The sequence below is a fragment of the Eumetopias jubatus genome, unplaced genomic scaffold (genome assembly GCF_037043125.1).
Source record: "Eumetopias jubatus isolate StellerSeaLion01/CBP00866 unplaced genomic scaffold, mEumJub1_p1.0 scaffold_9, whole genome shotgun sequence".
Lineage (NCBI taxonomy): Eukaryota > Metazoa > Chordata > Mammalia > Carnivora > Otariidae > Eumetopias > Eumetopias jubatus.
The window spans coordinates 74,876,870-74,947,471 of NW_028274815.1; the positions used below are offsets into that span (position 1 = coordinate 74,876,870).

Below are 70,602 nucleotides of genomic sequence, written 5' to 3' on the forward strand. Positions count from 1 at the left end.
ATCTCTACATCCAACATGGGGCTCAAACTCATGACCCCAAGATCAAGAGTTGCATGCTCCACTGTCAGAGCCAACCAAGTGCCCCAAGACTAGGAGATTCTTTTTGGTGGTTCCAGGTTTTTAAGAAAATCCTGGTCCAAAAATTAGCTCACCACTAAGCTAATGGAATAGAGATTTCGGTGACTGTGCATGACAAAAAATACAGATTTTACTAAATTAGTTTAGCACAGTTACTAAGCAAATGAACAACCACAAGAAACAGCAATAATAGCAAACCCAGGAGAAGGAGAAAAATCTGATTTCCAGAGTTGCCACATTATAATATTTAAAATGTTTACTTTTGAACAATAACAATGACAAACTACAAGGTTCATACCCATTAGAATGGCTGTCATCAAAAAAGCAGAAAATAACAGTACTGGTGGGGATGTGGAGAAATTGGAACCCTTGTGCATTGCTGGTGGGTTTGAGTTTAAAATGTAAAATGAGGAAATGAGTGCATTTGAGTACAATGGTGCACCAGGTGTGGAAAACAGGTTGGCAGTTCCTCAAAAAATTAAACATAGGGCACCTGGGTGGCTCAGTCAGTTAAGTGTCTGCCTTCAGCTCAGGTCATGATCCCAGAGTCCTGGGATCAGTCCCGCTGAGCAGGGAAGCCTGCTTCTCCCTCTGCCTCTGCCTCTCTCTCTCTCTCTTTCTCTTATGAACAAATAAATCAAATCTTAAAAAAAAAATTAAACATAGAATTACCATGTGGTCCAGCAATTCTACTCCTAAGTATATACCCAAAATAATTTAAAGGAGAGATTCGAACAGATACTTTCACACCAATGTTCACAGTAGTATTACTCACAATAGCCAAAAGGACACCCAAGTGTCCATCAACACATGAATAGATAAACAAAATGTGGTATATACATACAATGGAGTATTCATTTAAAAAATCCATAAAAAGGAATGAAATTCTTATACATGCCATGGCATGGATGAACCTTGAAAACATTATAGTAAGTGAAATAAGGCCAGTCACAAAAGGATAAATATTGTGTGATTCCACTTATGTGAAGTATCTAGAATAAGCACCTTCATAAGAGACAGGGAGTAGAATAGAAGTTACTAGGCTGGGGAAAGGGGATATGAGGAGCTATCATTTAATAACAACGAGGGTACAGAGTTTCTGTTTGGGAGGATGAAAAAGTTCTAGACATGGAGAGTGATGATGGTTGCCCAACATTGTGAATATACTTAATGTCCCTGAATTGCCCACTTTAAAATGATTAAAATTAAAGTGGGGCGCCTGGGTAGCTCAGTCCTTAAGTGTCTGCCTTCGGCTCAGGTCATGATCCCAGGGTCCTGGGATCGAACCCCACATCGGGCTCCCTGCTCATCAGGAAGCCTGCTTCTCCCTCTCCCACTCCCCCTGCTTGTGTTCCTTCTCTCACTTTGTCTTTCTCTGTCAAATAAATAAATAAGATCTTTTTAAAAAATGTATAAAAAGCTTTAAAAAATAAAATAAAATGATTAAAATTGTAAATTTTATGTTTTATGTATATCTTACCACAATAAAAAAGTATAAAAAGAAAAAATTACAAGGCACACAAAGAAGCAAGAAATGATAGCCTAAACACAGGGAAAAAAGCAATTAATAGAAATTGTCCCTGAAAAAAAAAACCCCAGTCATTGACTTTGCTAGACAAAGACTTTAAGTCATCTAATTTAAATATGATCAAGGCAGTCAAGGAAGCCAAGCCTAAAGAACTAAAGAGAAGCACCTGGCTGGCTCAGTTGGTAGAGCATGCCACTCTTGATCTTGGGGTTGTGAGTTTGAGCCCCACACTGGGTATAGAGATTACTTTTTAAAAAATAATTAAATAAATATGTTTGTTAAAAAAAGAACTAAAGAAAAGCATGAGAACAATAGCTCACCAAGTAGAGGTACCAATAAAGAAATTAGAACCATAAAAAGTAAACAAATAGAAATTCTGGAGTTGCAAATGAGAGTAACTGAAATGTAAACATCACCAGAGGGACTCAACATGCATTTTGAGCTGGCAGAAGAAAGCTTAGCCAACTCAAATGTAGGTTAATTGAAGTTATCCAGTCTGAGGAACAGAAAGAAGGAAAAATGAAGAAAAATGAACAAAGCCCATGAGCCAGAAGACCATACGATGACATATTCATAGCACTGAAAGTAAAAACTGTCAACCAAGATTCTATATCCGGCAAAACATCTCCTCAAAATGTTACCCAGCGGCGTTGAAAACAGGTCCACACAAAAACCTGCATGCAGATGTTTATAGCTGCTTTATTCATAATTGCCCAAATAAGTTATTCCAAAACCTAAAAGCAACCAACATACCCTTCAGTAGGTGAATGAGTAAGTAGGGGGATGAATAATGGTGGATACATGTCTTTATAAATTTGTCCAAACCCACGGAATGTATGACATCAGGCGTGAACCCTGAAGTAAACCATGGACTTCTGTGATTATGATGTATCAGTGTAGGTCCATCTTTTGTAACAAAAGTACAACTCTGGGGAGCCTGGGTGGCTCAGTTGGTTAAGCGACTGCCTTCAGCTCAGGCCATGCTCCTGGAGTCCCGGGATCGAGTCCCACATCGGGCTCCCTGCTCAGCAGGGAGTCTGCTTCTCCCTCTGACCCTCTTCCCTCTCGTGCTCTGTATCTCTCATTCTCTCTCTCAAATAAATAAATAAAATCTTAAAAAAAAAAAAAGTACAACTCTGGTGACAAGGAGGGAAGGCTCTACCTGTGTGGGAGCAGGGAATGCATGGGAAATCTCCGTACCATCCTCTCAATTTTGCTATGAACCTAAAACTGCTCTAAAATAATAGTCCTCTTAAAAAGAAAGTCAAAGCAAGAAGAAGGAGAAATTAAGACATTTCCAGAGATAGTGAGTCTTGCTTTCTGCCAATATCCTTAGGTACTACCTAAAGAGCCTCTGCTTTGCAATGAATACTAGGTTACAAAACCATGACCCTCTACCAGGGTGGAAAGAGGCACTGGGCCTCGGTTTCATCACAGCCCTGAGCTACCAGTTAATACTCAGCATGCCTCATTATGAAAAACTCTATCATCTATCTCTCCTTCTTTCCAGTTGAGAAACTTAAGGTGCAGAGAGTGGTGGGATGGACTATCTTCCTTCATCTTCTCTTCCAATGTGATGACTGACATCTGAAGCTAGAGGCTACGAGGAGGAAGAATTAGGGCTTCGAAAGAAAGATATGCGGTAAAAAGATGGAAGGGCCCATTATACCGGGGAGGGAAATAAATAAAATAGCAGAGAGGAGAAACAGGCCTTCTCAGGTAAAGGACAAATCCTTGCATCTGGCCCCTTCTCCAACCAAAGGGAGGCATGGCATCTATTGACATCAAAAATCTTCTGATTTTGGAGGCAACATATTCCTCATCTGGGTGTGTTACTCTGGCCCATTTACTGAGTGACCAAAAAAGATTCTAGTTTTGAGTGGGGCTCAGAACAGGAGAAGGCTCTGCAACAGGTCCAAACTGCCATGTAAGCTGTTCTGACACATGCTACGTGATCCAGGAGATCTAATGGTGCAGGAAGTGTCAATGGCAGACAAGGATGATGTCTGGGACCTTTGGCAAGCTCCTAGAGGAAAACGGCAGCAGAGGACTTTAGGTGTTTGGAGTGAAGCCCTGCCATCCTCTGCAAATAACTCCTCTCCTTTTAAGAAACAGCTTTGGGGGGGTGGGGTGCCTGGGTGGCTCAGTGATTAAGCGTCTACCTTCCGCTCGGGTCATGGTCCCAGGGTCCTGGGATTGAGCCCCGCGTCCAGCTCCCTGCTCAGCGGGAAGCCTGCCTCTCCTTCTCCCACTCCCCCTGCTTGTGTTCCCTCTCTCACTATCTCTCTCTGTCAAATAAATAAATAAAATCTTAAAAAAAAAAAAAAGAAAAGAAAGAAAGGTGGAATGGTCTTTTGAAGATTTAGTTAAAGCACCAGTTAGGTGATAATACCTTGCACGGCTGGGGTGAGGGTCTCCAGAAAACTGTACATGCTCTGAATTAGCTTCCAATAAATATATGGTGCTGTTTCTCCCATCGTCAGAATTCAAAGATCCAGGAATCAAGAGGTAGAAATGGAAGGGGCACCACTCCTTATTATCCCTAGTGACCCAGAGCACAGATTTTGCTCCCTGTTCCCATGACAATATGCTCTGCTGGCCTAGAGGTCTTAGTTCCAGAAGGAGAAATGCTTCCACCAGGAGACACAGTGATGATTCCATTGAACCAGAGGTTTAGACTGCCACCTGCCCACTGTGGGCATCTCACGCTTCTGAATCAACAGGCAGAGAAGGACATTACAGTGCTGGCTAGGTGATTTGCGCTGACCACCAAGGGGGAGCGGGACTGTACTCCACAATGGAGATAGGAGAGACTATGTCTGGAAAAAAAATACAGAAGGAATCATTTTTCACACTCGTTCGTACTTTGTATGCCTGGCAGGCTAATTAGTATCCTTTTCTTTCTGGTAACGGACTCTACTATCTCACCTCGGCACACAGTGCTCTTGGCCCCCTTTAGTCGGTCTCCACATTTCCCGTAATAATAGAACCTTCAATTTGTAGCTGGGCACGTGGCAGCCCAGAATAAAGACGACATTTCCCAGGCTGCCTTGCAGTACGTGTACCACATAACTAAGTTTTGACTAATGGATACAATTGGAAGTGTTCTTAAAAGAAGAGGATTCTTTCCTTCTCCCTCCTTCCTGCTGACGGGGATATAGATGTGATGATGGAGCTTCCACAGCCACCTTGGACCATGAGACAGGCTGCTGAAGTCGGTGGAAAAGCCAAGCAAAAGGGATACCTGGGTGGCTCAGTCAGTTAAGCATCTGCCTTCAGCTCAGGTCATGATCCCAGGGTCCTGGGATCGAGTCCCATGTTAGGCTCCTTGCTCAGCGGGAAGCCTGCTTCTCCCTCTCCCTCTGCCTGCCACTCCCCCTGCTTGTGCTCTCTGACAAATAAATAAATAAAATCTTAAAAAAAAAAAAAGCCAAGCAAAAGGAGCCTGAATTTTATATGAATTTTATATGTAGCTACTCCAGCCCTAGACTTCCTGCTCTTGACTTTATTAATATAAAAGAAAAATAAACGTCTCTTTTATTTAAAGCCCTTGGGTTTTCTGGCACATGCGGTTGTATCTAACTAATTTTAATTACCTTTCCAAATTCAGAGTAAAATCTTCCTGCCTGGAATCTACACTATGGCCCTTTTATGTATGTAACTTGCATTTATCTTCTCAACATTTCTCTGACATGTAGCATTAAGTCTGACCATTCCTAGTTCACAAAGGTACAGTAAACTCACATACTTCCATTTACAGTGTTGCCCAGGCCAATGAAATCAGCTGAGCTGAGAAGTTGTACCTCCTAGTTCCCCAGTGCAGGCCGATCCCACCAGGGGGTACCGTGAAAAGATACATTACGGCCTAGCCCGGGCACCCGAATGCAGAAGTTCCCCATGCTTGCTTTCGGCAGCACATATGCTAATGTTGAAATGATGCAGACAAAGTTCTCAGCCACTCAGATCCCTAGATAAATTTGTCTGGCCTCAGGAAGCTACCAGAGATGTTGCAGGCTTTTCTCAGGCTGGCCATCTCAGGAAGAGTCCAGAGGCAGAGAGGGAAAAGTCTGGAAGTGTTTCATAGTAGCTCTGTAGGGTAATGAGCTAGTGGAAGCCAGAGAGAATCGACTTTATCCCTTTCCCAGCCTATAGGATCAGTACCCAAAGTATTTTATGTCATTCGTAGAAATGCTCTGGGGGATCATGGTGCAGTCTCTCGATACACAGGTGACACTCTGCTCTGCTAGGGGGTGAAGGACTAAGAGAACACATTCAGGAAGATCTCACAAAGTCACATGTGTGGGCAGAGCAATGACAGGGAAACTGAGGCAAGCAACTAACTGCCTGGAGGTAAATAACCTAAATTTGTGGGCTGGGGAGCTGAAGGTGAAGGCACAGGGTTTATTGGCAATTACTCGTCAGAGACCTTAACCAATGAATGGGCCAGTGCAGCCAAGAAGTTCAATGCAGTTCAGTTGCCCAGTATCAGTCAAGAGTCTACGATGTGCCAGGCAACATACCCAGTGCTAGTTTGCAAACACATGCAAGATGTGCGCCATGGTCTAGTTCCTAGTGTCACCAGGAAGTGATCTAGAAATATTCTCCTTCCCTGATTTCTGGGACATAGTTCTGCTTGTATTATTGGTTTAGTTTTCTAAAGATTATTTGCAAAATTCTTTTGTGCCTCTTAACCATTTGGGGATGGACAATAATTTTTATTATTTTTTTTAAGATTCGTTTATTTATTTGAGAGAGAGTGAGTGAGTGGAAGGAGGAGCAGAGGGAGAGAATCCTCAAGCAGATTCCCCACTAAGCACAGAGCCCGATGCGGGGCTCAGTCTCACAACCCACGAGATCATGACCTGAACTGAAACCAAGAGTCAGATGCTTAACCGACTGAGTCACCCAGGCGCACCTGGATAATGTTTTTTAAACCAGATATGATCATCCGGGCATTCAAGCACTGCTGTTACACAAGGAATACAAATGATTGAGGGCCTTTTATGCCTTTTGGGGAACATCCAATCTTCTCTTGGAGTTTCTTATATACAGCAGGTAACATATTTTCACCTGGAACTTGACCTAAAGATAGGGTACCAGCCTCAATCTATATGGAATATTAGTAAAGCTTCATTTTAAATTTTATAGATAAAATTAAAATATGAAAGTTATTTTCTTGTCTCACCCCAAACAAAGGGTCATTTTGTGGACTGGGTCCTAGATCTAAGGTGTTTAGGGAGGCTGATTTGAAACTGGAAAAAGAGGTTTTAGATAGAGAAGGACTACATTTAGTGAGCACAGAGCCAGAGGCAGATACAGAAAAGGTAATTTCAATTCAGTAAGTGTGGTAGTTTCAAAACACTGTGGCAGATTTTTTACATCTCTTCCATCAGGAGGCAGAAATCCTTCCCCTAGAACCCCGGGCAAGCCTCTGACTACTTTGACCAACCAGATATGGTAGAAAGGGCATTCTGTGATTTCCGAGGTCAATAAGGCAAGGCCGTGAAGCTTCTACCTTGATCACTGAGCACTCACTTCTGGAGCTCTGAGCCTTCACTTAAGAAACCCAGCCACCCTGGGGCCACATGCTACAGGACACGGAGGCTTTCCGGTTGACAGGCTCAGCCCAGCCCAGCCTTCCAGCCATCCCTGCCAAAGAGCCAGACATATAAGAGAAGCTGACCCAGACCCTCCAGACCAGTTCATCAGCCAACTAAATGCTACTGCTTGACCTCTGTCAATGCCACACGGAACCAGAAGAATCAGCCAGGCAAGTGAAGTCCTTACACACAAGCTTGTGAGTTACAAGAACATGAAATATGGTTGTTTTAAATCATTAGATTTAGAGGTAGCTTCATGTGACAGAGGGTAACCAGGCAATAAGGAAAGTGTTACTCAAAAATCAGAGCTACCAAACAGTGGGACAGACTGCCTTCGGAGGGAATGCTTGTCGGCAGTATTCGGTAAGGGCTGGACAGATGGTGGCCAACGGTGGGATTGGGAGGTGGCTGTGTTGTCGTGGGAGTACTGATGTCAGGTGACCCTACTAGATCCTGCCCCTAAGTAGCTGTGAGGCCGGGGGTAAGTCACTTTACTATGCATCTCACAGGACTGGACAAGGCATTGAAATGGATGTGAACACCGTCTGCAAACTTCGAAGGACACTGCTTCCCCCCACTGTCTTATTGCAGGAGGGAATCCTGCATTGGGTGAGCAATTGGATTAGGCGAATTAACTCTGAGATTCTATAAAAAGAGAAGCAGTCCTACTTCATGCAGTAAGGCATAAACACGTGTAAAAATATATGCTCCCATGTATGATCTATAGGTCAAGATTTCATCTTCTCAAAGACTGCTCAGTGAAAGACAGTGTTCTTGCTGTTTCCCCAGCCTCTGTGATGTGTCACCCTGGCAAGGGATCTCTTTATTAAGTAGAATATATAAGTAGATTTTAGAAGCTCTAGAAACAGATGGCAAATCTCTCTAGAAGGATGCTGGGGGTGTTTGGGGAAAGCCCCCAGAATTTGAGGGTGGTAGCATAATTATGCCTTGCTCAAATCCCTCCAGTGCCCTCAGTCTGGAAGGCCAATCAGTAAGTATTTCCGACAAGTGTGTTTATGATGCTCAGTTAAAGAATCAGAAATATTGCGGGTTTGGGAGGAGAGTGGGATGAAGAAGGTTCATTGGAGTTAGTTTGCAAAGCCCCAAATATGGAAAAGGGGAGTCCCAGGTGGTGATTCACATCCCAGGCTTGCAAACTCAGAGCCGCCATCCCTGGCACTCGAGGCTTGAAGGTAAAGTTATGGCGCCACCTGCTGGAGAAACAGAGGCTAGATTCCCTCCACGAGCCGGTTCTGCTTCTCCTTAACAGCCCTGGAGCTCAACCCTCCAGGGACCCAACACCTGCAGGAGAGCCCCATCCCAGCCAGATGGGAAACCACTATCCTGCTTATCAATATGCCTTCAGCTTTCCAAAGCCTGTGCTTTTTGGGTTGGAGAATCGGAATGTGATAAGCCTAGCAGTCTTTCCCAAAGCAGACTGGGATAGGATGAACATGCTCTGAGTCCCTTAAAAAAGGCAGGGCCAGAGGAGAGATGGGGTGCCCTGAGATTGCCCTGCCTGAAAATCAGCAGCTCCTCCCCCACCCCACCCCCGCCAGCCCACCAGAGCTTTCTGGAAGGGTGCTGCTGTGGATCTGAGGGAAGAGGCACAGGCAGGTAAGAGAAGGCACACATTTCCTGGCACACGAATGAGCCCACAGAGATCCAAAGCCCATCCCATTCCCAAAGCCCTGAATTTGCCAGGGCCCCTTTCTGTGTGGACTGGCTTTAAAAGGCTCTGTAATAACCCAAGAATGGCCAGTAGATGCGTTAAAAATGGCTTCCTCCTTTAGGGATCGTTTGAAAGCTATTAAGGATATCTGATTATTCCCTAGTGCTAATAAAGGTGCTAATAAGCCAGGCAAGTTTTCTCACTTTTATGGAGATAATTAGAAGGCAATTATTTTTTAGGTACATAAACGAGTGAAGGCCTCGCTCCCATCTCTACAGCTGGGTTTTGTTCTGCCCTTTGTCACCGAAGCTGCTTTGTAGCACTTCATTATGCATGAGCAAGAATCCTGGGTTTTCAGACTCCATACCACCAGTGCACCTCAATAAAGCGTTAGTCTGAAGGAAGCAGAGAGAAAACAGAGGCAATCTCTCTTTCTCTAGGACTTTGGGGGTAAATGCATTCTCCTTCAGAAACTGGGTCGCATGTAGCTCTCAGACAGGGGTTCTCAAACTGGGGCACACATCCGAACCACCTGGAGGCTTGCTCAAACACTGGACCCACCCTGGAGGTTTTGACTCACTGCATCTGGGGAAGGGGGTGAGGATTTACATTTCCGGTGGAAAACACTGCTCATTTCCAGTGGAACAGGCGGTTCTAACTTGAAGTCCACAGATACCCTCCCTGACTCCCTCCCTGCCAAGAGATTAACAGGTAGGATTCAAAGGGCTACTTGACTTTGGGCGGGGGGAGGGGGTGGCGGGGGGGGGGGTGATGTCTTTGTCTTCATTAACTTCTACCTGAAATTTAGCTGTTTCTTAAATTACGAATGCAGGCAATCAACCACAGCAGTCTTAGTGGTGATAACAGATATGCTCCAATCCTGTTACAGCCTTAGCGGATATCTGCAAATATCATCTGTGTGCATCCCTGCTCCAATGGTTATTTGTCCTGCCAGTAGATTTTATTACATAATCCATTATTGGAGAAGCACATATATTACTATGTCACTACTTTAAAAAAATATTTTGATAACTGTATTTCAAAATGAGTGGTTTCCTTTGAGGTCCTCAGTACTTTCTTTTATGCATCTGAAAATGTTATTCAGGCGGCCCAGGGAGGAGAAGAAAGGGAGGCGGGGCCCATAGGGCGCGCGCGCGCGCGCGCACACACACACACACACACACAAAGTAAAAACCTTGTTCTCGCCGTGTGAAATGGATCCTCAAGAATTCAGAGCTTCCTTCAAGGGAAAAGTTTGAAAGAAGTGATGTTGGTGTTTGTATGGGCAAGGAGGTGGGTGTGGATGGGGAGGTGGCCTAGAGTCCCCAAGGGCAAGGAGAAGTTGGCAGGTTGTTAGCTGGGAAAGCAAACTTCTCTTAGCAAATCTTCCCTAGAATTCAAACCTTTCCAGCATATTTCTTAGCCAGAAGTAGTCTGGGACTCGCTTTCATTTTTTTTTCAATAAAGATTTTTATTTATTTATTTATTTGCTAGAGAGAGAGAACGAGAACACGAGTGGGGGGGGAGCAGAGGGAGAGGGTGAAGCAGGCTCCCCGCTGAGCAAGGAGCCCAATGCAGGACTCGATCCCAGGACCCTGGGATCATGACCTGAGCCTAAGGCAGACGCTTAACCGACTGAGCCACCCAGGCGCCCGTCTTTCATTTTTTTTCTTCCTCTCTCCCTTGTGTGTTGAGACAAATCTCCCAAACTTGTGGTTTTGAGTACAGCCCCCCTACTTCTGCATCATCCCCCTTCTCAAACCACCCACTCTTTCTGGCTCCAGAGAAACACACTGAAGCTTTGTTCAAGAACTGGAAGGAACTGGGAACATTAATATCTCAAAGTCCTGCATTCAGACAATTTAATCCTTTTAGCTGCTCTGTGTCCTTAGGCAAGTCCCCTATCTTTTCTGGGCCTGGGACCAACACATCTGGTGAAGTCCGGAGAGATGGGTGCTCCATTTTCCTGAGTGTTCTAGAAGGGGAGGGTGGAGGGTTTTTGTAAAGTTTGAGAGAAAGTTGGCTGTTGCCCCACCCAGGACTCACAGAGCTCTTACGCAGCCTCTTTCCCATCCATCCATCCGTCCCTGACGCCTACCTTTAAAAGAAACAGAGAACATGACCCCTAGGCCTTCAGTATGGGAGAGACAGACTTATACACAAAAATGAAAGCATGTTGGGCTAAGTGCTGTCCAGGACATCTGTAAAAACACTCCAGGTGCAGGTGAGCAAGTGACTAATTCTTCCTAGAGCGGGACAACTGGGCTGAGACATGGATCGCACCTGGCTGCACGTGGTGGGCTGAAGGAAAGGAGATGGGGGGTGACATATTGGGGGATGGTGTTCCACTCACCAAATTGGGGCGTTTAGGAGAAGTAGGTTTGCAGTGAAGGATGAGAGGAAAAATAAAATAATAAATAAATAATAATGCACGTGTGTAAAGGCATGCCAGGTATTGGAAATCAGAAGTCAGAGCTGAACCCCAGCTCCACCCAAGGCACTCCTGAGGGAAGAGACAAGGCAATACTTATGACTGTTATTTATTGAGCACCTACTAAGTGCTAAGAGCTTGCTCAGTGTTTTGCTTTTCATTTAGCCCTCATGACAAACCCACAGGGTGGGTATCATTGCTCTCATTCTCCAGAGAGGAATCTGAAGCTGCAGGGGGCTGCACACCGAGCCTCTGATCACCTCCACTATGTGCCCAAGCCCTGGTGTGGTGCCTGGCAGACCCCTCAGAAGATTCCTTTAACTCCAGCTACTGGCCATGGGGCCAACAACCACCCTGGGCTGAATGGCCCCTTTGCGGTCCCCTCCCAAACTGGCTTGAGCTCCAGGGGCTCCATCAGCTCCATCAGCATCATCTAGTAAGAAAGAGTCAAAGGCAACCGTAGGAGAGTCTCAGGCTGGGGAATAAGGAGGGCAGGCCGGCAGGCTGGCGCTCCAAGCCCACAGCCACCTCAGGTAGCCAAGTTGGTGGGAGCTGCCAACAAGCAGGGCGGGAAGGAGGGGAGGCAGCCAGGGAGAACTAGAGGAGGCCTGTAGCCCACTGGAGCCGACCTGGCAACTCTGACCCCGATTCAGCTTTTTCAGGCCCTCTTCTTACTCAACTGGAGAATTACATGTCCTCCCCGGACCCCAACTCTTTAGTGAGGGGGGTGGGAAGGAGGTGGAGGGCAGGGGAGCAGAGAGGAGCCTCCACATCCTCTCCTTCTGCCTTTCTCCTATTGACTCGGTGGGTTCAGTCGGTAGCCAAGGCCAAGAGGCTAACATCCACCCCACCTCCGCACCCAGGCAGGACTCCTTCAGTGGGTGTGCAGAACTTACATCGGACTCGGTCTGAGCTCCCCTGGCCCCACACCAGGTCAGGGGGACAAGCCCCAGCCATGCTAGAAAACGGAGCTGAATGCCAGACATCAAACATGACAGCTGGCTCCGGGGTCCCTGAGGGGCCCGACCGAGGAGCTATGGCCCCAAGGGCCTGGGAGACAGGCTAGGCCAGGGCTGAGGGCTGCTGAGGTGCGCACAAGCCAGGGTCCCCACAGCCGGTAGCTTCTCTGAAGCGCTGCGAGTCCCCCTTCCCGCACCCCCGCTCAGAAAGCCCCTTGGGCAACTCTGAGTTTATAAGGACCGCCTTCTCTGTCCCCCTTGCCCCCCACTGCTGTTGGGGGGATCGGGGAGCTGCAGCTGCTCTCATTGCCACCGCCATTCGAAAAGTGAGCTTGCAGCAGCTCGTGCTCGCCCCAGATTTCCGTCAGGAGTCCTAACACCTTAACTTCTCCCAGCCTCAGTTTCCCCATCTGTGAAGCAGGACGAAGATCAAAGGGGTTAATACCAGTCAAGAGCCCAGCCGAGATGGAGCCTGGCTCAACAGTAGGTGGCGCTCGGCAGCCACGGTGTCGTCCCAGTCCTCCCCCACCCTCCCTCAGCACTACACTTGCCCCCCCACCCCCACCCCCCGGGGACTAGGAGCGGAGCCCCAGCCCAAGCAAACCGGGCCCCCGAGGCTGCTGCTGGGCTGGGGGCCAATGGTCAGGTCTGGGCACGGAAGTTCTAAAACAAAGAGTTTCAAAAGCCAGGATGTTCACCTTCAGGGTGACTGGGTACTGGCCTCCAATATTTAAAGGGTGCTGCCCTTGGAGAAAAGGAAGCTGCCTCATCCTGAGGAGTCCCAAGGGGTAGCTAGTGGACCCCTTGGAGGGTGCTAAGGGGGGGAGAGCGTGGTTGACTCGGGAAGGAAGAGCTCTTCAGAGGTGGGTCCAGGGATGCTGCGGGCTGGCTCCCGTGGTGGTGCATGCTCAGTGCTTGAGATGTTCACGCAGAGGCTGGTGAGGTCAAGAGGCTTTGGGCTGGGAGAAGGAATGGAGTAAGGGACCTTATACCTCCTCTAGTCTGGATCTTCTGAGTCTGCTAAAATACGTGGCTGCTAAGGGGCACGACATGAGAAAGACTTCATCCCAAATCTCTCTGTGTCCATTGCTGATGCCTGCGATTCCTTCCCTGCAGATTCGTCACTTAGGGCTAAGGCACCGTCCCTTACAAAATGCCAGACCCCCTGGCTGTTGTCACGGTGATTCATCAGAGCCCTGGGGACGGTTCTGATGGGGGAGGTAGGAAGATGAGGGTGGGACACACTTGTATTATGTCAACCCTTGTTTTTCTTGTTTTGTTTTGTTTTTAAGATTTTATTTATTTATTTATTTATTTATTTATTTATTTATTTGACAGAAAGACACAGCAAGAGAGGGAACACAAGCAGGGGGAGTGGGAGAGGGACAAGCAGGCTTCCCGCCGAGCAGGGAGCCCGATGCAGGGCTCAGTCCCAGGACCCTAGGATCATGACCTGAGCCGAAGGCAGACACTCAACCACTGAGCCACCCCGGCGCCCTGTCAACCCTTGTTAAGGAGTAAAAAAGCCCTCTTGTGCTTTTAAAGAATATCAAGTATAAGCCCACGACTTGGGTGGCTATGCACACCGCATTTTCTTTCCCATTTTGATCAGTTTTCTTGATTCATGCTTTCAGTTCTTAATCAATTAAAAACAAGGCACGTATATTTAAATATATCTTCTTATTGCTCTATAAATGCAATAAGGAATGCCAATAAAACACCAAGGCAGTTACAAAAATGACAGCCCAACCTCAAACACAGTAGTTAACAGTCCAATCTAGAACAATAAGCCCACACAATGCGTGAAAGTACCACGTGTGAAAACATGCGGTGTGCATATCCACTCCTGCACCGGGCTTATACTTGATATTCTTTAAAAACATAATATGGCGCTTTAACTCCCTAGGAAGGATTGACATAATACAAAACGGTGCAAGTTATGGTGTCATTGGAGACCCAGGTTCTCACCCTGCCCTGGGGCAGTTCTCCACTTAATTGAAACATAGTGTGTGTTATGGGGGTGAAGGGAGAAGCTCTTTGGGCAACATGTAAATACACACTCTGGACTTGAACGGATGCTGTATGCCCCTGTTCATAGCAGCGTTATTCACAACAGCCAAAAGGTGGAAATGACTCAAGTGTTCGATGGATGAGTGGAGAAACAAAATGTGGTCTATGCACACGATGGAATATTATTCAGCCTTAAAAAGGAATGAAACTCTGATACATGTTACAACATGGATGACCTTGAACACATTATGCTCAGTGAACTAAGACAGACACAAAAGAACAAACACTGGAGGATTCCACTTACATGAGATACCTACAGCAGACCCTCGGGAGGTGGTGAGTTCCCCATCATCAGAGGTATTCGAAGATAAGATGTCCTCGGCCAATTTGTAGCCCTCTGTATGCTGAGCTTCTTGGTTAAGAAAGGGGGCAGGAGATCCCCAGAAGAGGAGGTTTTGTCTGAAGGAGTGGCTGCGGCTTTTTCACAGGAAGCCACTAATCCTCGCAGGGAGCGATCTGGCCCAGGGCACTAGATAATCCCAAACTGCCATTCTGGGGTTTACTTTCATCCCGGTGCCTGGCACGAGGGGCAGGGCAGCAGAGCCGTTTCAATGCTTCCTGGCAACGGTGAGGGGCAGGGGCAGACAGTCTGGCTTCCTGTGCCTTTGCCCTTAATTCTGGAGCAGGGAGGGGAGACAGCAGCAGGATGGCACAGAGAAGGAGGAAGTGTCACCTTCACCGTCTTAAGGACAGCTTCAGAGCCGCGGGTGGAAGGGGAGGACTCGGCTCCCAGGATATAGCAGGTACAGGGGTGCAGCCCATGACACAGATGGACGGTCCTGGGTGGCATGAGATGACAAGTTTTGCTTCCCGCAGCCTCCAACCTTTGGAAGGGGGGATGAACTCTACAGAGAGTGCTACATTTTTAGGGATTTTTTTGAGAGGACAATGGGTAGCCAAAGACTTGGATGATCGTCCGCGGTGAGCTTTAAGGTGGGGTTGGCAAGGGAATCTTTCTGAGCAGAGGGAATTTCCTGGCATTTTTCTACCAGCCCTCTGCCTGTCCCTCCTGGAAGCCCATCTGGCCTACAGAGCAAGCACCAAGTCAGCACTCCTGGGCGGGAAGGTGTGTGTATACCTGAGGGTCCCACATGGAGCCACACATCAGAATCACTTCCAAGGCATATTATAAATACTGACTCTTACCTGTTAAGATGCCTCTGAGAATTGTCTCTAGTCAAAACACGGGATTCCATAGCAAATGGATGAACTCAGGAATGAGAACCAGGAAGGGAAACTCCCTGCTGGAGTTTTTGCCTAAGAGGGTTAAGGATCGGGTGGCAGCGAGAGGATTCTGCATACCAGGTTCATGGGCATCCCACGTGGGACAGGTAGTGAGCACTGTGCTAGCTTCCAAGGAGATGGGGACGGGAGAGGTACAGCACATAGCTTCATGAAACAGTCAGCAAACTCTGATGACGCATCCCATTGTCTGGGTCCCCGAGATGGCCCCGTGAGCCCCCACTCCTGAGCCCAGCATACAACCACACAGCAGCCGAGCTCCAGGGGTGACCTCAGTGGGAGTCGATGAGTCTCCAGGGACCCTTCTCCATCCTCCCCCAGAACCTTAGCCCTGCATTCCTTCAGTGGCCCCTCCATGCCTGCACCAGTCTGGGCTTCTGTGGCTGAGTTCCTGGGCCAGCTGATGAGTATTTAGAGAACCCAGCAGGGGCTGTTTCCTCCCAGGGACAGGCCACCAGATGCAGGCAGCTTGCGAGATGTCACATCTGAGGATATGCAGGTCTGTCTTGTTAGCATCTCTGTGGCAGGCTTGCCAGAGGACCCGATCCCCAGGTCATAGGTGAAGGTCGAAAGGGGTCCAAAGAGTCATTTTGAGAGCCCGCACATGAAGCAGGATTCTGTTCTCTTCCCCACAGTGGGGAACGGCAAGGGGTTAGAGATAGTGGAAGAGCCCCATCCCTAAACCTGGGTCCCTTTTCTCAGAATTGCTTTAATCTGTTGGTTGTTTATCAACAACCCCTCTCCATCAGATCCTGATGGAGTGTAGATTCTTCTTAATGATGATCTGATTAACCAAGGGCTCATTCCTCTACCTGGCCTTCTACCTTCCTCTGGTTCTTCAGAACTCACATACTACTGCTCATACAAAATTCAGTTATCTCTCATTTGCTGAGTTCTTACTATGCGCCAACATCTGCTAAATCCTGCACGTGTGTTACCTGATGTTCATGCCGACAACCTCCTTCCTGGATACGCTTCTTTGATTTCCAGGACAACCCCTGTTGGTTTTCTACCTTCCCTGTTCTTACCTTCTCAGCCTCTTTGGCTGGTTCTTCCTCTTGTCCTTGACCCATAACAGGTGGAGTGCTTAGGGCAAGACATCTTGTTCCTTTCCTTTTCTCCATCTACTCTCTCCCTTGGTAAGGTCATCCACCCCAAGGCCTTAAACATCTATATAGAATATGCCAACAACTCCAACCCACCAAAACCATTCTTGAACTCCTACTTGCATATCCTACTGCCCACTCAACCTCTCTACCTGGAAGGTTCATAGACAGTCAGACTCAACATGTCTAAATTAACTCCTGATCACCCCCCTCCCTGCCCCAAACATGCCCTGCCTTTAGTCTTGTCAGTTTCAATGAATGGCACCTTCCACCTTCCAATTACTCAGAACCCTCCTAGAGCTCCCATTGCTCTCAAGAGCAAGCCGGTTCTCTACAACAGCTGTATCGCCTGGCAGGACAAATATGGCACCCAGGACCTTTATGGCACCCAGCCTCACTTCTGTGACCACCTCTCCAAATGCTCCCCGCTCAAATCACACTGGCCTCCTTGCTGGCCCTCAGACACAGCACACATGCCTCCAGGCCTCAATTCTAGCTCTTCTCTCTTCTTGGAACATGTTTCTTCCAGATGTTTACTTGACTCACCTCCTAAAGTCAGCTCACATCTCATTCTCTCTCTGAAGCCTAAGCTGACAACCCTGCTTTTGGCCATGCCTTGCCCCCACCACGTTCTTCCTGAGTCTCTTCCCTTGTTCTACTTTCTATTGTTCCCATAGCCCTGTTACCTTCAAACACACTATATATTTACTAATATATTATATTTATTTTTTTGGTCTATCTTTCTTAACATGAAGACACAGATCCTTGACTATCTTTGTCCTCTGATACAGCCCAAGTTCCTAGAACAATGCCTGCTGCATAGTATTTGCTCAATGAACACTGTGGAATAATTGACATAAGCTGAATCTCCTCCAGGCCAATTGGAAGAACTTCACAAGCTGCATAACCCATAATGTTACCAGTCTCACCTCATTTCCTGCTTAAAATATTTTGTCTATGGAATCTTTACGCATGTAATTTATGATTAGCTTGAATGTCTCCGCCATGGGGCATACTTGGAAAGTCCTGGGAAGTGTGAGATTCTAGTTTAAAATTCAGTCTCAAGTTTTTTATGAATATAAATAAACTTTGGAAATACTAACAAAATATGTATTTATTGTGACTTCGCAGTTTTCCTTTCATATTTTGGAGCCAGAAGGTATTCCTGAGATCTGAAACATTGTCACAAGTCCTAGGCCATGGGACCCTGGTCCGTGCAGAACAAACAGCCTGATGATGTTCGTGATGGAACCGAAGAGTGGGCCAGTCCTACCTGCTAAAGGGACAGCCATGTCACCTTGATTCTAGAGATGCCTGCAATCCTGAGCAACCTTCTGATATCCTAATAGCTCACTCTTCAGTCTCTGTGGGGCCCTCCAGGCAGCTTTCCTTCGGTTCTCTGAGGCCCAGAGTCACAGTCAAGACCCTTTTCATGTTCATTTCCACATGCATCTGCACTGTGAGTACTGGCTTCTGGCAAGAGCACATGACTCTCTACTCTGAGTCAAAAGAACCCCACCAACCCTCTCTCCACACTCCAGTTCCCATTTTCTCTGTCCTTTCTGCAGATTGGGTTGTTGGATGGACCCTGGTATCCCTCATTACCTTCTGACCTGGGATCCCTTTGAGCGCGGGATATGCACACAATGGGGAGAGCACACAAAAATGTACGTATGAGGCTCTGCAAAGTCACAGTTCAAAGAATCTTAGCGCTGGGGGCACCTGGCTGGCTCAGTCAGTAAAGCATGTGACTCTTGATCTAGGGGGTAGGAGTTCAAGCCCCATGTTGGGTGTAGAGATTACTTAAAAAAAAAAATAAAATCTTTATTTAAAAAAAAAGAATCTTTGTGTTTGTTCACTCTCCCGATCTTAAATAGCTTGGCATCCTAACAGCATTAGCCTGTCTCACGAAGTAAGGAAGTTGTTTCTTCCAACCCTTACCATGTGTTCTCATCCCCTGTCAGTGCTGCCCACACAGACTCATGCTGAGCCCCAGGCATGCTAGCGGCCCTCCAGTCTCCCATCTGGGTTCTCTAGGATGGTCTTTTGGCTGGGCCTCTGAGCTTGCACCTCTAATTTTTGGCTAATCTGCACTCACCCTGCAGCTGTCCTCAACCTCTTGGGAATCCTCCTGGTTTCTTTCCATTTCTTCTGCAATTTCAGATTCACAGGGCTGTGGACCAGCCACATCTCAGTAACTTTGCGGGCACAATTTTCCAACACCAGGATGCTCCCTTCCCTCTGGCTTCCAGGAAGCCCCCTCCTGCCCTCCGTCTGCTCCTTTTCTCTACCCCTTCTGCCCCTAACTCTTGACACTGGAGCTACATGCAACATGTGGTATAAAAGGAACGTGAGCCTTGGAAGTGAACAAATTCAGGTTCCAATTTTGAATGTGCCACTTATGATCTCAGTGATCTTGCATGGGTCACTGGCATGTCACTTAACCCTCTGACCTTCGTTTTCTTTTTCATTAGTTGGATAGGTTTAATAATAGTTATCTCAGAGGCTTTGTGAGAAATAATTGATAAAAAGTACCTTGGACAGTGCTCTGTGCAAAACAAGTGCTCACTTAAGGGGACTTAAGTCCCCTTGACTTTCTGCCCTCTGTCTAATATCTGCAGGTGCTTTTTTAAAAGGAAGAGGCTCGGCTTCAGTCTTAATTCTTCCAACTCAGGCTCACGTATGTCGTCCACAGCCAATGCGATTCCTTCTGCCTTCTGTCTTTCACCAGTCCTTCTTAGAGTCCTGCTTAGTTCCTCTGTAGGACAAAGCATAGGGGATGCTGGGGTAGACCCTTCTGGGATCAGCGTTCACCATGACCCCACAAATCTTCAAAATGCCCTGTTCTTTCTCCCCCTTACTAGCCCCATCGTCTATGGTCAAGGGAGGAAGAGGTGAGAGGCTGTGTCTTTCCCACAGTTGACAATAATTCTGAGTCTTAAGGACAGTGAGGTTAAAAATCACTCCTCCTTGACAGAAGTAAACACATGACATTCTTCTATTTACAAAGAAGGTCACCTCTTTATACTACTCGGGCAGCCCCCAAGATTCCTGCAGGGCCAGGCACTTTGCTGTCTCCCCGCAGGCCTTATATAGGCACAAATGCTTGCAAAGAACTTTGAGCAATGGCCTTGGCCTGTGACTCATTGGTTATCAGATTTCTGAGATGACATTGTGATGCCATTTAGCACTTGCATATCTGGTTCAGATGCTACTAGATATTTCCCACACACACACTGTCCCCTGTCCTGACTGAGGAAGAGGACCCCATTTCTGAAGCTGCTCCATCTCCAACTGGCTTGGGATATGGGCGGCCTTGTCTGCAAGCAGAGGTATAGATAATCTTGATGGGTACTCTGGCTTTTGCAGCCCATAACTCCAGTGACAGGCATTTTCTGCTGATGCTGCCGCCAAGGTGAAAACCTTTTTCCCACATAAAAAGTTACCATTGGCCTGGCTGCTGGCAGGGGAGCCAGGGGGAAGAAGATCTTAAGTTAGTCTTCAGTAGGTGCTCTAAGGTTTGAGACCAGCCCACAGTACCCTCCTTAGCAGAGTGAGTCCTGGGGGATGTAGGTTCTGAACCCACCCCACACCCCATGTCCTCCCCAACCCCATCCCTAGTTCTCTGTAGACAAATAAAATTAAACAGAACAGCCTCAAAATAAGAAGTTGCAAAAACACAGTGTGAGGGGAAATGAGGGAGGAGCAGTCCCTCATCTCTTTAGGGCTGGGGACAAAGAGGTCAAAGGTTCCATACTCCCTGAATCTTGTCAATCTCAGATCTCCTGGGGACCAGTTGGTTGAGATTTCCCACCGGCTCTCATGGGAACCACTAAATCTGAGATGACTGGTCTCAGGGCCCATGACAACCACCTCTACTTTCCACACCCTAATAACTTCTCAGGTCCTTTGAAACAATAGAACACTAATAGTTCTCAAGGTCCTTCCCTGTCAATAAATTCCATTTTATTCCAGGGACAGTGGGAGCATAAGAAAAGTATTTCTGCAGCAGTTATACACCTGCTATGGTCTGTGCATTCCCTTTCATGTCTAACCACCACCCCTGGGTCTTGCTGCAGGAGGGATGGTCTGCAGGCACTGAGCCACACCAGTGCAGGGGATGGAAATGATGTCCTCTGCCACCAAATGAGACAGCTCACATTTGACCTCGCTTTTCCCTGTCCATCGATGGGTGAAGCACATTGTAACAGGAAGGGTATCACTCTTGGATCCTTTGAGGTGACACCACCCCTGCTCTACCAACAAACCCAACACCTAGTCAATACCAAGCTCCTTAGAGTTTGCCCACGAGGTATGAATATTGGCGACTGAGGAATAAGAGAGGTAAAGGAGAAACTGAGGCAGGGGCAGAGGCCAGGCCAACGGGTGTCCCTGCTTCTGAGGCAGCTGGGGAGGAGGTATTCCATTTCCTGAGCTGCGCTTGTCCCATTTCAGTTTGAACAGATGGAAATATAGTTCAATGTTTCAACATCATTTGCCTTTCTCATGCTAAAATATTGATAAGTGCTGCCCAGGCTGATGCCCCGCAGTTGCGAGCAGTAACTGGAGCATGATGTGTACTGAAGTGAGACACGGCAAAGCCTTTAACGAGTGTTTAAAATTCCTGGAATAATGCTCAACGCTGGCTTAGCTCATTCGGCTCCTGAAAACCTGCCCCCCTCCCCACCGCCCCCGCCCCGGGGGCTGCCTCCTCAGCGACAGGAGGAGTGTGAGCCCGGGCCCGACCCCCTGCTGGTGGCACTTAGTGCGGCAGCTGCTCGTCTTCAGGATGGGAAACAAAGCAGGAGGCGCCTGCATCTGCCGCAGAGCTGGGGGGGGGGGGGGCGGGGCTGACACACTGGAGGGCAGACGGGGCGGCGGGGTGCTGGCTCTCCCGCCTGCAGGAGCTCAGGCCCCAGAAAGAGGGGGCACTGGGCAGGGCTCTCAAGAAAGGCAGGTGAGAGAAGGGCAGGAAGAGAGGAAAGAGGAAGATGAAGAGGGTGGGGACTGGGGAAAAGAAAAGAAGAAAGAGGGCGGAAGTAGGAGGCCTTTGCCAGGAGTACCTTGGGAAGAGCTCCCAGTCCCTGAAAGGAGAATTCAGCTCGTGCCCTGAGGAAAAGGAAAACGGTCTTAGCGAGTGGCACCCCCGGGTCCCGGGACACCCCTCTTCAAATTCCAGCCATGACAAAGACCCCCAGACCTACACGTGCGCCCCGCATGCCACGCCCAAGGTCTGGAACAATATGGACTGCTCAGATGAAGCTCACTCTGGATCTCGGTCTCCCCACATGGAGACAAGAGGTCTCACTTTGGAGGTCCCGGCCACATTAAATTTCTCCCACACTTTAAGCCTCTGGGTTTCAGATTCCTGGTTTTTTTTTTTTTTTTGAATAAAAAAACTCTTTATAGATCTTTGTGGGACTGTTCAGAAGAATGTTTTCCAAGAGGACTACCTGGATCCCCTCACAGGGAGAGGACATCTGCCTTCCTCGGGAGTGACCGAGTGAGAGCACCCAGGTGGGAGAGAGCAGGGCTGTGTTCCAGAAAGTGGTGGGCCACCCCCACCCCCCGGAAGGAATTCTGAGCTGGTGGTTGCATGGGACTCCAATCGGTGTAACTCAATGCCACCGACCGAAAACTGACAGAAATGATTGTAGGATGAATAATACTCACAGCTGGGGAGACAGAATAGGAAATCCACAATGAGTTGGAAAGCACGGTCTGACAATTATGCTCAACCTCTGCCTTCCATAAAATAAAACTCAACGGAGTCCTGTAAATATAACAATCCTGTCTTCTGAGACGGAAAAAAAAAAGGAACATGTGATCTGACATGCAGGGGGACATGTATGGGAACAAATAGAATGAGTATAAAACCGAAGGGGCAGGAAAGGAGAATGTAGGGCCCACAGCTATCGTGAATAGACGGGCTAGGGCCCCCTGAGGGGACAAATCCTAGTGGAGGAGAAACTGGAGCCGAGAAATGCTGTGGGCTCTGGGGAGATTGGCAACAGCCTGGTTCTCCTTCCAGAAGTCAGTCCCGCTGACCATGGAACACCTCGTCTGGTGGCCCACCACACACACACATCTGCTCATTCCGTGATGTTCCAGCTGCTGGCCCCGGTTCAGCAACCCTCTAGCCCTAAGCCCCTCAAAATGCCTGCCCATCACCCAAAGTAACGTCCATGTGGGCTGTTTCTGGGGCTGGCCCCGTTGCTCTGGGCTTAAGCCCTGCCAGTGGGTCTGTCCCTCTGGGAACGGGGCTCTGGGACTGTTTTCCCAGTCCTGCCCTATTTTCGTGGGCACAGGAGGGCTATGGGCGTGGCCAAAGTGACACGGTGATGACCCAACAGGATGCCGACCTCCAAGGGGCATGCGCGCAGTTGGCCTGGGCACTGTGGCGGGGTAGGAAGGCAGATGGAATGGGGAGTCCCAGGGTGGCTGGAGTGAAAGGAGCAACAGTGGGGCAAGGGCCAGACAACAACTCTAAGCTTTGTGAGACGCTTCCAACTCAGCATCCAATCCGATCAGCACAACCTCTGGCAGATACTGTTATCACCCCATGTACAGAGGAGAAAGGCAAGAGCTTATGGTGCAATGACATGACTAAGGTCACAAGGCCCCAATTTTCCACTGATGCAATGTCACCTCCTTAAGGAATTGCAAACCCCATGATGCCCCCTTGGGTAGAAATCACGTGAAGGTCTCGTTAAATGCAGGTTGGGTTTGAATCTAGGACTACAGTCCGCAGAAGTTCCCGGGTGATGTCAATGCCATGCAGACCTCACACACATACACTCAGTGGCTAGGTCCCGGAGCAGTGTTTTCCCATCTCATTTGTTCATAAGAATCACCTGGAATACCTGGAGATTCTGATTTGATAAGGACTCAGGATTGTGACTGCTTGACAAGAGCCTCAGGTGCCCCTAAGGGTCAGAAGAGTTTGGGAAATGCTGCCCCAGAAGTGTGGGAAAGATGTGGCCACAGCTGGGAGGCTTTGACAGGGTACCAGAGGCAGGGTCTTCTTCACTGGGCTCCCAGGTTTACCAGATGCCCTTTCTTTTGCAGGAGAATGCCTGCCTTGACTTTTGCATTGCTTTGGTGTTCAGTCTTGGGTAAGCTCCTTTCTATCTCTCTGCTTCTGCTTTGTCATCTGTAATATGGGAACACATAGCCAAAGCCTGGGGCACGTGGCCAACAAAATGGAGGGAGGCACCAAGGGAAGGGGGATGCTGGAGGAGGCGTCAGGGGCGAGGCAGTGCCCATCTTGCAAGGAGGAGAGAGGTGGATGGAGAGGAAAAACAGCAGAAAGGGCAAGGAGAGAAAACCATAGTGCTGGGTGCAGAAGAGCGCAGGTGGGCCAGGTAGTTCGGTGCGAATCACCTCCAGACCACTCTCCTTCCCAGCGCCCACTGCAGCCTCATACAAGCCTAGTTTCACGGCCTGTCCAGGGATGCCCGCCCTGCTCTCTCTCACCCTGCTCTGTCAGCACTTCCCAGCAAGCTGGTTGCTGACCCCAGAGAATCCTCCTGTTGGCTCCAGACTATCCTGCCCCGCCCAGGCAGTCCTCACCTCCACTCTTTTTGGGGGGTATCTCCAGGTTCAGCATGTGCTACCTGGGTCACCTATTGGTTTCTCTAGATGAATTCTGTGGCCCACAGGTAATACCTGGGTTCCCAGTCCGTGGCCCTGAGCTGGTGCTTATCACTCACTCACTCACTCATTGATTGAACAAATACGTGCCAGGCTTTTGTGTTAGGTACTGTAGGCAATCCAAAGGGGCATTCAATACAGCCCTGCCCCCCAGTCTAGTTGGGGAACTAAGCCCTGCACCCAAATCCCTGTAAGGCCAGGGAGAATGTGGCTGTGACTCCTTGGTGGCCAAGGTATCTCAGTGAGGGCACTGGGTTTATCTAGCACCTTCTGTACCATGTATAACTCCACAGCCTGAGTGAGTCCCTCCTGCTGCTATTTGAGAAACCACCTCTCCCTTTGGGTCACCTGCTGAGTTCCGGTTGCCTCTGCCTCTGGACCCACCAGGATGACTCAGGGCTCAGCTTACCACCCCATCCTGTCTCCCAGCTCTTCTCCTGTGACTCAGGTGCCCAGATGTTCCCGGACAGTGCAGTTCCAGACTCTCCTCACCCAAGTCTTACTGTTAATAATACCTTAAGCAAACATCGCAAACAACACAGCCCACATTCTCACGGAGCGCCAGGGCCGAGGATCGAGTTCTGCCCCAGACAGAGGAGGTGAACAGCCACAGGAGGAGATGCGCCCTGGTGGAGGGGCAGGAGCTTTCCCTCGAGGGACAAGGGGATGTGTCATCATTCTGACGATTTGTCTCGGAGGGAGCCTCTGGGAAAGGAGCTCCACAGGATTATCCTTAAGCCAGGCCTTCAGGGAGCCACCCCTTTCCCCCGGAACTCAGGGGACCCCAGCCACTGCCTCACAAGGGATGCCACCCCCATCGCCACCAGCAGGCTCTGAAGGAGAGAGGGGCCTGTGATGGAACTCCTCACCCCCCTGCAAGGTGACTTCAGACGATAGAGATGACCAGCAAGCGCCCTCCAGTTCTCTCAGCCCCTCACCATCCTCACCTGTAAAATGGGGATAAGGATGCTGATGGCCAGGATGCTTAAAAGAAATAAGGCAGCAAAGGAACCCGGGACACAGCCTGCTGCCTCATGAGCAGTCGACTCAGGTTCCTTTCCTTCCTCCTTTGGCACCGTGTCTCATGTGAAGGGTTAAAGCTTGAGGCTCGTACCTGTGGCTTTAGGGTAGAAATGGACTGTGTCCCCAGGTTCCCCAGGGGTGAGATTAGTGAGCACCTGGCTGTCCCCAACCTGACCCGAGTCCCGAGTGGGGAGTCCAGTGTTTCCCTGAGTCTAGAGAAAGGGTGAAGCCTGGCACCAAGGGCAGAGTCCCACTCTGGGACGGAATGGCAATTAAAAACGAGAGCTGAGGGGCGCCTGGGTGGCTCAGTCATTAGGCATCTGCCTTCGGCTCAGGTCATGGTCCCAGGGTCCTGGGATCGAGCCCCGCATCGGGCTCCCTGCTCCGCGGGAAGCCTGCTTCTCCCTCTCCCACTCCCCCTGCTTGTGTTCCTGCTCTCGCTGTGTCTCTTTCTGTCAGATAAATAAATAAAATCTTTAAAAAAATAAAAAAGAAAAAAAATGAAAAAAAATGAGAGCTGAAAGTCCTCATCGCAAGAAAAAACAATTTGTAACTGTGTATGCATGGGGATGGATGTTAACTAGAGGTATTGTGATCCTTTTGCAACGTACACAGATACTGAATCATGATGTTGTACACCTGAAACTAATATAATGTTATTTGTCAGTTATACCTCAATAAAAAATAATGATGAGGGGTGCCTGGGTGGTTAAGCATCCAACTCTTGATTTCGGCTCAGTTCATGATCTTGGGGGTCATGGGATCAAGCCCTGCATCAGACTCCCTGCTCAGCGGGGAGTCTGCTTGTCCCTCTCCCTCTGCCCTTCCCTGCTCTCTCCTCTTAAATACATAAATAAATCCTTTAAAAAAAATAAGGATGAGACCTGGTCCCAGCCAAGGGGTCAATTTAGCAGCTGAGTCAGAGATCTAATCTCTGCAGAGTTACAGATGTCCTTGAAAAACAGCTATTTTGATTTTTGAAGTTTGGAGCCTCTTGAACCAAGCCCCTTCTTTCCGCTGAAGGTGAAGCCTGCATCTTCCCCTTGGCCACACGGTAAACGGAAGAAGGAGCAGGCACCAGGAGCCGGGATACAGAAGCCCAGAGGGAGGGTGGGGGATAGCCCATTGCCTGCTCTCATCCCAGGCTGGCCTGCCAGGCTTCCCCCACTCCAGGTGGACCCTGCTGTCACCAGCACCCTGGCTCCAAGGGCCTGCAGATACCCTGTCTCTTGTCCTAGCAGGATTCGATCCCCATTTCTTCTTTTCTTCCAGCATCAAGTTAGAACCATCCTAAATGGACATATTGGGAAATAACAGGGTGTGCAGGATGTGTGTTGGGGGGGAGGACCCTGAAAACTTCAACAGCCGCGTATACTCAGCCCAGATGACTTCTTCTTCTAAGGCTAAAATACAAGTCACCTGCAGGCTGGGGTGGCCCCACGCACAGGGTGGGGGGACCTGCAAGTCCTCCCTCCTTATCTGTGAAAGCCCCCTTTCATCAGCTGATAAATAACTAAAATGTGGTATATCCATATACGGGATATTTTTCAGCCATAAAAAAGAATGAAGTATGAGACATGCTACAGAGTGGATGAATCTTGAAAACGTTATGCTAAATGAAAGAAACCACATACATGAGGCCATATATAGTATGATTCCCATTATCTGGAATGTCCAGAACAGGTACAACCATAGAGACAGACAGTGGATGTGTGGTTGCCAGGGGCCGGGGGTGGGGGGGCGAGGGGACCATGGGAGCGATTGCATATGGGGTTGAATGGGTACAGGTTTCTTTTTGGGGTGATGAGAATGTTCCAGAACTAGACAGTGGTGATGGCTACACATCATAAATGTACTAAATGCTAATGAACTGTACACTTTAAAATGGTTTAAATGGTGAATTTTATGTTATGTGTCTTTTTGCCACCATTTTCTAAAAAACAAAACCTTTTCAGGCCTTGAATATTTCTTCCTCCAGTTCTATCCTTCTGACCCTTCCCCCATTTAAGAAGAAGAGTTCAAGGGACGCCTGCGTGGCTCAGTTGGTTGAGCATCTGCCTTAAGCTCAGGTCATGATCCCAGAGTCCCAAGGATCGAGCCCCGTGCTGGACTCCCCGTTCAGCGGGGAATCTGCTTCTCCCTCTGACCCTCCCCCATCTCATGCTCTCTCTCTCTCTCTCTCTCAAATAAATAAATAAAATCTTTTAAGAAAAGAAGAAGAGGTCCAGAGCCCATGTGAGTGAAAAAGGAAATTTTAAGCTGGCCAAAGGACAGCCCCACAGGGCCTTGACTGAGGCTGTATCACCCTCAGACCTACCATCCTGGACTAAGAATGAGAAGAAAAAAACCCAGCCTCTTGTCCACTGCAGGGCTTCATCCTCACCCATCTCCCAGCCCAGCCTGCCAGCACCAAGCTTTCCAGGTGGTCCCCAACCAGGGAGCAGAGGAAGCTGATCCACCATGTCTTAAGCCCATCTTCTTCCAGAAATTCTGACTCCTGTCACAGAAGGGCAGGCAGGATGGAGTCCAGGCTCAAGGCATCCAACAACTGTATGGAGGTTCACCTGTAAGACCACAAGGCTGGTCTGGACAGCCCCCTCCATGCCGACTAGGCCCACTGCTGGAGTTGGCACAGATCACCGCAGAAGGCCTGGATCTCCTCCCTCCTTGGAGATAACCTGGAACTTCATGAGACAGCACACTCAGTTTGGGGTGGACCAAACTTGGTCCGGGAGCCAGCCAGCCCAAACCACCATGACATGCCCAGGAGAAACCGACACGGGGCTTGGATATGCCAGGGAAGAGAAAGGGTGTTTGGAGACAGGGGCCCGGGCCTGGGCACTCTTCCAGCTGGATGGCAGGAAGACATCCAGAAAGATACATTTTCCCAGATGCCCCTGTGGCTCCTCTCACCCCTAATGCCAGGAGCCAAGATTTATCTGCCTTCTCCAGCTTGTGTGGAAATCAAGACTCCAGGCCCTGGCGCTATCCAGGATGCCACCAGCTTTGCTGCACTGGCCCTGTGACTCTGGTCCACAGCCTTCCTGTGGACTTGACCCTTCGTGGTTTATGCACTTCCATGATTCACAGTCCAACTCTTCCAACTCACTCTCCCGCCATGAACCTCTTTATCCTTAGAATATACACATTCAACACAACGGACCCCATTCGCTTTCCCAAAACCTTTGGGGTGAGATGTGTTCGGGGATTCAGAATTTTGGAGATTTCGGGAAAGTACATACAATGGTATCTGTAGTACATGTTACTCAGTACCACCCCAGAGGGGACAGAGCAGTACCTGTAATCAAGCACATTAATATTTCCACAGCGAAACATCTGATATCCCTGCCAAGTGGGATAAATGAGGGCTATAAATAGCTTCACATCAGTTTAGCTCAGGTTTCGCTGCCAAATTGTTTTGGCAGCAAATATAACAAACAAGCCCAAACAAAGCTTTCAGAATTCTGGATTTGCAGAGAAGAGACTGGGGATCAGTATTTACACTGCATAAAGGAGAACAAGGCAAGCAAACTATCCTTAAGAGAATAAAAGGAAAAGATTCCTCCCGCCCACCCCCTGCCACCACCCTCCCTTCTGAGATCGCCTGGCATCAGAGCCCCACCTCCTTGAGGCAGTGTTCGGGACTCTGTAGAGTTACAGGCCACCTAACTAGCTATGTGCTTAAGGCCAGAGACTGAGCCATCCTAAGTCTTGGTTTCCTGATCTCTTGAAATGGGAAAGAAAATGATTCCAAAGGCTCCTTTTACGTCTGTCACTTTGTCATCCTACTCAATACATTAGCCAAAGCTGGCCATGTTGTTCAGAAAGAAGCAGTGCCTCCACCATCAGGGGCAGCCCAAGAAAACAGCTCAGCACCCAGTGCCCCTTCCCACCTGAGTGGAGGGGAGGGGTGAGTGCCAGGTGGGTATGTCTTCTCGCCACACCCGCCACCATGGTGGAAGCAGAGTCCCACACTTCACCTGTAAGAGACCTGGAGGCATCTGCAGGAGAAGGCAAGCCTTAGCAGGAGACCCATATGGCAAGTCCAGGTGGACAGCTCCCGGATCAAATCGTTAAGACAAAGCTAGACAGGTTAACCCAAATCCCACAGGTCAAGGTGGAGAGTCCTACAGGCGCAAGACCATGAATTTTGGTATAAAACAGGGCTTGGTCCATCGAAGGTCCCTTTAAGAGTAGAAAGAGGCGACCCTGGGGTAAGAGGTGCTGGGAGAAATCAAGCGGGAAAGGAAAGGGCCTCAGGGCGAGTGCCTCTCGCATCCGCATCCCGCCGACACATCCTGAGCCCGCGGTGCAGAGAACTGGGCCGCTGCGCGCCACCGCCGCAAGGTGGCAGCAAAAACCCGCCAATGGCCCGCAGCGCGCTGCCTCCCGCCTGGACCTGACTTTACTCTTTGCCTGGGCGTGCACCTCGAGAGCAGAAGGGGTAACCCCTCCGACGGCGTGGACGGCTGGGTGCCTTGGCCAGACTCTCCCGGAGGCGGAAGAGGAGCCTTTCTCTGGTGTCCTGCTCATAAATGTTCTTAACCTGGTGTCTGGAAACTTCTCGAGGGACTCGGAACCTCGATTCCCTGACCCACTCCCCTCTTCTGCATTGCCCCCACCGTGTCACCCCCCTGGGGGAATGGATCCAATTCTCCCTCCGCCATCCCTGCTCGCTCTGCAGACAGGGTCAAGTCCAGGAACAGAGCTTTCCCACTCACAGCTCAGGCGAGGACGTGAGAGCGAGTCTGGAAGCTGAGACTTCCCGGTCTTGCTCCCTGACACCTGTCACACCCAGCCACACACTCTCCGTAGACGCGTGCGGGCGCCGAAACTCAATCGCACCGACTCGCCGGGGTCACGAGGAGCAGACGTGAGAGGTCGCAAGGTGCACTGGAAGAATCTCGGGACTTGGCGCGGAGAAAACTTGAGTTCGACTCGCTCCATTTCTCCGGGTCTCTAAACCCGAGTTCGCGTCCAATAACGAGATGGCTAAGCTGCCTGGATGCTCAGGAGCCGATGCCTCCTCGGTTGTCCAAGCGCCGCTGGAGCCTGGAAAGCCTTCCTTAATGTCCCAAAGGCTCAAACGGAACACCCTGGCGCGGGGCTGCCTCCCTTCCCAGGAGCCCGCGACGGGGAGGACACGGAAACAGTTTGCAGGAGGCTGCGTGCCTGGAAGTCGCGCTAAGACTAAGACTCCCTAGCCGCACCGAGAGGCGTCCGGGTCCCGGGTGCCTTGTTTCATCTCTGACCTTCGGGGACCCCTCGCGTGGGTCACACTCCCATTCACCTAGGATGCTGGTCTCCTCCGGTCACTCCAGCTACTCCTCGAGGACCCTTCAGGCCTGGGACCCTGAGACTCGAGCTTTCCCCCTTGCCCCCTTCCCGTAGCCCACTTGCAAAGGGTGTTATTGAGCAGCCAGCAGAACTAAAGCAGAAAGTGGGGGACACGGGAGGAGACCTGGCCATACTGGACTCCGTGCTGGGTAGGGGATGGGTTTCCCAACAAGGTGCACTAGTCTGATTGACTCTTGGGATCCACCAACAGACCCCTCCAAGGAACCCATGTGAACCTTAGGAGAGGCTGAAGGGCATGATGCTTCTGGAGGAACTGGAGGTCAGAGGATGAGATCTGGAACCAAGTCACAGATCCATGAAGTCATGTCATCAGGGGGCCCATAGGTCTTCAACTGGTCAAGGTTTTCCCCACTCCTCCTCGGGAATGTCTTTAACTGGTTTTGCAGCCTTATTAGCTCAATCCCCCTTCACTTCTTGCCTGCTCTTTGGAAATAGCCTCCTAACCCGCCTTCCTGTCTACAGCCTCACTCCCTCCAGCCCAAGTTCTGAAGCAGAGCTCTGGATACAACCGCTTTAGCTCTCCATAAAGCCACATCTGGCTCCCCAGGGCCCACGGGATCCAGGCCACACAACTTGCCAGACCTTGTAGCTGACCCCCAGTCACCCAGCTCTCAGACTCCATTACCAGCCTACTTAGGCACCAGGCACCAGCCACACTGCTCTGCTCTGGAATCCAAACCTCCATGCCTTTGCTCCCTCTGTTCCAGCCTGGAATCTCCTCCAAGCAATCCAATTCATCTTCCTGGTCAAAGCCACCTCTTCCGAGAAGCCCTTCCTGTTCCCCACCCCCAAAGTTGTAATTAATCTTGAAGTTCCCACTCTCCCAAATACTCTGTATGCAACTACAATGGATTTGTTGTTTTTCAGTGATGACGTTGACCATCCACTGGACTATGAATAACTTGAGGGCAAGGCTTCACCTACCCCCTCTGTTCTTATTTTTGGACTAGGTTGGATGTATTCATACCCACAAGCACACATCCGGTCTGGACACTGTCCCCACCCCCCGCGCCCCCCACCCCGGGGCACAGGTGCTGGTAGATGTGTCTTGAGGTCCTGAAATCAGTATTTCTCCTGCTTCTCATGGGAATGGGTACAGCAGTGTCACTGCTTACTCAACAAAGTTAACATACACGTACACTTCACACTCAAATACACACCGTGGAGTCCCGTGCCACTGGGAGGAGTTGGTGGTGTAAGTGGGGCTCAGTCCCAATCCGGGAGAGGAGCCCGGTGAGATCTCTACTCATCCTCTGGGCTTCAGAGGAATGCCCGCGTGTAGTGTGGCTCCTTGCCTAGGGCGGCTCTCGGGTCCAGTCCCTGTGGGAGGTGCGTTTTGGTTGGTGCCAAATGCTCGCGAAGTCCGCGTGGAGGAGCGAGCGAGAACGTGCGCCCAGACAGGCAGAGCCTGAGGCGGCCGCTCCCCGCCCTTTCCCACTCCCTTCTCTCGAATTTGCCTCATCTTGCGCGCTCAAAAACAGGATCTTAGGAAAGTATTCGCTCGGCTACAGGGAGCGCACGGGCGAGAACGACTGGAGGGGGGCACCGGACGTACAGCTACGGCATAGTGAATGAAGGTGGGGGCCGGCTGTGTGACAGTGACCAAGTCACGGCCCTCTCTGAGCTTCGCTTTCCTCTTCGCGTGTCCTCAGAGCCGCCTCCAGCTCAGAGACGCCAGTGGGGGCCGCGGCCTGGATTCCATCCGCCCACAGGTGCACGTGTGTCTGTCGGTCCGTCCTTCTCCCAGGCCCGCCCGGCCCTGCCGAGCCAGTGAGCCCCGGACGCGGTAGGGGCAGGCGGGAGGCAGCGGCGCGGGGCGCGAGCTGCAGAGCCAGAGGCGCGCACGCCCGTAATTAGCAGAGCGATCAGTCATTAAGAGGCCCTGCTAAGAATTTCTGTTTAATAATGGTCGCAAATTAGTTATAATGGTAAATAGTCATCTCCAAATCCAACAAACTAAAGCCATTGCTGTCCTGGAAGGGCTCCAGGCCGCCCCCAGGCACAGGCCCGGCTAGCGCCCGGGGCGGCCCAGCACCGCGGGGAACCTGGTGGGGAAAGGCGGCGCGGAAAGAGGAGCGGGGAATCCGGCCAGGGGAGGCTGGGGCTTTGGCCACAGCGCCTCCCAGCGGCCTGAAAGAAGAAAGACGGAGTTCGAGCCTGGGAAGCGGGGACAAAGGCCCAGCGCCAGAGCGCCGCGGAGGCCGGGGCGGGGGGCGGGGGGAGGGGGCGGAGCGGGGACCCGGGGAGCGCACACCCACCGAGCCGAGTCGGCCTCCTCCCAGACCCCCGCCCCAGGGGCCTGCCTCCCACACACACAGCCCGGCTCTCGCTCACCTTGGGGCCTTGCCGCGGCCCTTCAGACATGTTTAGGTTCCTGGACCGCCCACACTCTCCGGTCTTCACCTCCAGGGGTCCAAGAACTCATCCTTGGCCCCAAGCCTCACCTTTTCCAAGGGGAGAAGAGCAGCCGGTATTTCCTGATCTAGAGCGACCCCAGCCCCACTGCCATCTCCATCCCCCCGCAGAGAGGCTCTCCCCGCCCCCGCCCCTCCCCGGCCCGGGCGGTGCAAGAGCAACCCGAGGAAACACAGGCAGATGTGGCTTTCCCTGTGCCTTCCTTTCTTGCTGGCCCATTCTGTAAAGTCCTCAGTGTCTGAAGGGTTACACTCCTGCAGCTGAAGGCCCTTTCCTTTTCCAAAAAGAGTGTGTGTAAAAGGTGAAAGTCATGGGCTTCTCTGTACAAAGTGGAGAGAGATCGCTAGGAGTGCACACGGGCCTCTCTGTTCTGTGCAGAGGGATGCTGGACCAGTGTCTACTGTGCGAGGCGGTGTGTGCATGTGTGGAGGGGGGCTGTGTGTGTCATTGTGAGTGAAGTCGCACGTGGGGGTCTCTGAGAGTGCAGGGGTGGGGGTGGGGGAGGCTGTTGTGGAATGCAGACAGGGTATGTTCCGGGTTGGCCTCTTCTGGGCAGAGGGAGCTGCCTGTGCCCCCCAGCCCCCAGGGAAGAGGACATTCTGCCCCCACCTCACACACTTGCAACACTCGGCTCACTTCCCAGGTCCCACCTGCCGTCAGCCAGTGTGCTCCCCGGGGCACTTTCCTGGAGACCAAATTTGTCCCTGTGCTTGTAGCCAGCACCCTCTCCCCAAGCAGGCTTGGCTTTCCCCCTGCTTGAGCCCGGGAAGTAGCTGCCCCCCCCCCCATTTTCACTCACCCTTCCTATTCCTGTCCTTCCCAGTTTGGGTCTCAACCCTGCTCTCCTTTCTCTCTCTTCCTTCTCCTTTTGCTTTTATCCCTTCTCTATGATTTCTCTCCCTCTTCTATATCCTCCCTTACCTCCTTGCTCAGCAAAACAAATGCCCCTGAGCTTTTTGGGGTGGATTATAAAATGGAGACCCCCCATTTCCTGACTACTCCCAAGATTAGCCATGTTTCCCTGAAGGTGCTTATCTAGTTCTCTGCCTATCTTCTTTGGAGCCCCAGCCTCCTGGTGTGTGTGTGTGTGTGTGTGTGTGTGCGCTGGGAGTGGGTGAGGTTGGGCTAATGGGTGGCCTCCAAGTGCCTAGAGTCAGGCAATGTGGTTTGGTGTTTGAAGTGCCTCTGGGGGCCATTTCTATTATATCTTTGGGTTGGCTCACGCATGCCGTGTGTCTGAAGGCTTCCTCTGCATATCCTCTGTGTGTTTGTTTTGGTAGATGGGTAGCGGCTGTGTTCTCCACCTGTATTTATTGCTTATCTGCTCCCTTCCTTGTATGCAAACTTCTGGCAAGCCCCAGTCAATATATATAGCAGGCGCCACACTAAATGTTGATTGGTGCTAATGCCGTTTTATGCAGGCGTGTGTTTCTTTTTCAGTGTGCATAGCTCTGTAGACGGTGCAATTGTGAGATGGGGCACGTCTGTGTGTGCATCTGTGCAATTTGGAGAGTATGTCCCCTAGAGAGTGTGCCTGCAGGAGAGAGGGAAGATGGTGTGTTCTTGTGTTTGTGTCTGAGGACCGATGTAGAATCTATAAAGAGGAAATCAGAAAGGGGCCCTATGTTGTGTCAGGAAGGAGGTCTATGGGTGCTGGGAAACTGCTCTGGGGGCAGGTGGGTGTATAAGGGAAAGGCCTATATTGGGTTTCCGATGAAATGGCCCGGGGGTGAGGTGTGTGCGTAACATGTGAGTTGAGGGGCATATTTGTGTCGATAATTGAGAGTGCGTGCGTGTGTGTGTGTGTGTGGTGCAGCCTCTGTCAGCCTGGCTGTGCCTGCCTGCTCCGGCGGAGCCCAGCCCGACACTGCAGAGCTCAATCAGCCGCTGCATGAATACACTCGAATGGAAAGTTGTGCTCAGCTGACCGGAGAAATCGGAGCCGGCTAGCACTGCCCCCCTCCTCCCCGGCTCCCTCCTGCCCTTCCTCGGGACAGAGGGCTGCCCAGCCTACACACAGGGACGGAGGAGACACCACTCAGCTGGGGCTGGAAGGGCCCAGGGTGGTGGAGAGTTGGGTGGGCCTGAGCTCCGAGGACCTGGGGGCTGCGCGTCCCAGAGGGCTGGGCATCTCATCCCCAGTGCCTGGGCATGCAGGGGATTGGTGAGGGGCCCGGAAAAGACCCTGAAGCCGCAGCTGGTGCTCCAGGGGACAGCCACACAAAGACCTAGGCAGGGACCTAGATGGCCATGGAGGCACAGAAAGACAGGGAGAGGGAGAAGAGACGGAGTCATCCCCTGCTTGGGGAGGCCAAGTGCACCCAAGGTGCCTCCGGTCTGAGCCTGGGCTTCGAGCTCCAGGGACTGTAGTGATGGGCTAGGTCTCGAGTGTGCCAGGCTGGTCAGTTCTCCTTTCAAAAGAAGCTGAGAGAGTCCCTCTGCTGCCACAGCCTTCAGCAGGGTTCACGTCCCGCCCCAACTTGGCCCACCCAGGCCTGGGCCTGGCCCTCCCATCACCTCACTGGAGCCCTCCCCACATCCAAGGTCGCTGGCCCCACCCCCTCCCACCTGAGTCCCAGCCTGAACCAGTCAGGCTCCTATGCCTCCGGTCCCACTATTGATCAGCGTCCCCACCCCACATCGTGGCAGCTTCCAGGTCATTTCATTTTAATCAGCTGTATGTCTCACTTGAGATAATTAACCGTGTTGGTGCTGGGCAGTCAATTCTGCAGGATTCGAAGAGGGCAAGAAGAAGGCCAGGGAGGGGTCTCGGGGGCCAGAGCTCCGGGTGGGGAGAGGAGTGCAAGGAAAGAGGTGAGTAGACCGGAAGGGGTAGATTGGCCTTTCTGACCTCAGGCAGGGCAGCTTCTAGGGGCTAATGACTTGGGCACAGATTTTTCCAGCTTTGCTTCCCATTCTGTGGCTTCAGGTTTCCCATGCAAATCCTGGATTGCCATCGTTTTTCTTTGAGGGAGGCAGGAATGAAGAGACTCTCCCCAGATACGCTGCTCTTCTTCAGGCCCCTTATCCCCTGGAGTAGACAGCCTAGGTACGCAGAGGCCTACATGCACAGAGAAGACTCCAAGCTCTCCTGCTGGGGCACCAGGCTGAAGTGCACTGCACATGCACGGGGCAGGGGTGCACGGAGGGTGGTGTGTGCCTGTGCTCAAGCAACACCAGAAGGAGGGGAATTGACCCATGGGCTGCCCTGGGGCTGGACAGAGAGGGTGGATGGTTAGTGGTGAGGCCTGCTTACCCAGCCTGACAAGGCTCACGAGAATGCCCATACCAGTATACACATTCTCCCCAAGACACAGCCCACAGCATTCCCAGGCTGTGGGGGGCTGTGCACAGTGGCTGAGCTGGCTTTCCTGCCAACAGGGGCTTCCGCCAGGCCTCACCCTTGGGCTCTGCCCTGGCTGCCCCTGGGATGTTGACTGTCTTGGCCAGAGCTTTGAGGGACCCAGAAAGAGAACGGGCAGGCAGCCCATACAAGGAGAGATCTGGCTGGAAAGGGGCCTCTTTTCTCTCACTCCCATGTTTAAAGGGGCAGGGGCCAAATCCAATGTAATATCCTCAGTGATAGGGGTAAAGGGCAAGCCAAAGAGCCCAACTCCCCTCTGCCCTCTGGTCAAAGCATACCCACTGTGACCCCCTGGCCCCCATTCCTTAAAGGCAGAGGATGGTCAGTTAGGGCTGGGTAGCCTGGGAGTCATATCTGTGGGTTGAGTAGAACAAGGGAATCCACCAGAATGAAGACCCACAAAACACATGTCCACGACACAGAAAGGCCCTGTACACACAGCACCATATGGTGGTACCTAACTACTTCTTGCCGAACTAGGTAAATATAAACTGCCCACGCTACACACAAATACCTACCATATAGGCGATATAAAAGAACACACATACTGGACACACACTGATGCACTATACACACGTATATCAAACATCACACACACACACACACACACACACACATCCCTTTATACGAAGACTTTGAATTGCATGGTGGAAGCCCAGCATTCGGAATTACATACATCCACACCCCTCACCACCAGCACTCATACCTCTCCAGCAAGGAGTCTGGAGGTAAGGTCAGAAAGTGCAGAGCAGAGTTTTGGTATTTGTACAGACCTGAGTAGAAATAGGAGATGAAAGAGAGTGATAGGTGACAGATAGCAAGACAGGCAGGTAGCAGGCTGGTGACATCCAACCAGAATCTAGGCCCCCAAAGCTGAAGGTTACTATGGAGTCTGATGGCCTGTTTTCTGCAGTGGAGAGAGAGGAATGGGTACTGGATACTCCAAACTTGCTTTCTTTCTCGGGTACGTTGATGGAAGGAGGCATTTTAGCTCAGCGAGTTTGTCTTCTGTCCCCATACAAAAAGGCATCTGCTCCCTAGTTCACCAGTCAAACCCCCTCCAGGAGTCACCGGCCAGCAGTGCCAGCCCATCCTTCCACCCGTCCATTCTAGTTAGTCAGTTGGGTAGTGTCCATCCAGAACCTCTATACGCTGTCTGAGGCAACCCCTTCTTTGGATTTCAGGCCCAGGTTCTGGGGCAAGTATGAACCAGACATTTTAAAATGCAGGTAGAGGACAGAGCCCGTCATCCCAGGCATCATTCTGGACACCAGAGCAGAGGCTCCACCTGGGTAGAAGCCAGCAGGCCCTTCCCCAAATTCCTGCCACCTAGGTCAAATGTTGCCTGAAATGTGGCATCATGAGGAATGCTTCCCAAGGCAGTCAGAATGCAGAGATTCTTGACACTGTGTGCCAGGCCTCAGAACTTGGAAGCTCTCGAGGTCATCTGCATGCCCTGGATCTAAGGAAGGATGTACACAGAAACCTTCCCCTCCAGGCAAGCTCGCCCTGGGTACACAAGGCCCCACTTGCATGCACAGGGCACCTCTGGGCCTGGCAGCCTTTCTGCCTGGCCAGGCCCTGTGTAAACCCCATGGCGAGACTGGGGATGGGGACAAAAGGAAATCGGAAATCAAAATTAGTTTGGAACCGGCGAGAAATTCCATGCACGTTTCTCCCTAATCCTCCTCCCTTTGGAAATTGGACTTTCAAGTGAAGGCAAGTTTTCTGAAATTACCTCTTTGACTCTTCGGGCTCAGGCCGGCCTGGCCCAGAGTGGCAGAGGCGCGGCCAGCCACGCCATCACAGGGAACTGTGGGGGGCCTGGGCAGGGCAGGGAGGCCTGGGGCCAGTGGGAACCTGGTTAGCAAAAGGTGGTGAGTTTTTTGGTTTTCATTTTCAAGTGTCAGCCAGCTCTGAAAATGTCTTAGGGACTGGAGCCACTCCAGTTGATCCCAAAAGATGGGAAGAAATTTCAAGGAGACAAATCGAGATCCGTAAGGCAAGTCATACAGTCACACAGCCGCGAACACCAGTGGCGAGAAGGTCCATCCCGACTGTAGGCCCTATACTCCTCGGACTACCTCCTCCTTTGCTCTCTCCACCCTCCCTATCCTGGCTACGCTTGCCCCCAGCTCCACCCTGCAAAAAGAAGACAAAACCTGTCAGTTCTGCTCTGGATAGGTGGATGGTCGGTTTGGTGACCTTGTGTGTTTACCTTTAAGAAAAAAACACCCCACAAATAACAACAGCAACTGAAAGATGCCAAACACACCCCCAAAGATCCACAAGGGCCGCCGCAGGCTCTAATTCCCGTGGATCTCAGCCTGGCATCTCCTTCTGAGGAAACTGGCTGTAGCCCCCCTCCCCCTGCGCCCTCTGAGGCTTTCGTTCCGGATTTGGCTTCAGTTCTCCTCAGAAAGGCCTTTTCCCATCTTCCCCCCACTTCCACCCCCACCACCTCCAAGAAAAAGCTCCTACCCAGCCTTAAAATTCTGCCCCAGCTCGCGTGGCGTAGTTGGCGTGGAAGTGAAGGCCGGGCGCTGCACCCAGGGCCGCGGGCCCGGGGCGGACAAAAACACCAGTCTCCGGGAGTGATAAGAAAATGGAGAATACTGTATTTGCTTTAGAAAGTTTTTACATATAGATAAACACGCAGTTAAGATAACAGTAAAAGCGCCCTACGGGGAGTGAGAGATATCTCCAAAGCAGCTAAGAAATACTTGAAATAGCTTTTGCATAAGAATACTACGGTCTCACTCTCCGCTTCCGCTAGCGACGGGGTCCCTCTTCCTAACCCAGCCCGCCACGCCACGCCTTGACTGCCAAGTCGACGCCAGGAACACCGAGTGGGAGGGGAGCCCCAAAAAGGAAAGAGACAGGTGAGCGGGGAGGCAGGAAGGGGGGGGGAAGAGAATGAAAAAGGAAAAGGAGAAAAAGCAATATCATATACAGGCAATTTCTACACATATATTACAAACTGGGAAAATGACCGATCATTAAGATATACATAATTCATATAAAATTTTGAAATAAAAATAAAAATCTGTTACAGTCATAACTATTCTTTTTCCACATTTATAACCAGTACCCACACAGGCAGTGACAGAGTGGAGAGAAAAAGGTGCTTACGAAGAAAATGATTGTCTGCTGAACAAAAAACAGAAGATTGCATCTTGTTTGACCAATACTTGGACTTAAAAACAGAGAAAGAAAGAAGAGCGAGAGAGGAAAAAAGAGAGCGAGCAACAAAAGGCGAGAAACATTTGCTATTTCCCTCTCGAGGAGTTCTTTTTTTTTTTTTAACAAATTCTGAACGGAGATGGCGGTTTTATTTTTTTTTCTCTTTTTTTGTCTGTTTGGCTTTTGTCGTCTTGTCGTCATGATGGTGGTCGGTTTTTGTATAGTCGACTCTTTTTAAATCATTTTAAACTAGAGAGAATATTTTCCCAGATACAAATAAATCGTCATGCAGGTGGGGTGCCGGGTCCGTGGGAACCGAAAGGAGAAGCCGTGCTTGTCCTAGAAAGTATACAACTGTCACCTCTTTTATGTTTTCTGCCCGCAACATCAGCGTTTGTAACTGTCTGTTGGCGTCGCGGTCCTTTGGGGTGGCCGTGGTGGTAGATGGTGGTTGGGGTTGCTGCTAGTTTGCGTTTCATTTGTTATTTTTCTTGGTTTTTATATATTTTGGGCCGGGGTGGAAGTGTGTGTGTACGTGTGTGTGTGTGTGTATGATTGTGTATCCTGATTTCGGTTTGTTCTGGGGAGGGACGAGGAAGAAGAGGAAGAGGAGGAGGAGGGAAGGAGGGGGAGGAGGGGGAGGGGGGAGGAGGGCGGCCTTGGCTATCATACATCACATTCCGAGTCGCTGGAGGTTACCGAGAGGATGGAGGTGCCGGTGTCCGCGCGCTCCGTCAGGCTGGACACGCTGGTGGTGGGGCTGGCCGCCGTGGACGGCGACTCTGCCGAGCCGTGCGTGGGGCAGCCGGGCTCGGCCAGCGAACGCATGCCGCTCGGTCCGATGGCCTGGTGTTGAAGCCTGCGGGAGACAGAGAGCGGCACCAGCCCTGACACAGCGGCTCCTCCACGGGCTGCGTCAAGCCGCCTCCCCGCGCCCGTGCCCGCGGCCCGCCGATGCTCCCCAGCCTTCCCAACCGCGCGCCCTTTGCCACCACCCCCGACTTGGCTCTCTGCGCTCCTCCCCCCCGCCCTCCCCGCGCCTCCAAGCACCCGACTGCTCAGTGAATGCCGCAGAGCCCCCCCTCTCCCCCAGCGCGGGTCTTGGCTCTCTTCTCTCCTTCCCGGGGCTCTCTGGAGCTTCCCAAGGCTTCCCAGTTCGGAGCCGACCTCCGAGGAGAGGTAGAACCCGAGGCCGGCCGCCTGGGGAGGCCTGGGAGTACAGCGCCGGGCGCCGCGTCCCAAAGCAGCACAAGTCCGCGAGGGACAGGGTGCTTCTTCCTCCCCGGCCCCTTGGGACTCTTCAGACTGAACCGGCTGCCGGGGAGCGGTGGGGCTCCGCAGTGGCCCCTGCCCCAGCTCCCCCCGAACACACCCGGAGCTGCGGGCGCAGCCTCTCCTGAGTAGGACCCGCTGGCTTTGCTCTCGGGATCCCTGTGCTGAGCGCAGGAGCAGGGGAAGAGAGAACCGAGAAGCCGGAAGCAGAAAAAGTGGGGAAGAGGTGCAAGAGAGAAAGGAGAGAAGGCGGCAGGATGTGTGTGTGGGGGGCTGTACAGAGCCATCTCCGGGGGGGCCCCTTTGCAGTACCAGGCAGCCGCTGCCCGAACCTAGAGTCTCTGAGTTCCTACAAGGAGGCCTTCCCCGGCCCGGGCACTCCCCCTCTCAGGCGAAAAACTGGCTCCACACGTAAAGGTGAGAGGGCCCGGGGCTCAGGCCTGGGCCACCTAAACGCGAACACACTCACTCACTCCGGGGGCTCAGCCCTGGCCTCCAGCCCCTGGCAGCTGTCAGCAGTTGGGGCCCTGCTCCCTGCGGTGCACCAGGCCCAGGGCCTCTGCTGGCTAGGTAGGGACACAGGCTCCTTGCCGGGGTTTTCACCCCACTTCCTCCCTTCCCCCTTCCCTCCTCTTTCCCTCGGGTTATGTTTCTCCCTACCTTCCCCAGGCCCAAGTGGGCTGACTGGTCAAGTCCAGGCAACTTTGTGACTTTGTGGCCAACGTGCTGGCAGTGGGGCTGCTCCTGGTGGCTTCCCAAGTTAGTGGACCAAGGGGATGCTCCTTGATGGGGGCAGGAGGGCGAGCACCTGTGTGCACGTGCACACACGCACACACGCGCACACACACACGCACAAGGCCTCTCCACTCCCCGCCTGGTTGTCCGGCTCCCGGGCAGGCAATCTGCAATGCTGAGGGCAAGAGGCCTGCTCCACGGTGGCCACCGACCTTTTTCCCTTTGTGGCAGAGACCCAGGTTCGGTTTCCTTTCCGTGACATTGTGGATTCTTCCCCAGGTTTTTGCGGTGCATAGAAATAAGAACCAGATGGCAAGGACGGCTTTCCTTCCTTCCCTGTCGGTAGGCTCCCGAGGAGTGCGGAGCTAGGGGCGGGCTGCGGAGGTGGCACGGGTGCAGCGCAGGGCTAGGGCTCCCAGGGCTGGGACCAGGGGCTGTGGGCACTCAGGACCTCACACACACACACACACACACACACACACACACATTCTCTCTCTCTCTCTCTCTCTCTCTCTCTCTCTCTCTCTCTCTCTCCACCCTGCCGAAAGCCCCTCTCGGACAAAGTAGTCAAGAATCCCACTGCCCCGTCCCTCTTCTGCGCCTCAGGGCAAGCGGAAACTTTCTCCAACTGGCCAGGGGGTCGCGGCTTCTCGCGCGCTCGGCAGCCATCGGCACCCTGCCCCATTCGCCCCCATTCCCACCCCTCTCTCCCTCCCCGGCTCCAGAGACGGTAGCCAGGCCGCGGGCCCGCCACTGACCTGTTCTTGGCCGCCGCGGCGCGGTCGCGCTGCCTCCGGTTCTTAAACCAGTTGCCTACTTGTGTGGGAGTGAGGCCGGTGGCCTGCGCCAGTTCGCGTTTCTTGCTGGGGTTGGGGTAGGGGTCCTGCAGGTACCACTCCCGCAGCAGGCTCCGAGTCCGCTCCTTGAAGCAATGCGTCTTCTGCTCGCCGTCCCAGATGGTGCGCGGCAGCGGGAACTTCTTGCGCACGCGGTACTTGTCCACCGGGCCGAGCGGGCGGCCGCGCAGCTTCTCGGCCTCCTGGTAGTGCGCCTCGAGCCACATGGCCTGCAGCTTGCCGTGAGACTCCTTGGTGAACTTGTGGTTCTCCAGGATGTGGTAGAGGTCGCGGAAGTTGCCCGTGTGGAAGGCGACCACGGCGCGCGCGCGCAGGATCGACTCGTGCTTGTTGATGGCCTCGCACGCCCCGGGGGCCACGGGCAGCGACCAGAGGAAGCGGCCCAGCCGCTCGATGTCGCCCGTCTCCTCCAGCGTCTCGCAGACGCTGGCCACCTGCTCCGGCGAGAAGTTGAGGGTGGGCAGCTGGAACATGGACAACTCTTCCGGGGGGGCCCTGGAGCCGCCGCCGCCGCCGCCGCCGCCGCCGCCTGCTCCGCCAGCACCGCCGCCTCCCGCGCCGTTCCCGCCGCCGCCGCCCGCGCCGTTCCCGCCGCCGCTACTCGCCAGAAGTAGGGAGCGGTGATGAGGCTCGGCGAAGTTTGGCAACAAGAAGTGGGAGGAATAGAGGTCTAGGGGGGAGCGGAATACCATGGACTGACCTGAGAGGAGAGGAGAAAATTCAGGGAGAGGAAGAGAGAGGGGAGGAAGAGGAGGAGAGGGGCGATGAGGACCGGGAGGAGGGAGAGGAGAGGGGGGAGGAGGAGAAGGAAAGGAGGGGGGAGCAGGAGGAGGAGGAGGGGGAGGAGGAAGGGCGTAAGGGACACCCACACCCCACACACATCCACACACACACACGCCCGCGCAGCCACATAGAGAGGGAGGAAGGAAAGCGGCCCGGTGCGCGCGCGCAGAGAGAGACCCCGAGACAGAGAGAGGGAGAGGGGGAGAGAGAGAGAGAGAGAGAAGAGCGAGAGCCAACCACCGCCGAGTCAAGATTCAGCGATTCCACAGCAATCGCCCTAATGACAACAGCCTCATAATATCTCCCCTAAATCCACAGTGAGTGCAGCATTGAAACATTTTGTTTCGCTTTTCTATTGGTCTGCGGCGTGTCGTTGTGGCGTTGCCACGGCAACCGCTGCCAATCACTGTCAGCCCTGCCAATCAATACCGAGAACGTAAGGACGGTTTTACCACTTAGCCAGAGTAGGGGGGAGGGGGAGAGGGAGGAGAGGGGGAGAAGGGGGAGAAAGAGATTTTTTTTTTAATCTTTGCAACTCTTAATCTCGCCACTTCCCCCTCTTTATCTCTCTCTCTCTCTCTCTCTCTCTTTCTCTCTCTGTACCCGCTCTCTCTCTCTATCTTTTCCCTCTTTCCCAAAGAAGTTGATCCAGAAATTCAAAAGGCCATGGACGGAGAGTTGTTGAATGGGATGAGCAATTAAAGGGGGGATTTTGTCGGGAAGTAAGAGGCTCCCCACGCCCGAAGGCCTAAGGCCAGCCCTCAAGGAGAGGCCGAGGGCCGGCCAGACAGGCACAGTTTGCACATGGTGTGCACGTTGGGCCTCCTCTTTCTGCCTATGTGAGCACTAATAGTGGCCAGGAAGAAAGAAGAGATGAGATCATGGGGCCCACCACAAGCTGACCCTGTCTGCTGCTCCCGGGATCTGGGATTCGGGGAGCATCTGAAGCCTGGGAGCCAGAGCCCAGGACTTAGGGTGTCCGAAGCGCTCTGGTCTCCCCCAGGCACGACCATCGGCCACATTTACCCCAATTTCATCTGCATTGGATTCCACCGGCTTCTCTTTACTCTGCCCCTGGTCAAGGAGCCTTGATTTCCCTGGTTGACCTGTGTTGTAAAATACCAGTACAAATAACAACAGTACACTTCGTTTTATATTGAAAAGCAAGCCACTTCTTTGTTTCCCCCCAGACTTCAGCTGTGTCCCCCTGGGAGCTGAGAAGTCTGGAACCCTCTGGAGCCCCCTGACAAGCCCGCTACTGTACTCCTCCTCCGAGATCTGGACCTGACTACCAGCCCCAGAAGGACACTCAAACTTCGGAGGCTTCCCCCAAAGAATCGGATAGGCCTGAACATTGCGTGTTTGCTCATATTCTAAAGAAAAAAATAATAAAACAAGTTTATCTAAGCAAAGTAACATGACAAACCTAAAACAGACCCCCAAAGGCCCATAGAATAGAGAGAGCCCTCCCTCCCTCTCGCCACTGCAACCCTCCCCTGACCCAGGGCCGGTATGGGTATTTATTCTAAGGTATGTTGCTTTTAAGAAGATGTAATCAGCATCTTTAGCCGGGCCTCCCTTTGTGAGGCTTCTGTAACTATGGAAGTGTGATTTACGCAGATTTGTCGGGGTCAGAGACGTCTTTCCCCTGAGCACTGTGTATATTTAGACAGGACTCGGTTTGGTGTTAAAAAGTGTATATTTTGAATGAGTTCACACACAGTAGCCAACAATGCCCACATTGTCGGCCCGTGTACAACGCGTATTGAAACGCAGCGTCCAGACTTCAACTAATCTGCCCTCAATAAAGCTGAAATAATTATCCTAAGCTGCCTTTCCAGAAGAAAAATCATTGAGGAATTCAAAACTCTTTAAAAAAAAAAAAAGATCTTTTCTACATTCCGATGCAGATCTGGGGGCAAGGCGCCGAGTCCACACCACTTTGGAGATCTCAATGAGGAAGGAGAGAAAGAGATTGAGAGAGAATTTAAATGGGAAACCTAACGTGACTGGGGCTGTGAGTGTCCCACCCCTAAACCCAAGCTCGGGCCCTGCTTAGGCCTTGACTCCCGCAGAGCCAGGCCTCCTGGGCAGAGAAGTGCAAGCTAGGACGGAGGCTCTACTCTGGCAAGGAGGCTCTGGGCTGGGCGAGGGGGCCGCTACCCGCCCGCTCCGCCCCTGGCAGCCGAGGGTCGGCAGTCCTAAACCCAATGACTGAGGCAGGGAAATATTCGCTCAAAGGGAAGACCCGCCAAGACCCACTTCGGGTGATCTCTCCCCTCCAAGTAGCTTGCTCCCAACCGTGAGTCCTTTTCCGTTCAGCTTCGAAGCTCTGGGCGGTCGTTCACAGCGGGCCCAGAAAGAGCCCTAAGGTTGGGACACAAAAACAGACGCTTCATCTTTTCTTCCCGATCCCTTTCTCTCGTAGGGGAAGGATTATAGGCTGAGGGGTGGGAGGGGGAAGGGGCAGGAGGAGGAAGCGGGGGAGGAAGGAATGAAAAAGGGGAGGGAGTGGGTATTGTGCCGCGTGTGGGGGGAGAATTCCTACGGGTGGGTTTCCGAATATTGTGTTCAACTTTTTGAAAGCAGCTCGTGACCCCGAAACTGCATCCCCTGGAGCCGAGGACCCAGGCGCCGGGCGGGCGGGTGAACCCAGCCAGTCCCCTCCCCGTCCCCACAACCCCCGCCTCCGGGTGGGGGCGACCCGGCCTCTCCCCGCCGCTGCCTGGCCAGCCCCGGAGGGAGGCTGGGCAGGTGCCACGGGCTCTGCCGAAAGTACTGAAATCGAAAACCGTCGCCACTCAAGGAGAATTGAGGCAAGTGGGGCCGCGACTCAGCTCGGCGACACCCTGCCCCCAGCCTCGGCCGGGGCTCCTGCCGACGCGCCGCACCCCGCCTGCTGGGCTGGCGGCCGCGACTCGGGAGTGCAAAAGCCGGGCGGAGGGCGGCTGCGAGGCGCGCAGCTTTGTGCGCTGGGACAGGGCCGGGCGCCGCGGGGCGGGCGGCCAACCCCGGGCTGTCAGAGGCTCCCCGCAGAACCGAGCTCCGCGCCGCCCAGGGAGCCCATCTCGCGGCCCCGCGACCGCCAGCGCCTCTCGGCTCTGGCCCGAAGCACGACGCCCGCAGCCGGGAGCCCGTAAGTTGAAAGTCCCGAGAGCTGGGCGGGGGCGGAGAGGCGGGGCGGCCGGTCTTCGGCGAGGATGGCTGGACGAGCTCCCGGTGGAGCTGGGAGCGCAGGCTCCGTGGGGTCCGGGTCTAGGAGTGCTGGTCGTGTGGGGGAGGGGGCTATGAAGCACCAAAGCTTCCCCTCCCAAATTCCCAGGCTCTGGGAGGGGCATAGGAGCAGAAGGACCTCGGGTTCCAGGGCCCAGGCGCCTTTCCCGCCGCTCTGGGGGCTCGAGGCAGTGGGCAGCTGAGGAAAGGGAGCTGAGCCTGGGGAACATCTGGAGGGGTGGCGCCCAGGGGGGCGCCAGCAATCAGGGTCCCTCAGAGCGTGGAGATTGGGATGAATGGGTCAGCCCGCGGGGCCTGTAGGTCTCCCCTGCCCTCTGGCCGTTCAGACTCCCGGATCTGGGACTTGGAGCCCGTACAGGCCGAGGTCACAAAATTGCCACCACCGTCTCTGCTTTAATCCTGGCCCAGGCAACCGGCAGGACCGCGTGCAGGTGGTGCGGGGAGAAAGGGCGTTTGGGCTGGCAAGTGTCTTTCTCGTACTAGGACCTACTGGGCATTTATTTACAAAATCAGCCCCAACCCCTGCAGTCTCAACTCCACCAGGAGAGGTGCCTGAGAGACTCACTCCTTGCTTGGCGTTGCCGGGAAGCCAAGAGGTCCGCAAGCCTCCCGGCTGGAGCAACTGCACCCACTCCGCCTTGCTCAGCTCCGTGAGGCCGGTTTGTCCTGGGGGGCAACGGCCCTTCCGGCCCCCAGGACTTCGGGAGGCGCGGGCTGGTCTGGTGACCCGTGGCTTGGGCCTCCCCACAAGCTCCAAACTGAGGCGCTCGGCGCCGGCAGCGGAGAGGGCGCAGGGGAGTGAAGCACGTAGGCGGGGAGGCCGCGAAGCCCTTCAAGGACCCCGATTACTTTCCTTTGAATGAAAAACAACAACAACAACAACAACTGCTCCCTCCCTGCGCCCCCGCCCCCCGCCTTAGCCTCCGGGGACCCGCGAGCTCGGAGCAATTGTCGCCCGGGACAGTAAACACAGCTCAGTTGCCTCAACTTTCTCCACACATAAAAGTTCCTGGCGTGCGGGGAAATTTGAATATTTGATCAGCCCCTTTGAGTGACCCTCATTAGCTTGGCGCCCTGCTAAGGCCCCGGCATTGCAAGAAAGCTGCTGGGCCCGGCATTTGTATGCCTTGTTAGCGCCGCTTAATGAAGCTGCCCCAACGGCTCAAAGGCGGCCTCCGGGGCCGACGCTGCGCACCTCTCGGCACCCCACTCTGCCTAATGAGCCCCACCGCCCGCAGAAGGCCCCTCCACCCCCCACATCCTCAAACAAGAGAAGTTTGGCTCTGTCTTGGGCCACCGCACCTCCCACTGCCAGGCCCAGGAGAGTGGGCACAAACCGTTCCCAGCTGGCTGTGCTGACCCAGCCCCAAGAGAGAGAGGTGGGAGACTTCGGGGTTGTGAGTGATAGGGGCTGGGAAGGAGACTTGTGGCCTCAGGTTCTAGTCCAGGGAGTGCACTACCAACCTCTCCCAAAAGGGCCAATTTCAGATCATTTACCCCACCCAGTTCCTTAAAGATAGTATCTGGACTGGTGTTGGGGTGGCAGAGGGCAGATGTCCAGGGGAGGCTCAGTTTTCCATCCTCCTCCCTATCCGAGTTCCTTTGCGCTCCACTGCCCAGGAGACGGGCTACTTCTTTGCAGAGATCCCTGTGGGACAGCCAGAACTGGTGTGCTAGGGCTTGAATTTGGGAAGGGGTGGACACACTCAACTCCTCAAACTATCATTGCCCTTCCATCCCAGACCCCAAACAGTCCAACTCCGTTGGCACTAGGCAAGGCAACGTGCTCTAGCCTACCTTGTCCCAGTTCCCCTGCCCCAGAAAACCAAGCCTTCTCAGATCTCTCTTTAATCATGCTTCCAGTCCTTGAGACTCTTAAAGAAAGCATTTAAGCAGGGCCACCCTGTACAGGACCTCCTGGCTGCTAGGGCAAGATGAGACTAAAACAGGCTTGAGGAGAAGGAAGAGAGGGAGAACTCTGTAAGTTAGGGGGACCAAAGCCACCAGCTACTTCCCATTTTCTCAGTGGGGCAAGTGACATGGTTGGCCAGCAAATCTAAGGAGCCCAGTTAGAAGTTGTTTTTCAGCCCTCTGAAAAAGGAGTAGACTCCTTCTCTGTTTCTTCTCTCCTCCCGTGCCCATTTCCCTGGACAGCTGTCACTCAAGGTCCCTCCCTACACACCCAGCTTTTGGGCTTTTAAGGGTTACTTTTGGGGTTGAGAAGCAGGCTTCTCCCAGATCCACGTTCTGGGCCTTCTGGAGGTGCCCCCTATCACAAGCCCATAATCCCTCAAAAACACAGCAGGCTGGCCAGGTTGGTAACTTCAGGACCCCATTCCAGGGTGGCCACCTCTAGAAATGCGTGGCACCCAGCCAGCCCTCACCCTCTGCCAAAAGGCCAGCGAGGCGCTGGGATAGGAGAGCCTTCTGAGTCCCCCTGGTCTGCTCCTCTTCCCTTTCTTTCCCCAAGCTCAACTGGTATGCCCCGCCCCATTTCCCATCCCGGGACCCCCTAATTCAAGCCCAAACTGACGATCTTTAGGGATCATCTCTGCACTGGGCAAGACGGTGCCTGGGCCTTGATCCATCTAAAGGGCAAAGGTAGGAGCAGGCGAGCGAGGAATGAACGATGTTGGAGAGAAAGTGGACCTGAAGCGGGGGGGGGGGGGGGGGGCGGGGGGTAAAACTCAGCCCTATGGCCCTAAGGCCAGGCCCACCAACTGCTCAGGGGAGGAGGTGAAGGGAGGGGGCTAGGAGTCCGCAGGCTTGGGTCGGGGCAGCAGGGACCTAAGGCGTCGGCGTGGGGGGCTAGATCCAGAGGAGAGGGGCGGGGAGGCGGGGGTCGGGGGAGCGCGCAGGACGGACGGGGAGGGGGGGGAGGTACGGCTCTTTAAGAGCCACACGGCTGGCTGGAGAAGCGCGCGGCCCGGTGCTGGTAGCGCATTGACCCCGAAGGGGATTTAGCGGGAAGGGAGCGGCCAGGCTCCGGTGGCTTTGTCCGGGGGCGACCAGAGAGGCCGAGGCACAAGAATAAGGAGCGACCGCGTCATGAAAGGCCGCGCTGAGGCGGCGCTGCTGCGGCTCTTGACTTCTGAGCAGGGCTTAGAAAGCTGGTCCCGGCTTAAGCCGAACGGCCGGCGCTGGGCCCTGAGCGCCGAGTCCGCGGGCTCAGAGCCCCCGGCCTCGGAGTGGTGGGATGAGGGGGGGAACAGGCGTAGCGGGGGACCTGGCAAAGCTGCTTTTTGCTCTACAGCCGCCTAACTCTAGCGCAGAGCTGCTAGCCTAACTGGCAGCGCCAGGGGAAGGCCAGAGAAAGAATTTTCTTTTTCCAACTTCGGCTTTTGATTTTGTGTGTCCACTTCGAGCAGCTCCGGAGCCGGCTGACCCCAAATGGATTCCCAACAGGTGGCCGGGTAAGTCCATTTAAAAATTCTGCTCCTCCATCCCGGCCTCCTTCCTTTTTCCCTACCAGGTTCCCCCCTGGCCTCCCCGAATTCCCTGTGCTCCTTCCTCAGGTGAAGGTGGGGAAGGTGGTGGTGGTGGTGGTGGTGGTGGTGGTGGTGGTGGTGGTGGTGGTGAGAGGCGCCCTCTCCCTGGGGGTCCTCGGGCTCCCAGTTCCAGCCCAGGACTGCTGGCTGGCGGGCCCCGTGAAGTTCCACCCAGTACCCCTAGGTACCAATCACCCTTAGCTCCGTTGTGAGCCCTGATACCCCAAGGTGTGTGTGTGGCAGCGAGCGGGGGCGGGGGGGGGGACGGGGGAGGCTGGGTAGGGGAGGACGCGCCACAGCATCTCAAGAGCAGAGCCGACAGGAAGGGGGCGGGGGACCCCGTGGCCCGGTGGCCTTTGTGTGGGGGGTTACGGCAGAAACCCAACTATACACCCTCTTTTATGGGAGACCCGGGATCGGGCCCGGGGGAGCCTGCGCCAGCTGTACAATAGCCCGAAGGAGAGCTTCTTGGCAGCCCCGGGTGGGGGAGTTGGAGGGGGCGACCGGAGGGAGGAGGGGGAAGGGGAGAAAGGCAAAGGCAAGAAATCCCGGGCGTCCGAGTGAAAAGTCGGAAAATGTCCTCGGAGCGCGCGGGAAACAAGGGCGCGCGCGCTGGCGGGCGCACATCCTCCCTCTGTCACCCACGCTCACACACGCACTCACACCCACTCCGCACAGGTTGCCCACGCACGCGGTCCTTGCAAGTGCGGGGTCGCGAGCCTCAGCTCCCAAGCCGAGCAGCGAGCGGAGCAGCCCCCCTACTCCCCCCACTCCGCGGCTGTCAAGAGCCCTTCCGCCGGGCCACCGGTGCCCGGAGAATGACTGGGGGAGTTGGGAGGGCCCCCAGGGCTGCGGCTCAGGGAAGATCTTACCTGCGGAAAGGTAAGGGAAGCCGGGAGCAGGAAGCAGCGGCGGATAAATATTCATTAGGAAGTGTAAGTGTCTCCTTTTAAACCGCGCAGCGCGCGCTCTCGCTCCTCTCTCTCTTTCCCTCCCTCCCTCTGTCCTCTTCTGAGGCTCTCTCCCCCTCTCGCTCAGCCTCCCCCCCCCTTTCCTGCGAAATGCCGGGTGGATCCCAGTCTAGCTAACCTGTTGGGAAGCCTGAGCCCTGGGCAGCGCCTCCACAGCTGTTTGCCTTCGCTCTTGGGGCGCGCTTTCCCCATCCTCCCTCCCTCCTTTCGCCCAGCCCCTCACCCCTCCTAAATTACTACATCATTAGCTTTATTTTCCGGGGGGGGGGTGGTTGGTAACGGCGCAGCCCAACGCACCTCCCCAAAGCTGGGCGAAAAGCCGTTGCTATCTGAGTCTGCCCCAACTCCATCCCCGCTCCACATCCCCACCCCACAACCCCACCCAGTCTTCTTTCTTTTTTTCCCCTCCTGCCATCTCCACCTCCATCCTAGATCAACCTAACTACCCCATCCCCCTTTCCTTCGCCGCCACCAATCTGGATCCCCGGCTGGGTCTGCAGGTCCAACGCTCGCTGAGATTGGAACTTCAACCTGCATTGAGTGTGGGGGTAGCTCTCTGAGTCCCCTTTTCCCACGTAGGTTTTATAGCTTCACCCCGAGTGGGCACCTGGGCATCTTGGGCCTTAGGATCAAAACACGGGGCACACATTCAGGGCCTCACCCGCCAGGCCTCAGCTCCCTCCCCTCCGCCCCCCTGGGCCTTAGACCTTTGGCCGGGCCTGGGAGGCTGCGTGGAAGGTGGGGGGAGAGGTGGCCTCACTTTATGCGATTGGGCAGGAGAGACAGACCCACCGACTGATGGACTGACAATGGCCTTTTACGAACAAACTGACCTGAAGTTAGACGCAAGTCCGCATCTTTCTCCCTCACGCTCATGAGAAAACACATCAACAGGATTCCAGGAAGGCACCAGTCCCCGCACGCTCCATCTGAGAATCGCTTGCAGCCGCAGGCAAGCACGCACACACCCCCATCCCCACCCCCGCACGCCCCAGGCCAGCGCTTAGCGGGCCCCCGAAGGCGAGCGGGCTCGCAAAGCGGCTCCCAGCAGAGGTATATGTCGCTGGAATGATGCAGGACGACCTTGGCCACCCTTCTGCCCGCTCCAGCCCTCTAGGCCACTCCAAGGGCTCTAAGAGATGGCGTGGTCCTGGGTGCTTGGGGTGGCGAGGCCCCGCGCTCCCGCATTAGGCTGAGCTCCCAGAGCCGAGGTGGGGGCGGGAGGAGGGGCCGAGGGGGCGGGCCCAGACAAGTTCCCAGTTACAAATACGGCTGCTCTCCCGAGGCCTAAGTGGAGAGCTTCGCCCCCAAACACGCGTATCGCTCCCCCCGCCCAAGGCGCCGGGACTTCCACTGTTGGGTCCTGCACCTTCCCCGGGATCCCGGGGCTCCTTCGTCCGTTTGGTGGCCTGGAGGTGGGGTGTGGCTGCGAGCCTCGAGGCGACCTAGCGACCCCGTCCCCACCCCTCCCCCCCATTTGGCTAGGCCCCGCCAAAATTCGCCGAGACAAGTCCCAGACGCTGTTTCGACCCTTCCAGAAGGGAGCAAGGCTCAGGATCGATCGTCGGAGGGTCTGCCTCTTCCTGGAATGTGAAGAAGTTGGGCAGATGAAGATGTAAGAGAGGCCTAGAGGACCCCAGGGCTAGGAAGCCCTATTAACCTCGCATCCCACCCAAAGCCCCGAGTTTGCATTTGCACACCTCCTCCTCCCCAAGCAGATCCACTGGGTCGCACATGTCAGGCTTAAGCTGAGTCACCTGACGGTATATGGAACGTACATGCAGTTGTATCCGAATACACACGGTGCAATTAGAGGAACACTAAGAACAGAATTTGAGGAAAAAAGAAGGGTCCACAGACAGAATCATTCCAGCGCACAGCCCCAGTTGTCCAGTTGCTGACAAAAGCCACAGTGCTGTTGCAGAGTGACCCCAGCCACATGGGGCATACGTACAGGAAACCACACACTGGGAGCGAGGGCCGGGCCGATGGAGGATGCAGGCTTCGAAGCCCAGGGCTTCCTGCTAGAGGGATGTTGCCTCCCGAGGGAAAAACTTTGTTGAGCCGACTGGGTGAAAGGTTTCAGGTCAAGTCCAGGAGACTACAAAGAGCACCTCCTCCACCCCAAAGCTGACCATTTTCCCTTCCTCCCAGCTGGGCTGGAGACGCGCAGAAGAAGGCAATCCAGGAAAGGTTCATTTGGACCGGGATGGTTTATTTGTTATTATTATTGGTTTAGGAGATTGCATTCTGAAGGAGGATGGGGTGGAGAGCATGGATGCATCACTCAGTGAGCACCTAATACCTAATGTGCACCTAATACCTAATACAAACCTTGGGCCCTAATCAGGTTCACGAAGTGGGAGGGCCCTGATTTTGCCCCTACCACTCCTCTTATGCTAAATTTAGTCTTTAAAAAGGTTAGCTCAGCTCCACACCGTCCTGCCTTCACTTCCAGCACAGTCGCCTTTGTGTAAAGTAAGTCCGCAAAAGAACACTCTGAAGAACACCGAATTATTTTTATTAAGCTACTTTTCTTAGTGAGATATTGGGAAGTTCTGACCCCCTCCTCCCCTGTCCCAGGCAGAAGTCTCTGTCCCGGCCCAGTGGGGGTGGGGATTGAAGAGGAGGGAGTGATTCTCAGAGCAGCTCTCCTAGAAAGCCCAAACAAGTGCACAGATTTGTTTTTGGTTTCAACTCCGTTTGCCTGCCTAGTTCCGGGCAAACCTTCCAGCCACCGAGGTCTCACTGCAGATGAGGCAGGCACACTGGATGCCATGGTGCCCTCCCTTACACTTCACTTCCCTCCCCGACTCTCTCTTTCTCTGAAAGTAGAGAGTGAGTTTGGGAAGATTCTTTTAGACCAAAAAAAAAAAAAAAAAAAAAGGAAAAAGGAAAAAAGAGGACATTCTGGGCCAGCAAGTCGGATGACCACCCTCCAAGGGGCAGAGGAAGGTCTGTCTCCTGAAGAAGAGATGAACCATCTGGAAAACACAGCAGGAGGACACTTTTAAACAAATGTAGTTGCCCTAGAAATGGAGTGGGCTTAGGAGTATGAGTAGGGAAGAAGTTCTTTCCTTTGGGGGACAAACACTGTGTCCTTTGAATTTTTCCCAAAGATACACTTGATTCCTGGAAATTGTAGTAAGTTTGTTCTTGGAGATGTTCTAACAATAAAGAGTGAAAATCATTAAATCATTTTAGACTCAATCTTCCTTGGAAGGGCAGTTTCTTCCAAGACCTTTTTCTTTCCCCGGGTTTGCTTTTCCTTATTCCCTAGTAAGAGTCCACCTGCTGACACACCTCGGGGAGAGACTAAGACAGAAAGAGAGAGAAATGAGTAAGGAGGAGACCGTCACTTCCAAACCCAGAGTGACTGTCATTCCCTGTAGCTGAGACTTGTGGCACAAAGAAGCAAACTCCTTTACCTTGGGGACATTTCTCCCCTCTTTGGGTAGTTTCTTTAGAGCCTTTCTAATAATACATAACAAACAGCATTTTAGAGTTAAAGATGTTTGCTTTTGCTTACCAGTTAATTCTATAAGATTCTTCAAACTCATCTTGTGTGATTTATAAAATTGCGTGTAGGTAGGTAAAGTCATTGGAACATTCATCGCTCAAGCAGAAAAGCAGCTCGGTTCCTCAGAGCCCTAAATGCCCCATGTACAGTCGCTGGAGCGAATTTATTTTTCTCTGTGTTTCCTAAAAGCCCTGGTCATCTCTGCCGGAGCCACGGGACTCGGGGCAAAACCGCGGAGGTTTGTGACCTCTTGAGAGGAGAGCACCGTGTTTTTAGTTTTTTGGTTGTTGTTGTAAGCAATTCTTAGTGATGGTGTGAGTTTCTGTCTCTCCCCCCCCACCCCGTCTCTGTTTCTCTCTCCCTCCCTCTCTCTCTCTCTCTCTCTCTGTCTCTCTCTCCAAATGAGCCCAGTGGAGTTGCCCGCCTCTTCCTCCGCAGAAACCCTCTGCCGAGATAGAAGCTAACCATTTCCGCTGCCCCGGGCAAAGGACTGAACTTCGCTGTCGGGTCTGAGGCTGGGGCGGGAAAGCGGGGAGGGGCGGTGTATGCGGGTTGGGGAGTGGACAGCCACCACCTTCGACCAGAAAATAAAATAACCAGGTACCGCTTTTAATCTCGTCTATTAACAGTGTCAATGCGATAGAGAGGCCGTCTCACCTCCAAAGGTGTCTTCACGTCCTGAGGGCCCAGGCTTCCAGGCGCAGCCCAACCCTGGGCCCGCGCGCCCGAGAGGAGGTGCTCTGACGGCAAAAATCCCATACATTTTTAACTACAGTGATTACTAAATTAATAGCAGGCACTAAGACAGATGTCAAAACGTCTTGAAAATGTTTATCTGTGAATAATTGAGAAGGTAGTGGGACGCATTATCTGATTGTGTAATGAAATATGTATGAGGAACAGCTGTTTGCGACAGTCCCCTCCTGCCGCCTCCTCAGCCGGGGCCCTTCCCCTCGAAGCAGGAACCTCGGCGAATTTGGTGGTCCACTCGGGAGCCCACTCAGCCCCTCTGGGGCTGCTGGCAGAGCTGTGGCTCTAGCGGCCCCGGAATCACCCCGTTTCCTCACGGAGGACCTCGGCATGGAGTCACCCCCGTCCCCAGCCTCGCACTTTTGGCTTTGGTGGCTACCGCCCGAGCGATCCTCGGAGCCTTTGGGCCGGCCGCGGGCTCGGCAGGCCAGACCCAAGGAGAGCCCGGGCTCGGGCGGCGGTGGAGGCCCAGAGGCCTGGCGTGCGGCGGCGGAGCGGCGCGGCCTGCTCCGAGGCTAGGGCCCGGGGCTCCGCGGCTCAGCGGGGCGGGCCCGGGGTCACCGCGGGGTGACGGGGCTCCCGTGAGGGCTTTGTTCGGCTCTCCTGCCACACTGCGCACTTCCTTCCAGCCCCCAGCCAGTCGCCCCCCAGCCTCCGCGCCCGCCCTGTTTGTTTTCCCGGCCCCGCGCCCTCCGCCCGGACACGCAAACAGCCCTCGGGGCTGCGTCCGCCGCCCAAGGCGGTGGCCCAAGGCAGGCCCGAGTCCTGCTGGGGCCAGCACGGCGAGCTCTGGCCCCACAGGAAGCAGAGCGAGGGGGCGAAGGGGCTCTGGGGCCTGTCTGGAGCTCCGGGGCAGGGGTCGGGCGGACCGGGGACGTGGCCTAATGGGGCGCTCGGCCTCGGCGGGCGGCCAAGGCCCAAGTGCTGGGCTCCGAAGCGGCCGGCGGGCCCTGGCCCCCAGCCCCAGCCCGGCAGGAGCGCGGCGGCCGTGCGGGGGCTAGACGAGGACGCCGGAAGGGGCCCCCATCAGGCCTGGACCTTGAAGGCGGGGTCAACAACACCGATAAGCCCGCTGACCCCCGTGTGGGTGTGCTGTCCCCGTCGCTGCACTCCGGCTGCTTCGCACGGCGGTGGAACCGTGTCCCGGGCGCGGCACTCCCGGCGGCCCCCGCCGGGTCAGAGGCCCGCCCGAGCCTCCGCCTCTGCGGCCTCCGGGCCCCTAGCCTGCCCGAGCCCGGGGGCCCAGTCCCTAGTCCCTGGCGCCCAGGAAGCATCGCCCCGCAGCCTCCGGCCGCGCTGGCCCTTCCCTGGCCGCCGCCCCTGACCGCTCCGGGGCCCGGGAGCCGCCGAGCGGACTGCAGCTCGGCGAGCCCCGGCGCCCGGACACCGAGCGTCTACGCGGTTTCCACCGCCGGCTTGTCGAGATGCGCTCCGGCGTTCTTTCTCCAGCGTCCCCCCTTTTACCTAATCCCTTATGCTTTTATTCTAATCCTGCACATTACAGTTAATCTGTAATGATACCGCTTCGGAGGAACCTGTTGCATTCGAGGCACGGTAATTTGTAACCTTGGAAACAGTTTTTTAAATAAAGATTATAACAGTGATGTCAACTGTGTTTATTCTCCGCGCGGGGGGTGGGTTGGGGGGCCTGGCAGCCCCTCGGCGGAGAGGACAGAGTTTCGGAGAGAAAGACGGGAGCGAGGCGCGTGGGGCAGAGCGGAGCGGGCAGGGGTCCGGAAGGCGCAGAAGCGGCCGGAGCCCGCTCCACTTGCTCCGGTCCTGCGCCTGGTGTCTTTTGAGTTTTTCCTTTTTGGAAATCTTGTGCTCTTAAACCGCGAGGCTTGGAGATGGGGCAACGGTTTGCAAAATTGAGGAAAACTTGGTGAACTTGAGCCACTGAGCATTGCGAATTCGCATGCGGCCGCGCCCCGCGCCCCTGGGAGCCTGAGGCGGCCGAGAGCGGGGAGAGGGTGGCTCGCAGGACCCTTTGGCTGCAAGAAGGCTGAGCCGCTTCTGTGCCGAGCACTCCGCGCTCCTGAGCTTCCTCCTCTGCTAAACACCGCCGGTAGCAGCGGCAACCACCACCAAAAATTGTTCGCATACCGAAAGCAAAATTAAACATAATTGCTTTTATTTATCTATTGCTTTTATATCAATAAAATATTTTTAGTTACTTTGTTCAAAAAAGCATCCACTCTGATTATTACCTGCCATATCTGTTGATCTGCTCCTGTGTGTTCAGCACAGCAATATTAACAATTAAAAAAAGCACATCTTCTATATTGTATCTGTCAAGATATGTTACAATTTCCATCAACAAAAAAACATTATTCTTGTAGAAGAAGATATGAAGCATATCTTTCATGAGAACTTTATTAGTAATCATAGTTGTCAAAAAGAATTAGATATGCATAGATTGTAGATGCAAAGGAAATATTAGATGCACAGAATAAAATATACAGTGGGATTGAGGCATAACTATTTTTCTTTGTAAAATAATTTTTTACTGAGGTGAAAAAAAACCCAAGCTATTAAGCTTACTTAAAAGATGGCTTTGTTGGTTTAATTATACTGTAGTTATTTTATAAATATGTTTCAAAGGAAGCTTGCCATATTGCATGTCAATGAGGACTGTAAAGAAAAGCTCACAAAAGCTAATGCATACCAAATACCAAATTTTAGTCATTAGCATTCCTATTTATTACAAACTAAAGGAACCTATTAACAGACAAGAATTTCTCTTTAGCTAGCATTACAATGTTTGGCCATTAAAATAAAAAGGGCAAAGTATATACGTGTTTTTTCCCCTTGGAACTATACGTTCTTTTTGCCTAGAAGCTGCTGGAGAGATTGAGAGATGTTTCCGACTGGGGACACAGGATTCTACCGAGGGACTAGGCCAGAGGGCCCAGAACCACTATTTTTAGTTACCGAGCTTAATGTTACTCATTTGAAAGCAAGAACAGTGCTGGGCTGGGGCAAATGCAGCTTGCAGAGGGCTGCGTGTTAACCACAGTCTGCGAGGGGCCCTTTGTCTTTAATTTGTGTCAGGAGCATATGCAAATTATTAATTGTTTTTCCTCTGGGGGTGGGAGTGGAGGGCAATGGTAATACTGCTTTTGTTTGGATATTAAAATTTCTTTAAATGCTCCCTTGACGGGGTACATCCCCCACGGCAGATTCCCCTAGAAGGAAATCCCACCACAACAGTGAAACAAGCGTCTTAATTCTAAAAACACGCACATCCATAGATTTGTGTCATTTCAAAAACTTTCTCCTTTGAGCAAAAGCGGCAATTCTGCTCTCACACCAGATGGAAGTGAATGTGTAAATATATTTTTCTGGATGCCGATTGGAGAGGGAAAGAACTTTTGAACAATTCTTACATTTAGAAACTTTAAAGATCTTTTTCTTCTTAAAATCGAGACAGATTTTTTCCCCCTGAGTAGGGAAACAAGTAAATATTACAGGAACTGAAACGAAACATTTGGCATGATAAGAAAGGTTATTTTGAATTATGCTAGGTGAGGTTTGTGTATATGTGTGTGTGTGTTTTTAAGGGCCCAACAGGAAAAAAAAATAATAGTTACACCAGATTGTTAGACTCCGCACACTTACCAAGGGACTGTCCGCCCAGCTTTTCCCGTCCCCACTTTCAACTCGGACGCGATGCATTCTGCCCGCTTTGGGGGACTTTTTGCTTTAAGAAGACAGAAAAATTTTAGGAAAGGTGCTTCCCTGAAAGGCCTATATGAAAACAACAGGTGTTAGAAGGCATGAACGGCATCTTTGAATTCCTGATTGAAAAAAGAAAGTCTTTCCGTCAAAAGTTATTAACGTTTGTAACCCCCACGCAAAATCTTCGTTTTCAACAGTAAAATTCACTGTACTGTTTTGGGGGAAGCGGTGGGTATTCTCTCCCTGGTGATTACTTGGGCACAGATAAAGGAAGGGTAGTGCAATGATTCCTACTTTTCCTTCAAGGAAATAACGAAAATTAGTGTACTAAGAAGCTTGGGTGCCCCAGTGCTGACAGTTCTAGAAAAGAAAATGTGAACTCTCCCCATTTCTAGCGAAATATATGTGGATGAGGAGTCTACCCCCAAGTTTCTAAAGCATATTTGACACAGAGGTGGGGAAAACTGTTTTAAAAGTGTATCAAAAAGGGTGACACCTGCCAGCAAAGACCAGATTTACACAATTACCATCTTCTTTGACTGAACGCAAATTACCCATTCTTGATTTTGCCTCCACTGCTGAAAGGGCCCATATTATGGAGACAGGACACCTTCTTACCTCTCCCTCATCCATATCTTTCCCCTTCACTGAATGCTGAATACTACCAATAGCCAAGGAGGAGAAGGCTGTTTCTCATATATTTAAACCAAGGTGGTTTAGAGCTCAAGTGCGTGAAAGATAACCCTGCTTTCAGTTGCTATAAATCCCCTTTCAAGGAGCATATTAGGGAAAACCATCTCTGAGATAAGATAGAGGCCCTTTTCTCAGGGAGCTGATACTCGTTGGGGGAGAGGAACATCCACAGGTCAATAGCACAGAACAATGCTGTTCTGTGGGTGTCCTGTCTGGGAGCACACTGGAGGGAAGCATGGGAGAAATCTCAGAAGGCTTCCTGGAAGTGGTGGGGCTTGAGCTGAGCCTTGGGAGTTCAGTATGATTGGAGATGGTGAGGAGAATGACATAGAAGTAAATTTGGTATCCAGTTAAGATATAGTGACAGGTCTGACATAACATAGGCATTTAAAAGTGCTTCCTTAAATGAATGAAATTATTTAGAAGGCTGATAATAAATTCCTCTAAACATTTGTTTTTAGGATGGCCTGCCTGCTGTGTTAACTTGAACCTCTCTTATTTCTCTCCCCTGTTAATGTTGTATCTCTTCCTCAGTTAGGCTGAAGTTAAGATGATGTCTAGGGCTGATAAAATGATGCCTGTTGATACCAGGGAGTGAGGGTTCTTACTCAGAGGACATTTCTTTACCGGCAAATGTTCCCTGTACTGAAGTCTTGTTCACAGTCTCGCAAGAATGAGAGGATTATTGAAATTCTAAGAGGTCTCCTATTTTTAACAAACCTTTCTCTTATGGTACCAATTTAATGTTTTGTTCCAAACAACTTGGAATGCAAAATGGTGAAAGGGGGCTTGTTAGGTTTTTATACACAGAGCAGAGCAGAGTCCACTGAAAATGGCCTGTAGATTAGAAACAAGGAAACCTGATGGTGCTACTAATTAGCGGGTGGATAAAGTGGCTCACCCAACCTAGCTTCGCTTTTTCTCATCTAAGAGACAGAGAAAATATTGGCTACCCTTGTCTATAGGACTTTTGGTTTTGTTCTTTAAAGACACAACAACAGGAAGGTAGGTTTTCACACAGCTCTGGCCTCCAGCAATGGCAGAATTTGGGTGATATTAATCAACGATGAACAGTTTTTTTTTTTTTCTCTCCTGGAAACAGATGCTTATTAGTTGGAGCTTTAAGATACAGATTTTAAACTGCCATGACTGGAAAAATGAACAATCTTGGCAAAGGGGGAAATCGACATCCGTATTATCTTTTCTTCAGAATGTGTTTTTATGCTTTATTAGGTCTTTGGGCCTGGGACATGCGATTCCCATTAGGGCACAGCAGAGAGGGTCTTTAGAAAGTGCCTCAGCTGAGAAAGCAGTGCCAGGCTCCCACCCCGAACGAAACATACCATGTCTCCATCCCCCTCCATTTGGCCCTCACTCCACTTCTGCTCCAGAAATCTGCCTTTCTTCTGCTGCTTCTTTTCTTTTCCTTTTTTTTTTTTTTCTAAATAAGCCACTGTTTCTTCCTAAACTAAGCAGGAAAGTCAACAAGGTGAGGGCAATTCAGTCTTCATAAACAGATGCCTTTTGAGTTTCCAAGACCTAAGGGAAGGCCCTTCCATGGGAGGCACCTAATTGAAAAGGAGGAAACACTAAGGATTCTGGAACATTCTGCAATGTGTGCAGCTGAAGAGGAGCCAGCCTCCCACCCCTCCTCCGTGTGCCATCTCTCCAAATTCATCAGAGGGAAGATTGCTCTCCCTAGAGCCCATTTTTGTCCGGGCTGTAAAATGATACTCCACACAGCCATACTGTGTATGGCTCCACCATACACAGGCTAAACATACGGCAGAAGAGCGTGAAGAAGAAGTGTGGGAAGTGTGTCCATTGGCACACTGAGGGACAGAGACTGGGGTACATGTTCAATAAAGGGCTGCTTGTATGGGAGCCCTATACCACAGAATCGCTCCAGCGAAAGCTGAACTGACCTCAACTGGTGTGGGCGATGCGCTTGTGCGTGCGTGTGGTGTATTTACAAAGCAGACAAATTCCAGCTACTCTGTAAGATTCTTGGTCTAAAGGAGGAAAAAAGTATTGGGTGACCCTGTGTGTATATGTCGAGGAGGAGGAGCCCCCAGAGATTAAAAACGGAACAGGGGCTGGAATTTTCTTTTAATTAGTTTCACATTTCCCTGGAGAGCTTTTCTGAGAATATGATCTTCTTTCCCCTTTGCCTCCATGTAGTCAGCTATGGAGACTCACCAAGCTGAGGAGGAAGAGGGGACCACCTCGACCCCAGCTGAATTCCGAAGAAAACTTGGCCTTCGCTGCCAGAAATCCTAAATCCCACGTGGGCAAAGTTTTGGCCCTGTCACCAAGAATAAAACAGAAGCTGAATCCATTACTCGCATTTTCAAACTATCCAGAGGACACACTGAAAAGCCCTTTCTTGAGTAAGAGATGGCCAGTCTGGCTCAAGGGTGGTACATTGGGTCTTCTCTTGATGTGGCACATGAGGACTGCACCCTCAAGTCCTGGTACCCAGATCACATCTTCAACCGCTCCCGGGTCACATGCAAGGGAGGGTAGACCAGAATCAGGGGAGGGGTCCACAGAATCAGCAAAAGCTGCAAGAGGAGGGGATGGGAAAAACCCAGCCAGTGGGCCTAGGAGACAAGCAAGTCTGTCTGCACACAAAAGGAAGGCACCCACCTGGGACAGAAGGGGTTATTGGGTCCTTCCCCGAGCCATGGTGCTGATGTCCTCACGAGGTCTCCAACCCTCAGTAGCAATCTCTAGCATGTGTCAGTATGGGTGGAAAAGCTTCTTCTATCAAGTTTAGCAACTTTCTGGTGTAACTTCTGAGAGGGCTGATTGCTTATTCATGTGGAAGCAAGACGCCCAGTTCATTTTGCCTGTTTTTGCTACTCTTTGTTGGGTTTGGGAGGCTGTTATGGTAGCTGCAAATGGCTTCTCAAGTGACATTTGCTGACATTCAGTGAAGTACATTTATCAGTATTCGCCAGCTCACCTCTACACATGCAATCCATTTTGTTTTGTTCTTCATAGCAACCTCTTTTCCGACACCCGTGCCCTGAAAATGATAAATGGCAAGGTGGCATATTTCTCAAGCTGCACTCAAATGTCACTGTGAAAAATCTTTAATGGACTAAGTGTAGCTCTTCACGTTACAACTTGTCAGGTACTGAGAAATTCTAGAGTTTCTCCTTAATCCACAAGTCTTTGGAACCACACATCTGCAAGCAGAGACTAATTATAAGCTATACCAGTCAGACCTGGGCAAGCAGAAACCAAGGAGAAAACATCTGATATCGGCTAATTCTTTTTTATTCTGATTCTTATTCCATTTTTTGCTACTTTCCTACTCAGAGAGTATGCCAGGTATGAGCAATTTGTTACTCTAATTAAGTGGGAGACTGTGCCCCCCCCCCCAGTCCCCAGACCCCGCTCCATGCAGGCTTGTAATCCAGTTGTACACTCAGCCCTCTCCATAATAGCTTTTACGCTTCTCCTCCAGGACTTAAAATCACTAGGACTTCTCCCCACCTCCCCCTCCCTGCCCCCCAAAACAAAACAAAACAACAATAACAAAAACCAAAAACCAAAAGAAAACAACAACAACAAAAAAACCCCACCTGATTCTGAATCATAAATCCCGGCTCCTAAATGTTGGCTGTAATGGGGTGGTTCAGAGGTGTCTGAGACATCTGGCTGGAAGAGTCCTTTCTCCTTCCTCCTTAGCCATCCCTTTTCAGAGTATATGGTCATCCTTCAGATCACCACCTAAAAAGCCTGCCATTTTCCTCCCCTGTGTGCACACATGTCCACCACCACCATGCCGCTCTCGGGGGAAGCAGCCTGTAGGCACTCACTCGTCCCTGAATATGGCTCACTCACTCGGGTTCTACCTTTTCCTAGTCCCTGGAGTGTGCTCCAAAGAGGAATCAGCCCTTGCCCACCGTAGTCAACAGAGAACTTGTTGATTTGCATGTGTTTGAGATGTGTTCCAACGAGGACATCGTCAACAGTTCACATTGATTTTACAATCAATGTTTGAAGGTCAAAGGAATTGAGAAAGGGTAACTGAAGCCAAGGAGAAGGACTGGTAGGACCCAAAACTGTGCCAGCCAAGTTCATCTTTGGCCAGATGCTCAAGACTGGGATGTTTTGGGTTTACTCCTGTTCCTTAAAGCCCCACCCAAACTCTAACCTTGATACCTGCTTCTAGATTCCTCCGGGGCTCTCCCGTTTTTTTCCCTGATATCATCCTTGGCTTTTCTTCTCCTTTAGGCTTGGCCTCTTGTCTCCTGGGTTGAGTAACTGTCTTATCTGTCTCCTAGACCTCAGGGACCCTTCCAACAAGTATAAGTCTTCGGCCACATAGAGGCTCAACAATCTAATTGTCTAACAATCTAAAATCTGTAAAAGCCTCCATTTCTATATTTGTGTGAATTGACATCACTCATATGTTGCACAAAGAATCACTGGGCACCTTTGTAGGACCCAGCCCTGTGAGGAACTCAAGGAGTGTCTTGGTAAGTAGGAGAAGCAAGAGAAACCCAGTCCAAGTAGCGTCACTACAATGATGGGGGACATTCAGTTAAGGATACAACTGTACCTCAGAGCCAAACAGCAGGAGTACTTGCTTCAGAAAGGTCTGGGACTAGAAGAGAAGTGGCCATTCTCACCCTCACTCACTCTTGCCTCTGCTTAGTTCATGCCTCTCTGCTGATTGACATTTTCTGCTTCTTTGTGTGCATAGTGAACCAAAGCCCCTTCAGTTCTAGAAGTTATATATTTTCACATAACATGACCAGCAGACCCCCCAACTCAGTTTTCTATTGGCCAACTCTAAACTCCCTACAGAGAGAGTTTGTGTGTTCTATTGGGTTGGAAGTCGACCAAGAGGACTGAGTCCTTATGTGGGTGGGGACTTGTTCTCAGAAGAGAATGGTCTGGGTTAGATTGTCTATAACAAATTAGGAACTAAGAGCTCACACTGGGGTATGGAATCTTTAGCTTAAATCTTTTACGGGCTGGGGGTTGTAGTTCTTATTAGTTGCTACTACCCGTAAGTGAATGAGTTTATCATGTTCTTTCCTGAGGTCTCAGGGAAGTTTGGAAATAACTAGGAAGATGTTGAGTGCTCAAGGGATGGTAGGGAGGATGCTGTGAGTTTTTGAAAAGATTGCACTATCTTTCCAAGGGCTCCGTTGAGACATGTAGACAAGCAGGGACAAGGGATTTGGGAAGCTGTGTCATGAGAGCCATTTGAACTTGAGGTTAGAAGAACATAAGCTCCTCGAGTGACTAAATCCACATAGCGTGGTACTTTTAGTTGCTTAGATAGTTCATAGAAGAATTTAACAGGATTAAGGACACAGGCACCCTCTCTCATGGCCCTGGGAGATTCCCTTGTTTGTCTGTTTGAAAACCTATGGATGCTGTTTGCCTTTCTCTTCTTCTCATTTCCTAGAAGGTCAGCAGGCCAGGCCTGGGGGATCAAGGGAGTGGAGAGTACTTCATTCAGATCTAGGCAACAGGTCTCCCCAGGTCCACAATCAGAAGTTTTGAGGACCAGGATTTTTTTTTTTTTTTTTTTTTTTTTGGCTTCACAGGAGCCAGTAATTTAATCTAAGGACTCACCTTTGTGGCATCTTCTTCTTAGAAATCGCCTTTTGCATAAATCCGATCTCAACTTCATTCTCCCCACTCATGAGCTGAGCGAGGTTATCGGTCAGGGAATCAAACACCCAGACAGGGGGGATCTGGTTCTGCCTCGGACAATGTTAGGGTCTTTGAAAGAGACAGAAACAATTCCTCATGGGGTTTGGGTCCTGTCATCTACTGAGCCGGGGACAGGTGAGCCAGGTTGTCCCTGGCTTAAGGGGAAGGCTGCCATCACCCTAAGGGCCAGGCCACAGGATATAATGTTTCAAGTCCCACTTACTGCCTTTCTCATAAAGCAAGAAGTAGGAAGGAGTTCTCCCCTGGTTTCCTTTGTTCCTCAGAGCTACAGAAGCACTGGTGGAGTAAAATAGAATCAAGAGACTTTGTTTCTTGTTCTAGCTCATCTGTTCCATCATTCATTCATTCAGCGAATATTCACTGGTGCTTATCACACTGGGCTAAACTCAGAGGTTGTGCAGTAGTGAAGCAGACACAGTCCGTGCCATGACCAGAAACATGGGCTCTTCCCATGCCTCAGTTTCCTCATCTGTAAAATGAGATGTTGGACTCAATCAGCTGTTCTCAAAGTTCAGCCTGCCTCCGAATCACCTGGAGGGCTTGTTAAAACACAGTTTGCTTGGCCTTACCCCCAGAATTCCCGATTCAGTAGGCTTGAGAATTTGTCTTTCCAGCACATTCCCAGATGATGCCAATGCTGCTGGTTCAGGGACACACTTGGAGAACCACTGGACTAGATGAGCTCTCAGTCCCCTTCTGGCTGTGACAGTCCGTGATGTGGATTGGTTGGTAGTCACTGGAGTAGCCCAAGCAGAAAAGGATTGTGGAAATCCAGCCTGGAAATGGAAGAGTCCCGTAAGTTTCCTGAGCTTAGTGGTAAAGGGATCAGAGATAAACCTGAACAGAGCCACTAAAGCCTTTGCCTCATGATTTTTTTAAAACAATGATTAAAAAGTAATTCCCTAACATGAAAGTTCAATCAGATGCTGGAGAAATTATTTCAACTTTCCATAGGGGAAAAAAAGACTCCACTAAAAAGCTACAAGGGTATTGATGTCTATTAAATATTTGCTTTTCTCTCTAGCCCACACTAGACTGAGTAATTTGTATTTGGCAGAAACCAGCTGCAATTACATTAGTCAATCCAAAAGCCCAACTTGCTCATACAAAATGCAAACAAATTAGTTAAAATGGCCTAATTAGTAGACTGTAAAAATACAAACTGAGGCTGGCAGCCTGATGTGTGTTAGTCAAGAACGCTGTCTTCCCGCCCAGGGAGGCCTGGAGCTAAGCAGACCATCAGACTCAGCTTCCAGCTGATTAAGGGTCTTCTCTCGGGACCCCGATAGCCAGTGACCCAGCCGAACCCTGGTGGTTCTGCCGTAGGTAACCACATCCTGTCCTGGCCCAATGCATGGCCTCGTCTTTGGCCAAGTGGGTACAATGGAAAGAATGTGGGATTTGAATGTAGGCGAACCTGAGCTTGAATCTCTCACCCAGCTATTGCTTTAGACAAGTTGCTTGACTTCCCTGAGTCTCCTGTTTCCTGTTTAAGATGGAAGTAATGTAGCCTGTACGGAAAAGTGGTTGTGAGAATTAGCAATTAATGTAAGTATGTGCCTGGCACTTAGTAGTTCTGTTATTAGTTAATGTAGGTCTGGGTTTCCTCTGCCTTCACATACCAGGAGAACCCTACAGGCCAGCCTTCTGACTCAGATGTGAGGCACTGGTAGGCAGTTTTGTAGATATTGGATGAGGTAATGACCCTCAGTATCGACCAAGGTCCAGGATTATATTCAGAGTATTGTGATGTGACTCAGACAGCTCATCTGTGCTGCATCCCTAGGGGCCACAACCTGTAGCCTGATACCTGTCTGGGTCACAGAATCAGAGAACTGGAAAGGACTGCAGATAATCGTCCAGTTTGGGGGTTCAAACCCTCACTGTGCATCAGAATCTCTTGGGGAGAAATGCTGGAGTCAAGACCCTACTCCCAGACATTCTAATTCAACCAGCCTGGGAGGGACCTAGGCATCAGTGTATTTTAATGCCTCCCCTGGTGATTCTAAATGAAGTCAAGGTTAAGAATCATTCCTCTAATCCAAACTCTTTATTCTGAGGAGAAAAACAAAAACAAGCAGGCATGCAATAAAAATCTTAAAAAACGCACCAAGAAACAAAAGAGTGACAACCTAGAGACGCAGAGAGGTGTGAATTATCTAAGGTCACACGGAATTAAGTTTTCCTAAGTTTATTTCTTACGCAAATTGTTGGATCAGATCATTGGCTCCGATGAGAAGGAATGTTTGCAGGCGGCCTATAGAGAGAATCAGGGGCTTTCTACCAGACTCCTAAAGGAAGCTAGACTTTGGTGACAACCAACACATTGTATTTTTATAGCCCCTCCCCACCAAAGCACATTTCCTGCTCAGTTTTGGTCACATCATCAGCCAGATTAAGACTGAAGTCCCAGGGAAGTTACACAGCCAATTAGTGACAGACACAAGACCGAGATGCCCAGGGTTGGGTGTTGGACAAATCGAGAGTCCCTGCCAGCTCTGGCCACCAGACTTTGTGAATCATGTCAGGTGGTCCTCATCCACTAGTGGATTCCATCCAGAGGCAGACAGCAGAGTTACACACTTATTTAGAGAGGACCAGGGATAGAAGCTTTCCTGCGTGAGTGGAGAGATGCGTGGTTCCCTTCCTGTGTGACACTTACCTCCAGAAGAGAATCTAAACCCTCACGGGATATGCTTCATTTAGTTTGTCTCCTGCATTTGGTAAGTGCTTTTCTGAATCCTGCCGCCGTACTCCTGAGCCTCTGCTGGCTCCAGCACAGTGGGACACTTGGGCTCAAAGAGGTTGGAACCCAAGGAGAATCTAAGGGCTCCTCCTACCCTGTCCCATTCTCCAACTCCAGGCTCCATCCTTGTCACTCCAGTCCCCAGAACCAAAACTTCAGGGACCATGGAAATACACTATCATGTCTGACTGTGTGGCATTCAATAATAATTTCATCACTACTTACGTTTGGATCTCTCTAAGTACCCGTAGATACAATTCACTTTCACAATTCAGATTGTGGCAAGGCAGGGGGTTGAGGTTAGATGCCTGGATTTGCCTATCTTCCTAAGTCAGATGTTGAGCTCATTAATTCTTAGCCTTTATTTCCTTATCTCTAACACATCATTTAAGGTTAAACATTTCCTTCTAAGAACTACTTTACCTGATTTCCACAATTTTTGAAATGTACTATTTGGTCTTATAGTATTTGCTAATTTTCCTTAGTGAGGGTTTGTTAGAAGAAAAATTAATTTGTCTGAAATTCCTTGAAATGTATTTTTTTTCCTAAGTATAGACTTTGAGGTTACTAAGTATTTTTTTTCAATACAGTGAAGGCGTTTTTTCTCCCGCTGTCTTCTTGGCTTCCATTGTTGATATTGGGAAGCCAGTTGTTACTCCAATGATCATTCCTTTGAAAATAATGTGTTTTTCTCTCTGGCTGCCCTTAAGATTTTCTCTTTGTCTTTTGTGTTCTGTAATTGCAGTATGATATGCATGGGTGCAGAATGATATGACATGCATGACCACTGTATTGATCTGTACTGATAAATATCAGTAGTAGGTTCAGACTGATAAACAAACCAGACACAGACTTGGATAATTCAGATGATGTCGGCTTATCCAAAAAATACAGATAGAAGTCAGTGCGGTGAGAACACACAGCAGAGAGAGACAGAGATATGAGCTTCTGGACCCCACTTTTCATGAGAGTATCTCCTTATAGATGGCAATTTCTAAGTGAGTGAGTGTCGTATCAGACTCTCTGCAAAAAATATCTTCCCTTTCCAAGCTCAATCTCATGTACAATCTTGGTGTTATATAATATAGAGTATGACCACAAAGAGTAAGACCACAGGATAATACAGTATGCTGGTGTATGACTGTTATCCTTACTAATCACCCCCAGCTTGGTCTTAAACCTGTGACATGAAACTAGAACAAAGGTCAGGGACCAAAATATCTCTGCAAGTCATATTGGGCCTTTACTGCCATATAATTTTATCTTTTATTTATCCTTCTTGGCATTTGGGGAGTTCAGAGTCTATGGAAAATTCTTATTTTTTCAAATATTACCTCTGCCCTACTCTTCTTCTCCTCCCCTCTATAATTTTCTTGAGATGTGTGTAAAACATATTCATTCAATCCTACCTGACTCTTATATTTCTTTGACCTTATCTTTGTCTTTCTGAGCTGCATTCTGAATAATTATTTTCCAGATCTATATTCCAGTTGTCTATTTGATCTATATCCTCGGTGTCTAGTAGCATATTTAGTGTGTCTCATCTTCTGTTGAAGCCATCGATTGAGTTTTTAATTTCAACAATTTGACTGATTGATTGATTAATGAATAAAAATTCTGTTGGAATTCTTTTCCAATCTGTCTGGGCATTTTTATAGCCTCTTATTTCTAGTCATACTACTAATCCTTTCTTTTATTTCTTTGAATGTATTAAACATAGTACTTTATATTTGATCATTTCAACATCTGATGTCTCTGTGGGTTCACTTTTGCTGTTTGCTGACTCTTGCTAATGGTACTTTGCTTCCTTGAATGCTTTGAGATTTTTGACTGTGAGTTTGTAGCTTTAAATTTTTATCATGGGAATTCTTTGAGGCCTGGCTTAAAGTTCCTCCAGAGAGGTAGCATCTGATTTCCTAGGTACCTGGGACCACGACTGATTTAGATTCACTTCCTCAAAATTTTAGAGGCTTCCTGGACCACCCAGGGAGTATAAATTTGATGTGCAAACCCATGGAAAGCTGGCCATGGTTATAAATTCTCAGAATAATGTTCCCCTCTATTTAGGATCAAAAATTAGTTATATGTAATTTTCTTTGTAGTTCCTGTGGTAGAAATAAAGTTTAGGTTGTTTTTCATTTATCTTTACACACGGAGCAATAATTCAGGAATCTCAGTTTTATGCGCAGGGGATCTTGACCAAATCCCCCAACGTAGATAAGCAGTAGGCTTCTTCTTCTTCCCCTCTTGCTCTGTGAGGCTGTGAAAACTGAAACCAAATTTTACATGATTTGGCAAATGCCCTCAAGATCGAGGCCAGCACCAGTACTTATTTCTTATTTCTCTGAATTTTCATTTTCATCTAGCTCTTGGACTGAATATTCCTTAGTTTCTTTCAAACTCATTAGTACATTTTAATATGTTCTTTTTATTTTATCCAGAATTTATAGTTGTTTTCATTGGGAAAGTTGATCAGAGTATCTAGTC

General features: G+C 51.4%; 1 protein-coding gene across 2 annotated transcripts; it reads right to left on the minus strand.

The window, feature by feature from the left end:
* Positions 1 to 15,033: 15,033 nt before the first annotated feature.
* SIX3 (SIX homeobox 3) lies at positions 15,034 to 50,978 on the minus strand. 2 transcript variants are annotated; one of them, XM_028103756.2, is made up of 4 exons: positions 50,924 to 50,978; positions 42,448 to 43,246; positions 40,382 to 40,541; positions 15,034 to 15,162 (listed from the first exon to the last, which is right to left on the minus strand). In XM_028103756.2, exons 1-4 carry the CDS (start codon positions 50,976 to 50,978, stop codon positions 15,034 to 15,036), a joined length of 1,143 nt encoding a protein of 380 aa, XP_027959557.2. The 2 variants fall into 2 exon arrangements, with proteins under 2 accessions (XP_027959557.2, XP_087882335.1); XM_088026209.1 differs by lacking the exon at positions 15,034 to 15,162 and adding an exon at positions 39,932 to 40,021.
* Between the last annotated feature and the right edge of the window lie 19,624 nt (positions 50,979 to 70,602).

What these genes read in the sequence shown, in the direction of transcription:
- SIX3 (XM_028103756.2), bottom strand. Translation starts at nt 50,978, where the DNA reads ATGAATATTTATCCGCCGCTGCTTCCTGCTCCCGGCTTCCCTTACCTT. An exon ending in CTTCCCTTACCTTTCCGCAG is followed by an intron (nt 43,247 to 50,923) that starts GTAAGATCTTCC and finishes CTCTCCTCTCAG; the next exon opens with GTCAGTCCATGGTATTCCGC. An exon ending in GCCGCGGCGGCCAAGAACAG is followed by an intron (nt 40,542 to 42,447) that starts GTCAGTGGCGGG and finishes TGTCTCCCGCAG; the next exon opens with GCTTCAACACCAGGCCATCG.